This window comes from Canis lupus, chromosome 16, assembly GCF_011100685.1.
Source record: "Canis lupus familiaris isolate Mischka breed German Shepherd chromosome 16, alternate assembly UU_Cfam_GSD_1.0, whole genome shotgun sequence".
Taxonomy (NCBI): Eukaryota; Metazoa; Chordata; class Mammalia; order Carnivora; family Canidae; genus Canis; species Canis lupus.
The window spans coordinates 31,284,296-31,335,711 of record NC_049237.1 but is presented as its reverse complement, the minus strand read 5'-3'; the positions used below and the strand labels follow the sequence as shown (position 1 = coordinate 31,335,711).

Below are 51,416 nucleotides of genomic sequence, written 5' to 3'. Positions count from 1 at the left end.
TTCCTCTGAGCTTCTGTAGCATTTTGAATAAAAAGTTTCATTATATGGTTACATATAAAAACATATAATGTGCTGAAATTATCTCTTTATATGTATTATAGAGCAAGGATTCTATATGATTCACCTCTAATGTGTATAGATCTGCAACAAAAGTTAGTTGAATGAGTAAATGTATAAATGAATGATGACCACTGAAAATTTCCACAACTTGAAAGTGTGAACCAGTTAATGTGGTTTCAAAACAGTCTCTCTACCTGGCCCATTCTTCTGTTCCCAGACCCCAAAGGACACTTTACAAACAAGTAAAAGAGGTGATTGAAGACCAGCTCCAGTGCTCTAATCTGGTCCATTCTGCAGCACATTTATCTCTCCACCCTTTAGACCTCAGCATTGGGGAGATTTTATTCCTCAAAGCTGGGAATAGCTTTTATTTGTAGAATAACATTTGCTACCACCTACCACAATAGCTCTAATTGGAAATGAGTACAATGGAAGTTTTGGAAGTCACTAGAGAGATTCTGTATTTCTTTCCTTCTCTGATGCTATTCATTCCCTTGCATTATTTTTATTTGCATGGTTTTTGGTTTAATCTATGATGTAGATTTTAAAAAAAAAGATTTTATTTATTTATTCATGAGAGACAGAGAGAGAGAAAGAGAGAGAGAGAAGTAAAGACACAGGCAGAGGGAGAAGCAGGCTCCATGCAGGGAGCCTGATGTGGGACTCAAACCCAGGACTCCAAGATCACACCCTGGGCCAAAGGCAGGCGCTAAACTGCTAAGCCACCCAGGATCCCTGTAATGAGCCTCTTTTGGGGTGAGGACAAATATCATGACTTACTCCTCATTTTTTTATATCACCTTTCTTCGCCACCACTTTCATGCAGGACTCAGCATAGCATTCTTCATTCCTAAATTATGAAATACAATGACTGTTTCTGGTCAGTCTCTATACAAAATGCATTATAGCATAGCAGGACATTGCAGGCATGCTAGTGTGTCACATTCTTGGTGGTACATCGCACACATTATTGCTATATCAGCAGTAATTTTTAGTCATCATTCTTAAAAAGTTTGTATGTAAGTTGGTAAGAGGTTTTTTGTTTTGTTTTGTTTTGTTTTGTTTTTTACCAAGGCACCTGATTACATGAAGTGCTTCACATAATCTCATTTGAGATGAATCATCAGGTCAGTTCCCTGCACCCCAGGGTTTTGTGTGTCATGAGCTTCTGTTAATCTACTCAGTTTTTCTGGCTGAGGAGTCTAGGACCTACCAAGAGGCTGAATCAGTTATCTGTGCCGGGAGATGGCATGAGAATCTTGAGCAGTAGTATTCCTCCTTACTGGATGGAACTATTGGCTTCAACCAAATACTCCTTTTTATGGAATTTTGGGTATAAGAGACAGGGAAGCAGCAGAAGTGTTGAGGAAGTCATAGTAACACTATGAGAGGTGGAGAGAAAATTAGATAAAATAGAACAAGAGATAAGGATACACTGAGTCCCATGTAAGGAAGGTCCTCTTGAGTAAGGAAAATGGAAGCCAGTATTTGATGGGACAAGATACTCAAGCAGGTCTCCTAGGTCATTAGTGTTACTGTTGCATCTGGAGAGTAATAATCCCAGCTCTTCAGGAGCAGTTCACTTTCACTCTGTTTTTCCTCCCCCCTCTTTTTGTAGTTCCTAAGGTTACCTAATGCCCCAGGCTCTTTCAGGTTTCTTTGTGAAACGTTTTCCTGTCAATACACTTTGAGCTAAAGAAAAGATTAAAGGTTAATAACTTTCAGGTCAATTAGGAGCTCAACCTTCTAGTTTAAGATTTTGCATATGGACTGATTTTGATTTTAAGCAGTCAATATATGTATTTGGTTAGTGTTTATAAATCAATACAACTAAACTAAGAAGTGTGTAGAGCTCCCCATTCAATTTCTCCTCTTTCTGTATCTGATTTGTTGCCATTTCTCTTACATAGACATAATCGAATTTGCCTTTAGAGACCAAAGAATGTCCAAAAGGAGTGAACTTAATCATAATGTTAATGTTAAGAAACGGTAAAGGCAGTTGAGAAAGTTTTGTGTTGATAAATGAGGTGTGAAATATTTTTTCAGTTCCCCCCAAAGGAGTGGATATATTCCTATATATATGTATGCGTGTTTGCTTTAGCTTTTCAACTTATAGAAATATTTGATGACCAAATGATTATCAAAAGTCTGAAACAGTCTATTTAAGGTATTATGGAAACTCCATGCCTTGTGAGTTTTTAGATGGGAATTGCAACCATATGTCTTTGATGATTTGGGTATTTAACTGTTTAAGGCAGCTGACTGCATAAAAATACTTTCTGGAAATCTTCAAAAGTATTTTGTGTTCACTTACACATTTGGTATAGCAGATTTTAAAATGGGTAATTGTGGCTTGAACAATAAAGATCAGAAACACTTTATCAATGGCTTTGTAGATTTGTGTTTTAATAGCTTGATAACTTGTAGTAAACACTCTGGAGTATTTGAGTACAAATGATTCGGTATCATTTGGAGTTCCAGTCATCATAGATGTGATTAAGGAAACCCCATGTTATGGTTAATAATGATGATCTTAATAAATTGTTATTGCTATAAATGTTCCATTCTGTTCAGTTATCCTACTGTTTTCATTGCCTCTGAAGCTGGTTCAAATCCTCTAACACAAAAAGCAGGACAAAGGTGATTTGAATGAAGGGCACTACAAGTACAAACCCTTCACAGAAAAACCCAGAATCACACTGCCTCATCGTGGGGTTTCCCATGGGTAAGAATTATTCTCCCAAATCTAGTTGGGTGTCTACATGCTTTGAAAAAGCCATTAGCAATGCAAACACTTTATTACCTCTGAGTTTTGGGGGAACAGAACAAGATTCCCAAGGAGGTTATGTTTTTGTTTTATTTCCTTCCTCAGTTTTCTCTTATAAGGCACAAGGGACACATAGATAAATGGTCAAATTGGCCTGATGGCTTTTGGACCAATAAGTTAAGGTCCTTTGGGGATGTGGACTCATTCTGACTTACATCCCTTCTCAGCTGGGAGAGGGATCTCTCTCCACAAATGAGTTGCTGCTGACCACGAGTGTAGTCTCCCCTCATTGTTCATTTGATGGTTCACTCATTCTATGGATCCAGATTAATAATGTATCAGGACATCACACCAGGCAGGCAGTGGGCAACACAGAGCTAGAGGGACAATCTTAAAAGAAATACAGATGACTTCTGTTAGATAAACATCAAGAATTATCTTTGAAAATAACCATTCAAAGCTAAAAAGATATTAGACATATTTTTAAACATTTCAAAAACAAATGTCCTAGTGGTAAAAAGCTGAAAGGAATTTTTCAAAAGAAATTTCCTTTGTGAAATCTGTAGACCAACAGAATGTGTTCATCGATGAAGGACAAATGATATTCTGAGAAAATACAGCCTGGGACTCCATAATCAGAAAACTGAAGGCCAAAAAATCTGGATTCTGATAAGGGCACACACTTTTCTAGGTTCCCATAGCATACTGACCGTGTTTAAGTTTAGAATGAGGTTTTCAGAGGTTTTCTCCTCCCTTATTCCTCTGCACTGTGATCCCATGAGATAAATATATATTATTAATAGCACATCTTTGCTACTGACCAGATTCATATTATGGATCACTGGTGCCCACACCACTAAAATCCACTTCTTCTACATTTGTACTCAGTTAATAGTTCCCTAGTTTGTAGTTGTAATTCTATGCCACAGGCTCTAACCACCATCTCTGAATCAGGAGCTGACAGATATGAAAAAGGTAGAACAAAACCTAAAACCTCATCTAAAGGAAAAACAGGCTTCCCAGAGTCATTATAACAAAGTAATAGTCCTTACCAACAATAAATAACATTTATTAAAAACAAAATCTATACAAGGCTCTTTGTTGGACATTTTTCATATATTATTTCACTGAGTGCTTTCTCTTACCCTACAAGGTAGAAATTATTTCTCCTGTTTTATAGATAAGGAAACAGGCTCAAACTGGGTAATTTGTTTTTAGCCACACAGCTAGTAATTGGATTCAAATGAAGTTTTGTCTGGCCCCAAATCTCTATTCTTACTGACTCACCTAATATTACATACCTGCTGGTGGCCAAGCCCTGAGCCAAGTGCTCTGGGGTTATACTTTAGAGGACAGGGAACACAAAATGGTAGAATAAAGCACAAGCTCTGGATTCCTATGAAATTAATTCAAGTCCCATCCATAGCACTTACCAGCCATAAGTAAATCAGAGTCTGAGCCACGGTTTCTTTATTTGTAAACCGAGGCCCATGATTGTATATATCATCTAGGAGTCTTATCCATTTTAATTGAGGTAATGCATGTTGTATAAGTTCCCTATTGGTGCTGTAACAGATTACCACAAATTTTCTTAGCAGCTTAAGAGAACATGAATTGATCATCTTAACATTTCTGTAGTTCTGAAGGCTGAAATGGGTCCTGCTGGCTAAAATCAAGGTATCAATAGGGCTATGTTTCTTCTAGAACCCATACTAGAGAATCTGTTTCTTTCCCTTTTCCATTTCTGGAAGACATCCACATTGCCCTGCTCATGGCTTCTTCCACCATTTTCGAAGCCAGCCGTGGCTAGTTGATTCTTTTGTCATATTGGATCAGTTTTCAATCTGTCATTGACCCTTCTGTCTCCTGTGTCTTCTTTTAAGGACCCTCATGATTATGTTGGGCCCAGCGAGATAATCTGTACAAATCTACTGATTTTTAAAGTCAGCTGATTAGCAACCTAATTCCCCTTTGCCAAATAACATAGCAGATTCACAGATTTCAGTAATTAGGTTATGGCTATCCTGGAAGGAGGGTGTTATTTTGCCTGCCACAAATATAATAAAATGTGCCTTTTAAAGAATTTACTATATAATTTCTGATGCAATTACTAGGGTTATTTTATTTTATTTTATTTTTTAAAAAATTTTTATTTATTTATGATAGTCACACAGAGAGAGAGAGAGAGAGAGAGAGAGAGAGAGAGAGAGAGAGAGAGGGGCAGGGATCCCTGGGTGGCGCAGCGGTTTGGCGCCTGCCTTTGGCCCAGGGCGCGATCCTGGAGACCCGGGATCGAATCCCATGTCGGACTCCCGGTGCATGGAGCCTGCTTCTCCCTCTCCCTCTCTCTCTCTCTCTCTGTGACTATCATAAATAAATAATAATTAAAAAAATAAAAAATAAATAAAAAATAAAAAAAAAAAAAAAGAGAGAGAGAGGCAGAGACATAGGCAGAGGGAGAAGCAGGCTCCATGCACCGGGAGCCCGACGTGGGATTCGATCCCGGGTCTCCAAGATCGCGCCCCGGGCCAAAGGCAGGCGCTAAACCGCTGCGCCACCCAGGGATCCCTAGGGTTATTTTAATAGGCAGATAATATATGAATTTCTTCTCTTTATAAAAAACAACTCCCCCCCACACCTACATTTATTTATTTACCAGTGTGTATGTGTGTGTGTGTGTGTGTGTGTGTGTCTGTGTCTGTGTGTGTCTGTGTGTCCCTAAATTCCACTCTCCCCAGGGGTAACTAATCTGCTTAAGAGTTTAGCATAAGTCTTAGTAGAGTTTTTAAAATTCATTCTGGGGAGCTTGAGTGGCTCAGTCAGTTAAGCATCTGACTCTTGATTTCAGCTCAGGTTCTGATCTGAGGGTCATGAGATTAAGCCCTGTATTAGGCTCCACACTCAGTGGGAAGTCTGCTCTAGATTTTCTTCCTCTACCTCCCACACCCTTCTGGTACATATGCACTCTCTCTCTCTCTCTCACTCTCAAATAAATAAATCTAAAAAAAAAAAATTCATTTTCAAACATATAAATGTGTATTTATACATTATACACATATATTTAACATAAAATGGAATTATGACATATCATTTTATGTTAGACATTTCAAATAGTTATTCTCCTTGATTAAGTGTATCTCTACCTTATTCCTTATTCTGTGCTGTTTTATAATAGGAGTATACTATAATTTATAAATCACATTCCTTCACAGTCAATTTTAAGGTTTATATAAATTTTGTTGTTATAAACAATGCCACAATAGGCATCTTTGGGTACCCTTGTAAATGTATCTCTGGAAGAGATTTCTTAGAATGTAAGTCAACGTAGTAGTTTTAAAACATTATTCAAATTATTTAAAATAGTCATACATATGTTTCCCATAAATGCATAAATACAATCAAATCATATGTTCCCTGTCCTCTCTCTTCTGCCCATAGCTACGCTCCAGTCTCTAAGGTAACTTTCCAGTATTTTTTTTTTTTTTTTTTTACTTTCCAGTATTAATACTGGTAACCGATTCCACCTCCAGTCTGCTGCCAGGCTTATAGGTATATTGTATAATATAATTCACTGTTACTTTAACTTATGTTTCCTTGATCATCAGAGCAATGACTTTCCTTATGATTATTGATCATTTAAATTTGCTTTTTCATAAATTATTCATATTGCTTCTATTGGATTGGTTATCTTTTCATTATCAGTGTGTAAGTGTTCTTTATTATAGAGACTAATCATGTGTCATCTGTGTTACTAATATATTTTCCCAACCTATCAATTTTTTATTGATCTAGTTTCTAATGTGTCCTGCAGTATTTTTTTTCACTTTTATGTAGTTAGGATGCCTATTCTTATAGAGCTCCTGAGTTTCTAGTTTCATAAAGGAGGTGTCTTATGACTTAGGTTGCTCATATGGATTTCTAATGCTCATAAAATTTTAGATTATTATTTCATAATCCTTTCTGGAGGTTATTTTTATATATGACATAAAATAAAGTTATTAATATATTTTCTATGATTGTGTACAACTAGCTGTATTGCCATTTATTAAATAATATACCCTTAAACTTCTAAATTAAACTATAATATTTGTCATATATTAAATTAAAAAAATAGCAGGATCCAGTTTTGGATTTTCTATTGTCTTCTGATATATTTGTCTATGGCTCTATTAACACTACAGTTATATTATTTTAATGTTTTATGCTATGTTCTGATTTCTGATGACTTCCATTTGCTCTCCTTGCTAATCTTGGGCATGCATCTTTCCTTAAAATCATTAAGATCATTTTTTAAATTCAATTCAAAACAAATAATAAGAATAAAAGCAAATGAATAATATACCAACATCCTGTTGGGAGTCCAAGGTAATTGTATTTGTATTAAACATAATTATGTTAAATGTAATTGCATTAAGTGTACTGTATTAAATTAATATATTTTAGGAAATATATTTCTTTTCTTCCTCTTTTTTAGCAACCTTCAAATTGTAGCTAGGTACATGGCTATCTGGAATAAAGCCTGTAATAATCTTTGCAAATGGGTAAACTGTGTGCTTAAATTCTGGTAATATTCCCATTACCCTCTGCTAGTAGCATTGCCAGGAAACTTGCAATAGAAACAGTAGCATACCCAGCACCTTGCCTGGCCAGGGTAAAATGGGTGGTGGAAAAAAAAGTAGCTGTGATAATCAATTTAGACCTTGAGACTGGCTCTAGAAATAGGGACTTTTGAGCCTATGTTTTTATGTTCATTGTTTCTTTATCCCCTTTTTTCCTACTAATTTATTTAAGAACACAGTAGTAAGATTGCATCCAAGTTTATATCACTATGCGGTGACACAAAAACTATTAGGATTTTGTCTAGCCCCCAAATAAGGGACACAAATTTGTCACTTGGGAAAGGGGCAGAGATGCTAAGGAGCATGTGGTGTGGACTTTACTTTGCTGGACATGTTCTATCTAACCGTCTATATCCCATTCCACCTTATTCCCCCCCACCCCGAAGGCTGACATATATGTAATATACCAATAAGCATCTTCACATCCAGCTTCCTCTTTGGTTCACTCTGTGGCAGACACTATCAGGAGATTAGGGGAGAGAAGAGAATGAGTTCTGAGCTTATGTTCTCCAGGTTCTTTCCATGCTCACTTTTCTTGAATTGGCTGCATGCCTCCACTGAAGATCACAACTCCCGCCAGATAGCTCTTTCTATAAGGCTTCTCCTGAAGTTTTACTATCTACTCCCTCCCTTTGGTACTCGGTGTGGTCATGGCCTCCTGCCATTGCAAGCGCCATCATTTGTCCATTTCTCTGATGGTCACAGATTTTATGAAAATCTCCTTAATTACCCAGTTTGAGTATGTTACTGATTCTATTGCAAGTTCCTGGCAATGCACTAAATTTGCCATATAGTGTGCTCAACCTCAGTGGACCTTGGTGTCTCCAAAAATAGAATCCTTGTGAATATCTTTTTTTTTAAATATTTTATTTATTTATTCATGAGAGACAGAGAGAGAGAGAGAGAGAGAGAGAGGCAGAGACATAGGCAGAGGGAGAAGCAGGCTCCATGCGGGGAGCCCAACATGGGACTCGATCCTGGGTCTCCAGGATCAGCCCTGGGCTGAAGGCAGCACTAAACCACTGAGCCACCCAGGCTGCCCTCCTTGTATCTTATCCTGTCCTGAAAGTCTTGCTTTGGTTGGTATTGCTGAATAACAAATTAACACAATCTTAGGAGCTTACAGTGGTAGGCTGAATTCTATAATGGCCTTCCAGATTCTTATTGCCTCAGATATACATCCTGTAGAAACCCCTGCTCTTGAGTTTCTACAAGATATATCTGAAGGAATAGGAATCTTAAGTTTTGGAAAAATTTGTGGATATAATGGGATATCTGTCCCTTGGTTAGGTCACTTTATTTGCAAAGGTAATGGCATAGTTACTCATGTAATTACATTATATTATTTTGGACTCTGTGATAGCCCACTGGAGAGAGATCTCTGCTGGCTTTGAGGAAGTAGCTGTCATGTTATGAGAGGGCCATGTGGGTGGTACCTGAGGCTCCACATTCACAGGAGTTTAAAAGTCACCCATTTGTTATCTCATATTTCTCTAGGTCAGAAATCTGAGCTCAACATAACTGGGTCCTCTGCTCAAAGGCTCATCAAGTTGAAATCAAGGCGCCAGCTGACTGATTTATCATCTGGAGGTTAGAATACTCTCCCAAGTTCATTTAGGTTATTGGCAGAATTTAATTCCTCGTGGCCAAAGGCCCAAGCTCTTCTTGCTGGCTATTGGCTGGGTGGTGGTCACTCTCAGCTCCTAGAGACTGTCTTCAGGTACCAGCCACATGGCCCTCTCATAACATGACAGCTACTTCCTCAAAGCCAGCAGAGATCTCTCCAGTGGGCTATTACAGAGTCCAAAATAATATAATGTAATTACATGAGTAACTATGCCATTACCTTTGCAAATAAAGTGACCTAACCAAGGGACAGATATCCCATTATATCCACAAATTTTTCCAAAACTTAAGATTCCTATTCCTTCAGATATATCTTGTAGAAACTCAAGAGCAGGGGTTTCTACAGGATGTATAGCTGAGGCAATAAGAATCTGGAAGGCCCTTATAGAATTCAGCCTACCACTGTTGTGGAGGATTTAGGGTGTCTGAGTAATTCAAATACTCTCGTTAACTTCCTTCATTACTGTACCCTCACTATCTGAGACATCCATGCCTCAATTTTACAACCTTATGGGGATTCTTTTATATAAAATGGCTTGCCAATAGGCTTTCCCAACTGTTGGCTTCCATTCGGTTATCTTGGGTCTGATAAGATTTAGTGATTTAGTTTCTCAGTATGAATTCTCAAATCTCCTGCCTGGAGCAGGGTGGGAGGAGGGGAAGTTTAAACTAAAAGTGGCTATTCTGAAGCTTCTTGGGGAAAAAAATCTGAAGACTTTTACCATCAAATATATAGACTATCTCTTAATTTTTCTGTCTTCAGGCTAGCACCTTACCTGTATTGTCTTCTGCCTGTAACTCCAATTCCAGGGTCTCTTGGTCTTTTTTTTTTTTTTTTTTCTGGAGAAAGACCCTCTTGTCTCCTATTATAGAGTGCTGGAGTGGTTGCCTCTCTGCTTCAGTGGTGTTGGGAATCTGGGCTTTCAACTGCTCTCCTACAGTCTACACCAGACTCATCTTGTTAATGCCCCACTTGCCTATTCCCCTTCAATCCTCCTAGTGTCTCTAGCTTCTCTCAGCTTTGGAAGGATTTTATGAGGAAAACCTACCTGTTTATCTTCACCATTATATGTTTAATAATTGTCTTCCCTGATAACTCATTTGCCATTCCTTACAAACAACTTTCGATTGTCATCATCATGCTTCAGAGTTACAGATATCTCCTTTTCACTGAATAGAAAACTTTTGTTTCCCTGTCTTTCATGATTGTTGTTTGAGGGTGAGTGATTCTCAAGAAGAAAAGGGGACACATGTCTTTATTGTACCATGGAAACCAAAGGTCAGTGTTCTCATAATTATGATTATGGTCATTATTTTACAATAAAGTTTACAGGTCATGGTATCCGCTTGGGGAGTTTGGATTCATTTTATGGAGAGAAGGTTTCAGCCCATTGTCCCTGAAGGGATAAAAGAGCTAACAGTGTGGCCCACAAGCACAAGTGAAACTGAGAATGTGCCTGAATTACCTGTGTTGGCTTAGTAGTAGACCTGTGCTCTGTGTTGAAGAAAATCACCTTGTTAAGTCGGTGTAGTCCATTGAAGTTGAGGGAGTAAAGATGAGATGGTTTCTGCCTCCAGATAATTCATGTCAGCAACAGACCTACTGGCAACCTTTGTGTGCTTCAAATATCTTTTTTTTTTTTAATGCAAGGAGTAAACACAATGGAAAACATAAACAACATTTGAATAATTCCCATTAAAGAATTCCAACGGGGCTAGTCATTTTTGTCCAATATAAAACTATTAGTTCATTTGGCCTATTGATAGAATGATGAAACATTTAGATCTATTGGAAAGATTGTGCAAGCTTCTAAGACATCCATCATAGGAGATATTTGGATGAAAAGGACACAGGAGACTTCAAGGAACTCACAGATGGTAATATTAACCAAGATACATCTTGTCTCTTAGTTTTAGTGGAGAGATAGATGAAAGAGTAGTAAGGGCTGGAATGAAACATAGTGGATCTTCTATTTGGCTGCATATTTTTTTTAAAAATATGAAGATTCCGTATACACACATATGTATGTGCACCTGTACAAACACACACACTGATACCTCACATCACCCCGGGGTGATGCAGAACCTCTGGGTGTAGAGCTTGGGCTCTAGAACTTGAAAATGCTTCTTAGATAATTTTAAAGTTGAGATTCATTAAACTAAGATTGTAGATAACTTTGGCAGAAGATGAAGTTGGGAGGAGAAGTAGTTACTTTTTTTTTCTTTTTGTATTGATAGCTCATTTTATCATTTCCAAGAAAACCATTGAAAAACCTTGAGACATTCCCGGCTCCCTGTAGCCTTCCTTTCTGGACAGCAGAGGCAGGCGATTGGTTCTCTGTCACTGAATTTCTGTCTCTTCACATAGAGGAAAAAAAAAAAGAGTCAAAAGCCTCCGCTTTTGAGCCAAGGCTGGGTCAATTAGCATTAGAAAATTTTTCTCTGTTTTAAAAGGTAGAGTTCCCCCTGCTTCCCCTGCAAGCCCATCCTCCCATTTTAATCAAACCACCGATTGCCATGTCATCAATTTAATCACAGGTTTCCTTTTGAAAGGTTTGCTGCTGAGGAATTAGTTTCCAGGGTCACTGAACTCCTGTGAGCAGCCTCACCTCTGAAGCCAAAGAGAGAACTCATTTGGAATTCAGAGGCTTACCTGCTCAGATCTCCGCTGTAAACCCTAGGATGTAGTCCTGCTACGAAAACATTGCTCAGAAATAAAGTTATGAGGGCTTGACTGGCCCCTGTGAAGGTATTGAGTTCAGTTCTTATTTTTAATCATGTTTTAAGAGAGGATCTCTTTTCATTCCTTGTAATAAAACCTGTCTTTCATTTTGAAAGACAAACCAAGACAAGAACAAAACAGAGTGTCATCAGTTCTTTGGGTGGTTTATGTCTCACATGGACATATTTCAGAATTATGGATACGAAAATGAGCATTTTTCTATTAGTGCAAATTAATTCCAAGGAAAATTTCCCCCTTCCATTGTCAAGGAGAAGAAAGTCAAAATGATTCCATCTTGCTCAAGTATCTTCTGTCTGCATATCACTGTTTTCTGGTCATTCTGTTTGCTTTTAACTTGCATAGGCAGATAATAATATGTTTATTATAGCCTCTGAAAAGCCAGGCATAAGCTGATCTGGATTCCATTCTATATCACAAATAAATACGACAATGGTCCTCCTGAAAAATTGTCTCAAACCCTTCACTACAAATGACAATGAAGGAAACTAGAAGAACACAGATGGAATTCTGAATCCCAAGTGGGTTTTTCAGCATCAGTGTAGACAGGTGTCAAAAAAATCAATTATATTTGATTTATAATTTTAAGATAAATATGGAATGCTTAAATGCCAGTTTAACCAGCCCCTTTTGTCTGAAATAATATTGCAGATGTATTTCACTTCTTTCCTCCTTGACTCTCAAACATTCTATAAGTTATAGGTAGATATGTTTCCCAGAGAAATAGTGAAAGAGACCAGAAGGGGGGTAACGAATGTTACTAATTCTTCAGTGATATTGGAAACTATTTGAATTTAGGATAGTGACACATATATCCCTTCAACATACTATTAGGCATTTTCCAGGTTTTAAGTGAAATATTCGGCATTGGAATAGTGAGCTATCATATGATAATGCCTCTGTTTCAAATTTATTTATAAAAAAGGGAGAGAAACTGAACCTTGAAAGGCATATATTTATATTATCTCAGAAAAGGAAACAATTTCTATAAAACTGACTACTCACAAAATTTTCTAATTTGAAAAAGGGCTTTGAAACACTTTGGTGCACTTTAATATTTTTACAAAGTTGAGGAAGACATCCTTCAGGGATGGAATACGTGCATTTTAGATTCTCACCCAAGAAAAAGAGTTAGTGCTTTCCTTTGTTTTCTTATTCTTTAAGGAGAATCTAAGGGAGCAACACATCTTTTTTTCTTAGAATCTTGACTGATCCTAATTCACAAACATTCAGTCTATGGAATCTGGGACTGTGTTTGTGCTTTGCTTTACCTGGATTGCAGTGAGCTTTTCTAAAATAAATTAGATCTTTGTCTCCCTTCTTTCCTGGACCTGGAGGCATTTCTATGGGTTCTTGGATCATTCTTGTCTCCTGTTAGCCTGAGATGCTCTACATATAACTTTGGTGACTCCATCAACTATAGTACTCTGTGACAGCATGGAGTTAATTTAGTTTTGATATTATCTCACTAATAATTTATTCACTTTTGCAATTTGAAGACATAATAATAAGAAAGACACTGCCTGACCTCAGTACGTTTACACACTAGCAGGCAACAATTTAATAAATGATTTTAACAAAGTTATTTAAAAGAAAATCTGTAAATAGCAAGATAGCACAAGGATCAAAGGTAAATCATTCTGTTCAAGAGAATTAGAAATGAACATTTCAACTAGACATCATTTGATGGCAGCTCTCATCTTAGATGTGATAAGAAAGGCATTTCTGGAAGTACGTGGCTCTGAAGAGCTTGTTTCATGGTGAGGATGAGATTATTGGAGATGATGGAGTTACCAAGTCTATATTCCCTTCCCTGAATTCGTGAGAGAGTTCAACAAAGAGACTGCTACACAGAGCATCCCATTTTTTTTTTCATTTTGAACTTTAATAATCACAAATCAGGCAATAATCAAGTATGAAGAGATAAACAAATGAAAAACCTGTAGAATAGAACCAGGCTACTAAACAACACAACTCTGAATGAGCAAGATGACCTTGGATATGCCTTTGCTCTGTTCACCCTAAGACTCCATTCTGAGCTGTGAGGCAGGACAGACCAAGTACTGCAACATCTGTCTCTTCACCCGTGCTGATCCACAAACTGAAACGATGCTTACACCAGAGTTCTCCCAGAGTTTGGGATAACCTAGCATAAATATTTCAAGACAGCTTTGATTCCTTTGTAAATGTGGGTAGAATACATTTTTTCCCCTTGTGGGATGTGCTTTATGAAACATGAACCTTTCTATGCCAGATTCCCATCTTCCCACCAACTCTCTTCTGCCTAAAATTAGATACCTAAAGAAATAACCCTTTAATTTAGAGAAATTCATTACATGTTGATGTACATATGTCTCAAAACATAGATTCTACTAAGTTTCATCAGTCATTTACATATCAGTGTGAATTGGTTTAATCAGATATTTTACTCAGAGTAATATTTATTTAATTATTATGTTTTTTAAAGATTTATTCATTTTTTTTGAGAGAGAAAAAGAGCATGTGAATGAGTTGGGGGAGGGGCAGAGGGAAAGAGACTGTCCAGCAAACTCTCCACTGAGTACAGAGCTGGACACAGGGCTTGATCCCATGATCCTAGGATCATGACCTAAGACAAAAATCAAGAGTCAGACACTTAACTGACTGAGCCACCCAGCTGCCCCTACTCAGAGTATTACTTAATGAGAAGGAAAAGGAAGTAAGAAGTAATATTTGTTAGGATTAAGCATGTAAACACATTATTTCAAGGACTCTAGTAACCTAATGAAAGATATCAATATCATTATTGAGAAGGACTCTAGAGTTCAAACAAGTTATTCTAAGTAGTAAAAGAAATGATATATATCCAGTTCCGTGTGAATACAAATTAAATACACTTGTAGGAGAGAAGAGTGGAAGAGAAAGAGAAGGGCAAAGAGAAGAGGAAAAGGAAGGAGCAGTGATTGGTGTTGCCTTATTTTCCTCCATAGTCTGTATGTATACAAAAAACCTTGTTGTTTAGAGCAGCCTTGGACAGAAGACGTAGTTGAAATTTACTTCTGTGCAATAGAACTGAAAAGAAACAGTGACAGCTGCTGTGTTGATTATATATGGTGTGATCCGGATATTTTTTAAGGGGATAAACTTGAATAACTAAGGCAAAACAAAACAAAATAGCAAACAGCAACAAAACTTGTTCTACCTTACTATTCACAATCTCTTCTCTCCAACAATGTATGAAGCAAAAGGAACAGTCACAGGTTAGCATTTGGGGGACTGTAAAAATGTGAATGGTAGTTGAATTATATTACGCAGAGGCACAATAGGTAGGCAGTGGCTTGAGTTACCATGCATCTACACTTAAACAATAAGAAACTGTTTTGAATGAAGCTGTAATGGTTCTTAAAAATAAAATTTGAGGAATATATTTACATTGTTTTATCAGATTATGGTCATGTAGTGGAAAGACCTCCAAAATACTATATTAATATCATTGCAATCACTGAACTGGCTTTTCTCAGCACGTTGTATATGTGCATCTGGTGGTATGGGAGATGATTTGGTTTTGGTGGTTATATATTAATATATATTAATTAAGAAGGGTACATTATTTCATTAAATAATACAAGATGTCTTTGATTTAAAGGGAATATTACATAAGGTGAGGCAAGTTCATTTATGTATTGAATGTGTGAGCTGATCAAAAAATATTATTAGTACTTGTATAGGTAGTATCCAGATGTAACAAAAATCATGAGAGTGATACATTAATGAAATTTAGAAAACACACACACACATGCACATACCAGGTAATAAACTATAGGAGGTCAAATCAGGGAACTTAGAAGCCTTTGTCTTATCCATACTTCCAGCCCCTTGTGAAAAATGTAGCACAAAGTAGGTGTTCAAAAAATATCAAATAATTCAATACTAAATGAAATTTTAAAAACCACCCATTTACCTATATTGTGTGTTTGAGGAATTATTTATTCCTTCTGAACTGTCAAAGATAAAAATATATAAAATTTATAAAAAGAAATTATAGCAATTACTGTCCTCTAATCCCACAGGGCTATTTATTGTAAAATGCAAATACAATGATATAAATATAAGGGCTTTGTAAACTGCTGAATATCATACAAATTCAAGGTAATTTTATATTAAGTTCTTAATCCTCATGTCATAGATTGATAATATAGATGAATAGATTACCATTGTCCTTAGTGTTGGGAACTATGCTCGTATCATTAAAAAGTTTAGTGTTCCTAGGACATGTTGAACATTTTTTTGTAAGTGCTACAAGAAATAGAAATATGTGACACAATTTTGTTTCCCATACTCTGATTTGGTGACCAGTGTTTTACCAAACCCTTAAGTAGTTGGACAGTTTCAGAAGAGAACTTTAACTTTAGTACCTATACACATATGTATATGTGTATGTACAAAAATGAAATACATGATTAGCTACGAACATTAGAAGTCCTCCAGTCCTCATAATTCTTCATAATGTCATCATGAAAACTTTCCATGTGCCACCAGAATTGTCTTGATCAGTCAGCCTTGGCGTGATACATGAGTAAGGGCCACAAGTATATTTTGCCACTCTTCTCATTGAGAAGTAGATTCTAATTCCATTTCCCTTGAAACAGAAATGATAGTAGTGAATACTTTTGACCAACAGAATATGAGGGAAGTGACATCCAGTTTCTGAATCCAGGCTTTGGAGACCTGTTTCCACATCCTGTTCGTAAGAGAACTTTCTCTGGAAGCGCTGAACCACCAGGTAAGAACTCTGATTCCCCTGGGACTGTCATTCTGGAGAGACTACTTGCAAATGCTCTGATAGAGAATCTAGCTGAGCCAAGCCTTCCAGCCATCCCTGACAAGGCTCCAGACTTAAAGAGTTGAAGTTGCCTTAGCCCATCTAGATCACACTATCTGTCAGTTGAATATTGAGGTCTTTCTATGTGTTGTTAACACATAGAACTGACAGTTGTCCAACTCCTGGCCCATGAAACTATGAAATGTAATCCAGAGGTTGTTTTATGAAGTAGTGAGTGTAGTTTGTTATATCCTAATAGATAACCAGAATACCTGGCTTATAGTCAGGAGATCTCATTCATCTCTACCGTAATAATTCAATATAATTTGTCTGTTATGTGTATTTGCTGAAATTTTCTTTTTCATGTTTCTTAAATCCCTAATTCATACAAATAAAACAATGGACAATTGAAAAATAAAAGTAGTAAATAGCTATTTTAGTGGAAATATTACAACTTCAAAAATACCAATATGAATATTGATGAAAATTTTAGTACAAACATGGGATGTATTTTTTTAATTACTGAGACAAATGAGGCTGTATGATTTTTAAGCAACAACAACAAAAAGAATAAAATTGAGAAAGTATAAATTTAAATATTTTAAAATTCAGACCAGTCTATTTACTGTTAAGAAATTTAGTCAAATGGTAGTGCAAAATTTATGGAGTCTTTTATGTCATTTTCAAACAAAACAAAGTAACCTCTTCAGCAATCCAAATGACTTGTTTTAACAAGTGCAGAACAGTTTTCAAGTAAAAATTGATGTCAACAAGGCACCATTCAAAGTTGTTCTTTCCTAACAAAACTGAAGTATAACTCACAATAAAACAAAGAAGCTTATAAAATCAACTGACAAGTTACTAACAAATATGGACACATCTGGATTTAAACAGTGTGGTTGCTCCCAGAAAGAGATTAAGAAGCAATGGCTAAAATATTCTGTTGTTATACAGATGTCTTTACATTAAAGTTGCCTAATATTTCTCCCTGGAATTACATTTTATCTAGCGTCCACTATTTCAATGTATTTACCTCTTTAGATAAAAACCAGGAAATTAAATGATTAAAGTCTCAATATTCTTTTTTTTTTAAGATTTATTTATTTATTTACTTACTTACTTATTTTTTTATTTGAGGGGGCGAGAGCACTCAGGAGGCAGGGCAGAGAGAGAGAGAAGGAGAAGGAGGATCTCAGGCAGAGTTTGTGCTGAGCATGGAGTCCGTCGCAGGGCTTGATCCCACAACCGTGAGATCATGCCCTGAGCTGAAATCAAGAGTTGGATACTTAACTGACTGAGCCACCCAGGTGTCCCACAGTCCCAATATTCTTTTCATAAAACAATATTTACTTAGAAAGTGCTTCCAGTACTAAAGCAATTGGTCAGACCTTTGAATTACTTCCCTCACAGCTGAATTTGAAGCATATCTTGCAAGCAGCACAACAATAGCTAGGGGATGGACCTGTGGAGAGAATGGGGAATTAAGAATCATAAGGCCTGGATGCTATATCCAGTTCTGTCATTAATAGGATGAATTTGGATGGCAATGATTGTGATAATGAGCATGAGGCTGATAATTGTCCCAAATCTAAGAAGGTTGAGATCGGGCTTGAAGATATTGAATCTAAAGACCATGGACTCTGCTTAAGTTCAGTACACAAGGATTATTAAGCATCAAATAAAGACATGGGTTCTGGAAATGGCTGGTGGTGATAGTTACACAACAGTGTAAATGTACTTAATGCCACTGAGTTGTCCACTCAAAAATGGTAAATTTTATGTTAGGTATATTTTACCACAATAAAATTTTAAAAGGGCATGAGCAAAGAATACACCTAAACATGTCTGTCTCTCAAGCATTATGGGAATTCCTATTCTTTATGAGAATATAATCAGGGTGGACCCTCAGCTGTATTTAGCACCCTGTCTGGCATGAGAAATCTGCCATGCCTGAAAAACCCTCCAAAAGAGCATCATGATTTTCATCCTCCCCCCTGCAGAAGAGACATATCAATGCCCAGGCAGCACTTCTACCAGGTAAGACAATAGATTTGCCACCACTTCAGTCATCAGGTCCCCAAGGCCTAATGTCCTAATAATGAGGCCTGAAATGTCTTGCTGTGCCAATGTTATGAAGCTCTTTTTCCATATCTCTGCTGCACATTAAGAAACCTCATTTTGCTATGTCTATGTTGTAGAACCTGGGAAGTTTCCCCCCCTTTTTTTTTCTTTTTAATGTCAGTTTTGTCCATAGTTAAGCATGGTTATCTACAATAAAATAAAACCACCACAACAGAATTTAGTTCGTTCCATTTCATGGTATTCTCCTGTGTGAAGGGAGCTTCATATTAGGACACTTGAGGTCCTCATTGTCTCTTTACTCCTTTCTGAGAGAAATAACTTAATCAGATTATTGTATTTGGAAAGAAAAATAAATAATGCATAGCCAGCCTCATCCTGGTTCCTTCTTAGAAACAGCTTTGCTCACACAAATTATGTCTTCTGTTCCTCCATATTGTACATTTTATAGGGATCTGCCTCAATGTGGGGAGATGCCTGAGATTGGGTGAAGAAGCACATTTGCCTGTATATATGACCAATATTCTCCAATTTCAGCTTTTTTAGTAAATAAAGGTGAGATTTTTGTCCTTGGCCCAACTACCTTTCCTCATTCTATTTAGTTCACTTCCCAGCTAGTTTAGAACTTAGTTGGGCAAGGGGGATACTTTACTGAACTTATCAACACATCCTGGTATCTGCTGCACGGACTGGCGAGTTTGAAAAAGAGGCAATGAGTAAAATGTGGGAGACCATAACATATGGGGTGTAATTGAGGCTTTTTGCAAACCTGGAGCAAGTAGGTTGGGCTTTGAAATGCTTTTTTGAAATACATTGGGTATTCAGTAGATGATGTATAGAACTTTCCCTTCTTGGACAAAGGCACACAGACATTAGCAAAAACACAGGCCTCCATAAGAGTGATGGCATTACTGAAGGTGTTAGTCATTTGAACAGCGAGCCTTAGCAAAGAATTGAGCATCAGCAAAGATTGAGGAGTGTAGATCTCAGCCCAAATCTAAGCAATAGGCCTTGGGAGAATTATCCAAACCAGCTGGCCCTGGCTGTATCAGCAAAGACCCAGCCATGTGCATGTGTGGGTAGTCTGGGTACCATCTGCAGTAGCTTGGACTCACAGGTTCTGCAGGAAATGGGATCCCTACTTGTCCACCAAAGAGGTCTCATTAGGCAGGCTCAGACACACACATTTTCAATCACACAGCACAGAAATTTAGTGGTCTTTTTCACTTTGGAGAATGGATAATTTTTGTTGCATTTAAACTTTAAAGCAATTGATTTCTACAGAACTCTAGTGAGGTTCCAGCTTTAAATGGTTAATGCTAAATAAAGTGTCAATGAGTGAAATGACAAGGTGCTTTATTTTTCTTCTTTTTCAAATAGGCAACAATAGCAGCAGAGCAGAAATGAGTGGGTGGGGAATTGATGAAAATGGGGTGAAAGAAATGTTGATAGTTGTTGAAGCAAGGAGATTGATGGATTGGAAAGAATAATTATATGACTCTCTCAACTTTTGTGCATTTATAAAGTCAGGCCTAAGTAGGTAGGCACTAGGTCTTATGTCTCATTTAGGGCCAAAGAGAATATTGTAGCCAGTACCCCTGAATTCAAAGAGCTTGTCTACATGGTCTCAAGTTTGGTGCCCATAGGTTAAATTCATGAGACTTCAGTAAGGAAATGGCTATTACTAATAATATTTAAATATGACACTATACAAAGTCCACCCTCAATATGTCACTCAGTTGACAAAACCATGGTGCTCAAAGAAGGAATTAAAATTTGAATATGCCGGGGCACCTGAGTGGCTCAGTGGCTGAGCATCTGCCTTTGGCTCAGAGCATGATCCGGGCATCCTGGGATCAAGTCCTACACTGGGCTCCCCATAGGGATCCTGCTTCTCCCTCTGCCTATGTCTCTGCTTCTCTCTGTGTATCTCTCATTAACAAATAAATAAAATCTTAAAAAAAATTAATATACTGAATGTTTTGAAAAAAGAAAGACACCTTAAATAATTGTCTCATTTCTGATAAGCCTTATTGGTCAATGCAATTGAATGTAATTGGGAATATTAAAATGAGAATTAAGGTTTCAGGTTGAGATTGGTGTTAATCTAATACATGTATTTTTGTGGCCTATGTTGGAGTCTTTGGAGGAAAAAAAATCTATCCTGTATACCAGTGGCCTCAGGAAAATGCCCAAAGGATCTATACTTGTTTTGTGCTGGGATCAGGGGTGGAGGGCAGCTTCATAAATCTAATAATGATCTGTCCTAACAGACAGACCATCTCTTTTCCCAGAGAGGAATAGCCACATCTTAGCTGACCATGAACTTCTTGGTTGAAATGAATAGGTTAAAAGAACAAGTAGTAATTATTTAGAGAGAGTGGGAGAATGCTACTTCTTTCCTAGGTTTGGAGACTGCTTTCATATGGAAGGTCTTTCATTAGCACAGCATTCCCCACCCCTGTCCCTCCCTCCCTCCCTCCCTTCCTTCCTTCCTTCCTTCCTTCCTTCCTTCCTTCCTTCCTTCCTTCCTTCCTTCCTTCCTTCCTTCCTTCCTTCCTTCCTTCCGAGGAGATAGAATCCCTTAGCTAGTTAGAAGAAGAACCTGGGCATGAGTAGCTATGAAGTCATTAGGGCTGTTCTAACCTGTCAGATACATGATAGAGACACAACTCTCTTTGCAGTGAGCTTAGGCTATTAACTCTCTTCCTGCCACAAAGACCTAATTGGGCTTGTGCCAGCAGGCAGGAGGCTGGTGCAGGAGCCCCCCAACAACTCTTGATGGTCATGTTGCACAAATCTCTGTAACTTGGAAAGATATGCCGTCATACTACAATGTAGCTTAACTGAAGCAGAAATTAGTCCCTAGAAATGTTCACATCAAGAAACTAAACTATGTAGCATTACCTTAAAACCCACATAATGAAGAGTGGGGCAGCTAATATTGAAGTTTGGAAATATTGTGAACCATGTTATTCAGCGACAGAATATTTGGTAAAAAGTATCACCTGTAATAACTCAAAAGGCATAATATATCCAATGAGCTCATAGGTCTTAATGAGGAGGTTAGAAAAAAACATTAGTACCACATGTTGCTTACTGTTAATTGCATTTGAAAAGGTGCTACAATCTCAGAAAAGATAGACTCATTTGCAAGAAATACAGAAAGGCCATGTGGGATTAGAAGGGGCCATTACTTCTTTCTCCAATAGACAAACTAGAAGTCATAGGAACTCCTTGGGCAGCAAAGCTGAATGACTGATAGAACTTAGCCCTGCTGATAAGGAAAAAAATCAAGGATTTTAGACATCACAAACGTTGTTAAAACTTGAAAAAAACATAGATTAATGTAGCATCCAGTAGATCCTTTCAGTTATACAATGTGGCTCAGGGAATTGAGGCTAAAGATGTGGTTCTCACCACAGAGCTTGATAAGCTCCAAGTACTTACTGGTAAGTCCAGACAGAGAGGCATGCATTTGAAAAAAAAAATGCAATCTTGGCTATTGGGATGTGGATCTGACTAGAATAAAATAGGGGGAAAAATGTCTTTTTTTGAGAATTGTACTATTTGGTAAACTATGAAACCATACTAAGATAATTTCAGACTCTTTGAGAGTTAAAAAAAAATCACCCCTGAAATCGTAGTTTTCCATGAGCAGGGAGCAAACTGAAAAAGGGGCTCTGCATTCCAAGAGGGTATGTTCTTCAATGTCCTCTTCAAATGTGGTCAGGGAGAATAATGACATAGAAGATCTTTCCAAAAGACAGAGCCAATTGCCATAGAAATTGCTGGACTATGAAGCATTTTCCAGGAATCAGAACTGAAGTATAATCAAGGATTATTACCTCTGCAGAGAAAGGCACAGATCTAGCATCTGCTGAGCAGGATTTAGAATCTCTATGAGCTAGTGATACAGAATGTCTTATATCCTTGGGTGTACCCCATTCTGAATGGGAATGCTAGGTTGTCCTGTTTGTGTTTCATGGTGCGTGGTGTCTATACAGGTGGAGAAAGTGAGGATGTGGGGAGAAAACTTATCTTTATACTTCATAGGTATATGAAGCAAGAAGCTCATAGCTGGACCAATACAAACGTTTTCTCACATCATCTTTTGATGCAAGGATTACCATTTCATCCAGATTCTAGACTTTGATGGATTCTTTGACTTTGGGTTGCCTTCCTAGGGAAAGAGGTGAGTCTATGTTTGTGTAGAAAGGGTAGTGTGTCAAACATTTGGTGGCAAGAAGGGAGAACTATGAGTTTTATAGGGCTGTTCACAAATATGCTGCTTCTCTTTCATTCCCTGAACATAGCATGATGGAACTTCCCTACCTACTTAAACTTCATTTGACCACATGGGTTGTTTTTCTCAATATAATGTGGGATGAACCAATTTTCATTACTTCCAGTAACAAGCTTACCAGCCAGTGCACTTCACCAAGCCCTCCTCACCATTATCACAGCTATCCCCAGCAGTTCAGATACTGGCTACTCCATTAGCTTGAGTCCAGGAGTGAGTTGCATGTGAAGCACATCCCAAAGGCTGACTGTACTAGAAATGTGTGTAGGCCAGAAATAAATTTAGCCCAGCCTGGCTGATATAATAGCCCTGGCCATTTATCTTTCTGACTTCATGGGAGCAAACCTGTCCATGGAGGGTATGTGTTCTGTTCCTGCATACCACAAGTCTTAAAGATTCAGTGATGCCTGGGGGAGGTGTATCAGAAAGCTCACTGTTTACAGATGTAAATTAAATCTTCCAACTTTGCCTTTATAAGTGATAAAAATGATTTGGTCCTAATCAGTGAATTCTTTGTCTGTCTCCATTGTTTCAAAATTCAAGTATAAAAGAAGAGGGTTGATCTCGACACATCAAATGCAATGTTTCTTTTTTTTTCCTTTTAAGATTTTATTTATTAATTTGAGATAGAAAGCAAGAGAGCAGCAGAGGGAGAGGGAAAAGCAGGCTCCCCACTGAGCAGGGATCCCAACGTGGGGATGGATCCCAAGACACTGGGATCATGACCTGAGCCTAAGGCAGACAGTTAACCAACTGAGCCACCCAGGCATCCCAAATGCAATGTTTCTTAAGAAACATTTGCCAGGCACTATTCTAAGTGATTTGTATATGGCATCTTACTTAAGCTTCACAACTACCTTATGAAGGAGGCTGTATTACTCCCATACCCTTATGACCCTAACAGATATTTTTAATATTAACAATCTTTACAGAGGAGGGAATGGAGACACAGAGAAGTTAATTACCTTGTCCAACAAGTTTATTTCACTTCTTTTATCTTTATGATTACCTATTTTATTAAGTAAGAGGGGACACCATCAAAAGTGAAAGACACATTATTCTTTTTATTTGTACAACTCTCTGGGACTTTTTGTTTGATTTTTAAAATTCTGCATTATGGGACACCTAAGTGGCTCAGTGATTGAGCATCTGCCTTCAGCTCAGGGCATGATCCCAGGGTCCTGGGATCAAGTCCCGCATCTAGCTCTTGACATGGGGAGCCTGCTTCTTCCTCTGCCTATGCTTTGCCTCTCTCTATGCAGGTCTCATGAATAAATAAATAAAATCTTTAAAATTCTACATTATGCTTTCAGTAGAAAAGGATTTAGGATCTTTAGGAATAACTTAGCATTATTCTCCAAATAATTAATTCACTAAAAAGAATTCCAAGCAAGGAAAGGAATCTAAGACTTTATTTTTAAAATTGTACTCATTAAGAGGCCATCAGAACAGAAAAATGAGAAACTCTATATTGTCTATTATAGTCAGTATACAGTCAAATTTGATTTCACATTGTATATGAGATTTTGAGTCATTAGACAGATTATACTTTAAAAAAATCTTTGAATTGCCTTGATATAGATATAGATACTGGTTGCATAATTAAATACTATTTAGATGTATATAAGTCTTTGGATCTGAACTTTCAAGCAGCATGGACATCTATCATGACTTCCCAAGGTGTCCATACTATCCTGGTTGCCCTTGCACTCTAAAAGGTGTCTTGGTATGAGCAATAGATTAGTGAGCCCCTCAACTATATACCATTTCTTGATTTGCATGCAAAAAGTCATATCTTGTATTTGAAAAAATGTACAATGGAAAAATAAGAGATAATTATTAGGTGAGAACGAATTAATTTTCTATCAAGGTAAAATTTCTATCAAGATAAAATTTAACTGTGCAATATAGGCATGGTTCTTGTAGCAAAAATATAGAAAGCATTACAACTGACTCTTGTGTAGTTTCCTTCGCGGATACTATAATGTACTTGATTAACTACGGGAATGTTGATAGAAGAGTACTGTTTTTGTGGGGTGAGGCAAGGAGTTCTATATCCTTTATCACCAAGTATTTTTAGTAAGGAAAAAAGGAAGCTTATTTACCTTTTTTCCCAAAGGAATCACCAATCTAATTTGGATACATAGTTGATTAAGAATTTAAGGGCACTTAAGCCCTCAAAACAATCATGTATTATCACATTTTCATATAAAAGAGTTTTAGCCACCAGTCTGTTCTCTGATTGTTTATTTACAACCTTATTTGTAACCTTCTTTCCAGTATAAATTTACCTTGAATTGGTCTGGAGCCAGAATTTCTGACAGGTGGAGTCAAGCAACTAATGAAGTTAGTGTTTCAGCTGCATTTGCTGCTCAGGATATAACCCCATTAAGGTATGTTAGATGGAGGAAGAGTCTTCAGCATAAAAGGGTTATGAAAAGAAATGCAATTAAGTAGGTGGGTGGAAGCTCAATATATTGTAAGTTCTTAATGTTGGAAATTTCCATTGTTTATACAATTTTGTCCTAGAACTTTCTAAATAATAGATCTCTAAGTTCCTTTTTAAATTGTTAATCAGAATAATCTTCCTTGATCCTGATCCCTTTTCAGTCAATATCTGCTTAATCAATCAGATGTGAAGATAGACCAAATAGTTTTATAATAGACCATTATATACTTAATATATTCTCATTAGCATTCATATGAATCTTTTAAAGGTCAAGAGGTCTCATATGTATTTTAGCTCTAAAGTGTTATATGGTATATATCAGTCATTTAATCTTTCAAGAATGTAGGTATAAATATTGAGGGATCCTACCATTAAATAGCATATTCAAAGAAAAGTTGTTTTTTTCTTTTCTGATAATTCAGAAATAACTCACCTAGGCTGTTTGTAATTCTATTTAAGGTCCCATAGATTAGTGATCTAAGGTTAGGTAAAGAAACATTCCTGCTGAAGCCATTGGTGATCTCTCATATTTGAAAGGTGTCTCCATTTTTCTAATTATTTTACATTCATATTAATTCATTTGATATAATAAGCTGAGTTAGGTATTGCTATTTTCACTTTTAATATGAGAATATTCAGGCCCCAAATTATAGCCCAAATCAATAGGGCTGAAATTGAAAATCAAGTCTTCTTCCAAGTCCAGTGTTTTCTTTTTCAGAAGAGCGCTGTTCTGTGTTAGTTGTAATAGGTGTTTAGAAAACTCAGTGTGTAGGGGTGCCTGGGTGACTTAGTCAATTAAGTGACTCTTGATTTCAGATCAGGTCATGGTCTCAGGGTTGAGATATCAAACCCTAAGTCTGTCTCCAAGCTAGGTGTAGAGTCTGCTTAAGATTCCCTCTCTCACCTTCTGCCCCTCCCCACTCTAACAACAAGAACAACAACAACAAATCCCCCTCAATATGTATTTATGTTTGTTTGATTTTAACTAGAGGCCTATGTAGTCTCTATATTCATAGAGAAGATACAAATAACCACCACATATTAATTTAAAAGTACAAATTTTAACTATGTATACCTCACATGGATTGATTGCTAGGATACATTGAAACCAATGTACTTTTGCCACACAACACAGAAGAGTCCATGCTAAGATTAAAAGAGGGTCAAACATTGTTCTTTCTAATTTATTCATCCAAGTGAATGCCTTCATTATTCATGACTGGTCACAGAATGGGCATCATTGTATTCAAACACCAATAGTACAAGTGCCCGATATAGTTCTCCACTCTTGAGCTTCATGGTTGGTGTTCTAAACTCTTTGCCTTGACCTATACCAAAATCAGTAGCTTTTTACCTTATACAAATACAGCGATATTGGCCACAGTGACCTGTTTTAATCCTCACTTCAAAGTGAGATCAGATTTCAGGAGCCCAGCTCAGATGAAATACAATGTTCATCTCTGGCCCGTTGACAGAGCCGTAGTTCTACAGCTGTTAGATTCCATTTTGAACTGGCTGTCTTGCAGCAGTGGGTGGATTCACATTTTCTGTACATATATCACTTTAAGATGGAGATGAAAATGCTCTGTGTAAATGTAAGTTATTATCAACCATTTACAGGATTAAGGACTTCCCCAATACAGGCTGATGCCAGATATGTTATTAGTTCTGAAAAGCCATTACAGTTTATGGTGTCAGTGATCTGATGAGAGAATATAATAGGGACATCATCTCTGTGACCCAGCAAAATATCATTTAGACCTTCGATGAGATGGAAAAAAGACATTAAACTTATGGAATATCTTAAGGTACAAAGAATGGCAGGAGAATGTTAGGTGACCTTGTGTATCAAGTCTGTCATTGTTTCCAGGGATAGTAATAAAGGCTAAAATGGCAGATGTATCCACTGAAAAAATGAAGCCTTTCTAAAATACTTGGGAAATTGCATAGTTAATTAAAATAAAATAATCATAAACCACTGTGTGGTAGAAACCAAGCACAGCATTAATAACCACACAAACAGAACTTCTTCAAACTTCAAGCTAACTATCCAACCATAATTTGTTTTTATTTTGAGTTATACCACAAAATTCAGTCCTTTACTTCTCCAGTTCCCAGTTGCAGAAGATTAGATACACAAACAGCCATTTTGCATAATGTAAATTTGAAGTTTATTTGTATATGAATTCCATGTAAGTTTATTAAACCCCCTCACTTACTTATATCCCCATGCATCTATTTATCCACCAAACAGAATGACTGATAGGGGACGAGTTCATTGTGTCTTGGCCTAAAATGTGTTTGTTTTCTGTCCTTTCCTCCCACCAACTTTCTTTTTACTGCTATGAATGTTTTGCTGATTTTACTTTTGAGAATCATCTTTGCATTTCCTTTGATCTGCTTGAGCTATATCTCAGTAGACACCAGAGGGGAGTCAGAATCAGTATACCTAAGTAGCAACACTGATAGGGAAATTAGTTGTTAGTGTAAGTGAGAAACAATCTGGAAGAAATTTAGGAGGAAAAATCCCCCTCCATAGCTACATGTCTCCTACTTCATTTATATTTATTTCAAAAGGAATAGGAACTATAGCATGAAATACTCTGCCAGAGAAAATATGCTGTCTAAATGGGCAGCTTCAGATGCATTCTAAGTTGTAAGCAGGGACAAGAACCTAATATCAGTCAAATGTTGATGATGATGCTCTGCCCAATCATGTGGTTGTTATTGTCATCATATTTGCACCCCTGGCTACCAAAACTTTACATTTTTGTAGAAGAGTACAAACATTTTCTTGTGAATAAGCTCAGAATTGCAAAATAGCTGTGTAAAGTAGACAGATGTTATTGTCTGTATCTTACAAATAAAAGTATGTAGGACATAAGATATGTAATTCACCCATTGTCACATAGTTGGTGAGTGGCGGAGAAGAGATTTACAACCTCATTTTTTCTGGAGCTCAGACTTGTCACTACTTTCTTAAACTGCCTCCAGAAGCAGTGCATACTTAGGACCTGGTTAAAGAGTCAAGTGCTATTTGAAAATACTGTCTCTCATCTAGGTAATCTGAATAAGCCATTCTGGCCTGTATTTAAGATTTCTGAGTGCTACAGAAGCTACCACCTTAATAAGAATATTCTGGAAATAGAAAATTCTGATTATTTTGTGGAGATGGTGCAAGTTATAGGAGCTAGGAGGTTATGAATGGCCAGAGGGTAAGACCAAGGGGTAGTCCATTGAAAAAAGTTTGGATGCTCATTATACAATTACATCCTACTATTACTATGCTCTCATAAGTTTATGTCAATCTATATAGCATCCATGGCTGCTAAATGGTGGGGAAAGCTCTTGAGCTTCATGGTTGGTGTTCTAAACTCTTTGCCTTGACCTATACCAAAATTAGTAGCTTTTCTTTCCTCCATTAATACATATGCTGTACAAATTTGTGTGTATGCACATATATACACATGCATGTGGGTGGTCGGATAGAGTTCCTCTAGACTCCCCTCCATACCCTTTTAGTAACTCTACTTGAAAATTTAGTACTGCTTCCATGTAGGGGACAGAGTTGACTAATGACAATTATCTTAATTGGTTAGACAGGAGGCCAGGAAGTGCTGAAAGTAGAAGCTTCTAAGAGCAAAAAGAGATCCTGCCGATTGATCGATATCAAACCAAATTCTAAATTTAGATGCCTCTTAAGTCCCATTTTATTCATAATCTCTTAATCACCATGGCAAAGGAGTTCTTACATCTCCTGTAGTTAGTATCAGGGCAAGAAGTGGGGTCTCTATTCTCTCTGTGTCTGTGTCTGTCTGTCTGTCTCTCTCAGTGTTTAAAACATTTTTAATTTTAGAATAGGTTTAGATCTACAGAAAATATATAAACATAGTGCTGAGGGTTCTAATTATACTTGTCACCTAGTTTCCCCTATTGCTAACTTACTATGATAAATTTGTCACAAGTAAGCAATAAACATTGGTATGCTACAATTAACTGAATTTCCTACTGAATTCTGATGCCAGTAGTTTTTCCCTAATGTCACTTTTCTGCTCTAGGATCCCATCCAGGATATAACATTGTATTTAGACATCATGTCTTCTTGGTTTTGTCTGGCCTATGACAATTTCTCAGACCTTCCTCGATTTTGATGACATTGACAGTTTTGAAGAGTTAATGGACTATTTTGTAGAATGTTTATTAATTTGGTTGTGTTGGATGTTTTCTCATAGTTAGGCTGGGGTTATGGGTTTTTGGAGGGAAGACCATAGAGGTTAAGTGCCATTGGCATCATATCATATTAGGTCTACATGCTAATAATAGGTCTATATGCATCACTGTGCATAATTAGGTCTACATGCATCAGTATGATGCCTCATCAATGATGTTAACCTTCGACACCTGGCCAGAGTGGTGTTTGCCAGATTTTTCTCTGTAAAGGTACTTCTCCACCCTTTTACTCTTTGAAGGAAAGTCACTTGGCATAGCCTCTACTCAAACTTGGAAGAGAATTGTGTGGCTTTACTTCCTGGGTATTAGACTATCTACATAAGTTATTTGGAATTTCTTCCATTTGAAGAGGTTCTTTTACATTTAAACTTTCTTATACCACAACTATGCTAGTGACAAATTGTCTCAGTTTTTGTTAATTGCAAAATGTCTTTGTTTTGCCTTCATTTTTGAAGGATGTCTTTGATGAATTTAATATTCTAGGTTGACAAATTTTTATTTGCTTTCACTATTTTATTTTTTCTTTCTATTTTTTTTTTCTGGCTTGCATTGTTTCTGATGAGAAGTTAGCAGTTGTTATTATACCCCTGTAGGTGGTGACTGATTTCCAGATTTTCTCTTTAAAGTTGGATTTTAGCAACTTGTTTATGATGTTCATAAGTGTGTTTTTCTTTGTATTTATCTAGATTGGTTTGTCTTGAATTTATTGGATTTATGCATTGATAATTGTTATCAGGTTTGGGAATTTTTTTGGCTATTATTTCTTCAAATGCTTAAAAAACAACAACTTATTTTCTCTCTTCTCTCCTGAAATTTGAATTACATCATTGGACCATTCGTTACTATTGCATTGGTGAGGAGGACTTTATTTTTGTGTATGTGTTTGTATGTTTGTTCTATCTCTATGTGTTTCCATTTAAGTAGCTTCATTTGAACTATCTTTAAGTTTACTGATATTTTCTATATCAGTAAACAGCAATGTCTAATTTGCTGTTAAGCTAATTTCACTCTAGGTATTGAACTTTCACCTTTAGAGTTTCCATTTTTTTTAATAGTTTCCATTTAACTTTTGTGATGATTTATTTGTTAACTCACTATGTCCATCTTTTCCTTTAAGGCATTGGAGTTATTTATGATGGCTCTTTTAAAGCCTTGATATGATCATTTCAACTCAACATTTGTGTAATCTCTGTGTAATTGTATAAACTTTCCCCCTGATTAAGAGTCACATTATCTTTTTTCTTCTTATATCTAATAGATTTTTACTTGGGGGTGGATGTTGAGAATGTTACATTTTTGATAAGCTCATTGTCAATCTCAGCTTGTTCTGGTCAGAGTTTGGTTTTAGGTTTTGCTGGAATAGGTCTAGAGTAGCCTAGCTCCTCAAGTGAGGCTTTTCTATAGAGTCCAGGATCTCACTCAAGGGCAAGTGTGTTCAATGAAGCCTTTCCACTCTGTCTAGTCAGAACTCCAAGGTCTGCCAGTATAGTTCATCACCTCCCAGGATCTCCATTTGGCTCATGGGTCCCCACTAGTGGTTTCCTAGAGATCTCACACAGCATTCTTATATTTGTACAACTTCATATTTGGCCAAAAGCAAGAGGAGTTCTTTCTAGATTTATGGGGCTCCTTATTTATGCAGGTCACTCCTCACTGGTTCCTGGAGCCACACATAACAATCTTCTCAGAAATGCTGGACTTTCATGTTTTTCTCCTGACTGACAAGACTGCTGCTCTCTCTTGTACTCCAATTCCTTATACTGCAATCTGGATATTGGCTCCAGGCAGAAAGTCTGGTGCATTTGGAGCTGACATTGTATATTTTCCTTATCTCAAGAATTACATTCCTGCACTGTTTTCCATCATCTGAAAGGAATTGTTTCACATATTGTGTCCAAATTTAGAGTTCCTTGTGATAAAATGATGAAGTAGAATATTGGTTTTTGCCTAATAACTAAAACTGGAAGATTTATTTTGATAATTATTTAGTCATTCTACCAAATTCAGCCAGCGTTTCTAAGTATTCCAGAGTTACTGTTTTCTCAGATATTACTCCAAATCTGTTATTGTTTCCAAGGCATAGCATCCACAAGTAAATATATAAGGTAATGCAGATTCTGTATTACAAAAAGTGGGGAATCTAGAACATCAGAATATTTTAAATGAGTGACTATTGGAAATAGTACAGGTTATTCTACATCATAAAAACCTAATCAAGGAACAGAGAAAGACCCTGTAAATGTAGAGATATTCAAAGATACTCAGCTTTTTCAAGGACAATGTCAGATCCCTAAGGCACAGAGGAACTAACAGATAAAACAATTAGAAACCTTTTGTTTTGAGTCACAATTCACTCATTTTGTTGAAATTTCAGATTTTCATGTGATTGGTATCAGGCCTCCAAAACTCGAGCTTTAAAGAATATATGAATATGATGCTTTAACTTTACACTTTATCTACAATTAGCTCTTAAGAATGAATTGACTGGTATTTTTAAAAATTCTCTTACTATCATGACCTGGATATCCAGCATCTTTTTGGCAGAAAGGCAGGAATATTGGTGATAACCATGTGGTACCAGGAAGAAACAGCACCAAAAAAGAACTCTTTTTAGAACAAAAATAAAATAAATAAAATAAACTGCAATAAACTAATTAGAATAATTAGTTATAAGAACATGAGGAAGTCACTGTCTTCTGAAACCTCACTTTTTCTAGTAATAAGTATATATGAAGAAAGAACTCACTTGTTTACGTAGCACATGTATATATGAAAGCACTTTTAAATAGTAAAATGCTACATATTATAAAATTATAGCTAAATTGAGTGTTTTGCGGTATGTTTTAAGGGACATCAGAAGACATCAACACATATCCTTTGTTAGCTATTAATGCCTAAAAGCCCTATGATTTGATTATTTCTCTTTAAGACTTTGACTTCAGAGGGCCCCACCTGGAATGAATGAGGAATTAGTTTCTGTGCTAGTTTTGTTCACTGAACATCGAACTGAAGAAAATTGAAAGTAGAAACCTAAACTTTTTAAAAAGAAAGGGTTGGGAAGTCCTGGAGTTTGGTGTACCATTAGCATGAGCAGGCCTAGAACAGTGAAGTGGCCTGAGAAGAAGGGAATAGCATAAAGCAAAATGGGACACAGACAGAAGGGAGCGATCTTGATACAGGAGCTGACCTCTGCACTCTGGTTTAAACCCCACCCTAAATGGAAATTTTTGCAGCATTCAACACGCAATCTTTGTAACAACCCCCACCAATACACATAATGTAAGGGACAGCAGTTGCACAAAAGGCAAGCTATTAGAGATAATTTAATTTTAGTTTGAAGATTGATATACTAAATTTTCTCTTAATTCTGTGGCCAAAGCATGTAAAGTGACTTGCTCTTAACACAGAGCTTGTTGGTATTAGATTTGGGACTGAGCTGAAGGCCCCTGGCTTTTGGCCCTTGGTTCTTTCCACCTGTCTAGGACACTTTTTATGTCTCTGGTTATGGGCACTGTAAGTGAGGACATAATGTGCCTGCAGTCCTAGCACAAACCAGAGGCATGATTAAATCTCTGCCATGGTTTCTAAATGTATGCTCATACTCCCAGGTGTTTCCAGACCTCTTTAAGCATGCTCTAGTAAAGTTTTGGACAGAAATATAGATGTGTGTTTCTCTCTACAGACAGTGATCTATCCTTATAGTATATATCATTGTTTTTTGTAATCCTGTGCTGGCATTGTTACTACCCAAGAGGTTAAAAAGATTGATGTATAACCTGGAGTGCTTTCCATTCCAAGAAGAAATACATGTTGCAAAACTGTCTTCTGGTTTTACTCATTGCCAAAATGTTATTCCTGAGGTTGTGTAGCCACATTGAAAGGCACCCTTAGTAGGTCTTGCACTCAAAATTCTGTAGAATGAGTAATTTTATGTGTTAATAAGGAACCTAAGACATGGAGTAGAGTACCAACAGGATAGATTTCATCTTCTCCATGTCTAAAAAAGACTATCCAAGAATTATTCCCAGTTCATTATAGCTCAGTTCAAAAAGAGAATAATGAGATTCTAAAAGCCTAACTCCTTCTTTTTAACCAATAAAAAAGCATAGATGATACCCAAGGATAAATGCCCACACAGTTTGTAGTGAAGCTATGATGAAATCCAGTCCCAGGGACTCAGTCCAGTGGTCAGGGCTCCTGTGAGGATTCATGCTATCCCAATGGAAAAAAACCTAAGTCAGGAAAATATCTTGAATAACTGACTTTTTCACATAAAAAAAAGAAGAAGAAGAAGAAGAAAGAAGAAGAAGAAGAAGAAGAAGAAGAAGAAGAAGAAGAAGAAGAAGAAGAAGAAGAAGAAGAAGAAGAAGAAGAAGAAGAGGAAGAAGAAGAAGAAATAATAGAGGAGCACCTAGGTGATGGAGTTGGTTAAGTGTCTGACTCCTGGTTTTGGCTCAGGTCTGATCTCATGGTAATGAGATAGAGTCCCACATCAGGCTCCACATTCAACACAAAGTCTGTTTGGGTTTCTCTCTCCTTCTCCCTCTGCTCTTCCCCCAACTCTCTCTCTCTCTCTCACTCTAAAATAAATAAAATTGTTTTTAAAAGTGTAACAATAGAGTATTTCAGGATAGACTGTCAAAACATATGTCTGTTATTGGGTCTGACACAATTGGATATACAAACACAGACACATACACACACTCAGAAAGCTATTCTAGATAAAAATTGGGTGAAATTCCCCAAGTTGCTGCTTTGTCAGCCACTGGCATCATCAAATATTTTTAATCTCTTTTCTGAGCGCAACTCAGATATTCAACAGCTGGGAATAAATAAGCAATATAAATCTCTATTTCTTGAAAAGAGAAATGAAGTCTATACCTTTCAGATAACTTAATAACCTTAGCATCAGAAATAAATATCCAGCTCTCTGTGTAAATTACACTGGGTCTTGGAATATTGTACTCAGCCTTGAGTTATTTGTTTCATATATCGTATCTTTATGTATACAAATTAGAAAGAAATGCTTTGAAACATGATTAAATTGTGATTACAGAGAGGCACAGGATGATATTATAATTCAGAAGCATTCCTTTCTATGGGTTCCCTGGTTCTTTGCTATAATTGCGTTTAATTAAATAACTGCTCTAGAATTGCATGTCAGGGCAAGCATTCTCAGTGTCAAGGGAAGTCACTTAGTCACTCTCATGTCAAAATAGTATATAATCTTGCCCAAGCAGGTGAAGGTTCATCATCTGATGATCACAAGCTTTCCAAACTGTTCCTTCCAAGCCTTACAAGCTGTTACAGCTTTTGTAGAGGGCTGGGGTCAAAAACAAGCTTGGCAAAGTTTTAACAGTTTTATGGTTCAAGCTGAGTTGTGATTCTTTGTTTGACCAGTGACCAGGCCTGTTGCATGGCCAGTCTGATCTTTGTACTTGCTATCAAGGCTTCATACCCACCTGCACAATCATGCTGATTCAGCATGGGTCTTCATCTGGGTCCATTCTTCCATGGTTAACCAGGTGCATTGAGCAGTAGGTAACTATAGAGGTAAAGGTGGTAGGTGGGCCTTCTCAGAAAGGCTTTGAAAAATTGAAATTGATCTTTACTATGATGGCAATAAGTTTAGGCACTGGATAGACAGAAGCCTATGTTCTAAGAGAAACCACTGAAGATTTTTGGGTAGCTCATTCACTGTCAGCTTAACACTTCATTTTAATCAGAATGCATTCTGCAAGGAGCTCATATCTGATATGCAGAACAATGAATTTGTATCTGCTTGCATTTAGAGCCATCCATAAAAGGAAAACACCCCAGCACAAGATGTATCATACCCTATCTCTCCAAATCATAGTCTCCCAGAGTCACAGATTTCATTATGTAAAAATTTTATTATAAATTTTGTTTGGATCACTGAGTTCTTGATCTTTTTTGCTGTTGTTTAACAAAACAGTATTAAATTCAACATATTAATGTTTTAGACAATAAATAAACTGTACTTGAGAGGAAAGAAATCTGTGTTTTATGTATATATATATATATTCATATATGTTGAATATGTTTGTTTTGTGTTTTTTCTTAGATTATTATAAGGTTCATAATTTAGAAGGTTGTAAATCAAATGTTAGAATTTTTAATTCTGTAGATAATTGGCAAAACAGATGTATACCTTTGTTTGGTGCCCTGTATATGTTCATCTTTAAGGTTTCAAGATGACAGTAACAGAATCAAGTCTGATAATCAGCACTGTCTGGCTTGTTGGACACACTGAAGGAGCAGGCCCAGCGGAAGCTCATTTGCATGAGGCTCCCAAAGCCTCTTGGATAAATTTATCTGCAGGAAGAAAGAAACCATCCATTGCTTGCTCAGTGTCCTGGGTCCATCATGGTATTGGAGATAGACATAGGTGAAGGCAGGAATTAAATGACTTTTTTTCTAATCTTTGCATCACATTGGGGCACAACTGTGCTATCCTAAGACCCCTCTAACATGGCAGAAGAGGACACTCCTTTTTCCCAATGTATTTATAGATCACCTTTCAGCTCTGAAGCCTTCCAGCTTTAAGGGACAAGCTGGGGTGTCCAGTGGCAGATGTCATAACATCATTTCACTAGATCACATTTCCTTTCTTAAGAGAGGAATATTGGGGTAACACAAGCAGATTAGGAACAAAGGATAGCCATTTGTGTTCAAGTTTGGCTACCAATTTCCCAAGCTATTAACCACTTGGAGCTTGGATTATACATTTATTTTAACTCGTATTACCAATGAGAAAACCAAGATTCCTTTTTTCTTTTATCCTAAAGTTTTCATATCTCTTGCTAGTGTGACTGATTCAAATAGTTAGCATGTATGCAATAGACTGATTAGTAATATCACTGCAACAGCTTATAATGATCTCCCTATATTGCCTTTTGATTCCCACAGCTATGGCAAACAGCCTATATTTGTAAAATATTATATAATATTAATGGTTAATAATGTACTCTTTGGAGCCAGACAGCCCTGGATTATAATTAAACTTTTAAACTTATTAGCTGTATGATCTTAGGCAAGTAAAGTAACCCCTCTATAACTCAGTTTCATTAACTGTAAAATGTTTATAAAAAAATAGTTCCATACTTAGATTGCTGTAGGGTTGAATGATTAATACTTGTAAAGCAATTAAAATAGTACTTGACATACAAAAATATTGGAATAAATATTAACTCTTAATACCATTATATTGTTACAAAAAGATAAAACATGAACACAGGATCCTCACCATTATGGTAGTCTAGAAAATTTTATTGATTCCATGTAGGTTCTGAATAGACCTTTACGTGGTCCTTGTTTCCAAGGTCACACAACCAACTTCAGTTCTTTAATTATAATATGAAGTTGGTGAATATCAATGCAAGTATTTGTCACTTTTGCAATCTGTTAGTATGATTATAAGACTTAGTACTTGGAGGGAAAGAGTGAGAATCCCTTGAGATAAAGAACTGGCTATGACCAGAATAGTTTTTTTTTTTTTTTTTAATTGTGTTAAATATTTCTTAGAATCCCTCAAGACCCATTGAACATGAAGGCATTTCATCCAAAGCTGCCAAATACTGGGAACAATACAGTAAACACTACAGAAGTTTCCATATCTTTATCAGTTCTAAAGCATTAAACATTAAATGAATTATAAATTAAAAGTGGATTAATTCATTTATGAAGTTCAAATTGAGGAATGGGGTATATTACTCAATTAAGCTATTTATTCTGAAATTGTTGTAGGTTCAGAGGCAGAGACCATACAGAGAGACATTATGTACTCTTTAAGAAATTTCCCTAATGAGAAGTGACTCACAAAACTGTAGTAAAATAACACAATCAGGATTGATACATTCAAGATTCAGAACATTTCGATCATCACAGAGATCCTTCCTGTTGCCTTTTATTTTTTTTAAGATTTTAATTATTTTTAGAAAGAAAGAGAGAGCAGGGGGAGGGGCAGAGTGAGAAGGAGACTCCCCACTGAGTGCAGAGCCCAATATGGGGCTCAATCCCAGGACATGAAGATCATGACCTAAGACAAAATCAAGAGTCTGATGCCTAACTGACTGAGTCACCCAGGCAACTTTCTTGTTGCCTTTTAAACCCATATCCACTTTCTTCCCATCTTACCACCTTCATAACTCTTAGCAACCATTAATCTGTTCTCTGTTTCTTAAAATTATGTACATTGGGGAATGTTATATAATGGAGTCATACAGTATGTAAACTTTGGGGACTTTTGTTTTTTTATTCAATATAATACTTTGGAGTTTCATCCGGATGTGCATACTGGTAGCTTGTTCTTTTTATTACTGAGTAATATTTTGTGGCCTCATTAATGTAATACAGCCTCATTAAACATTCCTCCTTTAAAGTATGTCTGGGATGTTTTCGGGTTTGGGGGAATTACAAATAAAGCTGCTATGAACATTCATATACAGATTTTTCTGTGAACATTAGCTTTTACCTGGGAAAAATGCTCAGGGGTAATTGTTGGATCAAATTATGGTTGCATATTTAGTTATTGAAGAAAAATCCAAACTGTTTTCTAGACTGGCTATACCATATTACATTCCCATTAGCCATGTAGCAGAGATTGTGATCTAGTTTCTCCAAATTCTCACTGGAATGTGGTATTGTTATCATTTTTTATTTATTTTGATAGGTGATACCTTGTTATGGTTTTAATTTCTATTTACCTCTTGGAGAGTAAAGATGAGCATCTTTTTATGTGCTTATTAGCCAAGAATTTCTGTTTATCCTCTTTAGTGAAATGTCTGTTCATCTTCCCACATAGTCTAGTTGGATTGTTTGTTCTTTACTGTTGAGTTTTGACAGTTCTTTGTTTTTTTCTAGATGCTGATTTTCTTTCTTTCTTTCTTTTTTTTTTTAGATGCTGATTTTCATTGGAAATGTAGTTGGCAAATACTTTCCTTCAGAGTGTACTTGCCTTTTCACTCTTAAACCGTCTTTGGCTAAGGAAAACTTTTTTAATTTTTATGAAATCCAACATCATCTTTTGTGAATTGTGCTTTTTGGTGTCCACTCTAAGAACTCTTTACCTTGTCACCAATCCAAATATTTTCTGTTATGTTTTTTTTCCATGAAAGTTTTATAGTATAACATTTTACATTTGATTCCATGATCCATTTTGAGTTTTATCTTTGAATAAAATATGCAACCTTGGTCAGATGTCCAAACACTCTAATATAATTTTTTGGAAAGGCTACTTTTCTTATTGAATTTCTTGCATCATTGTTAAAAATCAATGGGATATACTTGTGTGGATCTATTTCTGAGCTCTGTTCTATTCTGTTCTAATCTGTGTGTCTGTGTCTTCACCAATAACACATAGTTTTGATTACTATCTGTACATAACAAGTCTTGAAATTGGATTGACTGATTCCTCCAACTTGATTCTTCTTTTTCAAAGCTATTCTAGTTCTTTTGCTTTTTCATATAAATTTTAAAATAATCTATATTTATGCAAAAATCTTTCCGAGATTTTGATAAGAATTTCATAAAATGGGGATCCCTGGTGGCTCAGCAGTTTAGCGCTTGCCTTTGGCCCTGGGGCGATCCTGGAGTCCAGGGATCGAGTCCCACGTCGGGCTCCCGGCATGGAGCCTGCTTCTCCCTCCTCCTGTGTCTCTGCCTCTCTCTCTCTCTCTCTCTCTCAATGTCTATCATAAATAAATAAATACATCTTTAAAAAAAAGAATTTCATAAAATTTACCTACCAATTTGGGGAAAGTTGACACTTTCTTTTTTATGTTGAGTTTTCCAATCCATGAATGCATCGTATATTGAAATATTCTTTGATTTCCTTCATCAGCATTTCATAATTTTAGTATAGAAGTGGTATACACATATTACTAGATTTATAGTTAAGTATTTTTTGACTGATTATAATGATGTCATATTTTTAATTTCAGTTTACAAGTACACATGATAGTATAAAAAATACAATTGATTTTTGCAAGCCTATCTTAGGTCTTGCAATAGCTAATGGTATCCTACAGTAGTTTATTAAAATGAATTAGGAAGGTTTCCCTCCTACTTTTTGGAAGAGAGTGTTTAGAATTGGTACAGCTCTTCTTTAATCATTTGGCAGAATTTTCACTGAAAACATTTGGGCCTGGAGATTATAAGTAATTTTTTGAAATTATGAATTCAACTTCCTTACTAGTTATATAGGACTGCTTGAATTATCTGTTTCATGTTGAGAAGATTGTGGCAGATTTTGAGGAATTGACCTACCTCATCCTAGTTGTCAAATTCATATGGGTGAAGTTATTCCTTATTATCTTTTGGATGCCTGAAATGCCTAGAGTGATATCCCCTGATGTCTACATGTCTGTAGTAATATGTTCTGTGTCATCCCTGATATTGGTAATTTGTATCTTTTTTTTTAGTCTTGCTAGCAGTTTGCCGATTTTATTGATTTTTCAAAAAAATTAGCTCTCCACTTCATTGATTTTCTCCATTGCATTCCTGTTCAATTTCATTGAATTCTGCTCTTATCTATATTATTTCCTTCCTTCTGCTTGCTTTAGTTTATTTGGCTTTTATTTTTTCTAAGTTCTTTGGATGAGAACTTAGATTTTTTTATTTGAGCTTTCCTCTTTTCTAATATTTGTACATTAACTGCTACAAATTTTCCTCTTGTACAGTTTTAACTGTGTTCTATAAATTTTGATATATTCTATTTTCATTTTCATTCATTTAATGTAGTTTTTATGCCTCTTGAGGCATTTTCTTTGACATATGGATTATTTAGAAGTGTACTGTTTAGTTTCCAAATGATTGGAGATTTTCCTGTTATATTTCGGTTCTTGATATATAGTTTGTTGCTATTGTTTTCAGACAAAAAACATCTGTATGGTTTACATTCTTTAAAAATTCTAAGGCTTGTTTTATACCTGAAATGTTGTCTGTTTTGGCATCTGTCCTGGGTACTGGAAGGAATGTGTATTTGGCTGTTAAAGGAATGTTCCATAAATGTTGATTAAATTCTGTCGGTTGAAAGTACAGTTGAATTCTTCCAAATCCTTGCTGACTTTCAGTCTAATTGTTCTATAGCTTCTTGAAAAAGGGTGTTGATTGTATCTCTTTGCATAGCTTTTTTAATGCTTTCTGTAGGTATGACTATACACATAGAAATATGTATATATCTAAAAAACTGGAAAGATATATGTATATATCACATCAGAGTTTACTAGTGTCACCATTTCACTAGTTTAAGTGAAGTACAGAAAACTACCCTCCCTCATTTGTAATATCATTGCCTTAACTATTTCCTCTATACACATTTAGAACCACATAATACTAACGTTTGCTTCAATTTTCAAACATAATTTAGAAAATTCCAGAAGAGAAATCTGTTTGCTTACCATGTTTTTCCTTCCTTTTTGGTGTTCCAAAATTCCCTTGTTTTTCTTTCTTTCCAGTTTTTTGGCCATTCCTTTTGAAACATCTTCTAGTAAAAGATTCTCTTAGTTTCCCTTCATCTGAAAATGTGTTAATTTTCCTTTCGTGTGTTCTGTTTTGTTTTGCATTCTTCTCTTTTTATTTTATTCTTTTTTAAAAATTTTAAGTGTTTAACATACAGTGCAATATTGGTTTCTGGAGTAGAATTCAGTGATTCATCACTTACATACAACACCCAGTGCTCATTGTAACAAGTGCTCTCCTTAATACCCATCACCCATCCAGCCCATCCACACCATCCACTGACATCCCTCCATCAATCATGTTTGTTCTCTAACATTAGAAATCTTTTCTGGTTTGTCTTCCTCTCTCCTTGTTTTCTTTTCCCCATTCCCATATGCTCATCTGTTTTTTTTTCCTTAAATTCCACATATGAGTGATATCATTTGGTATTTGTCTTTCTTTGGCCAACTTATTTCACTTACTATAATACACTCTAGTTCCATCCATGTCATAGCAAATGGCAAGATTTCATTCTTTTTGATGGCTGAGTAATATTCCCGTGTGTGTGTGTATGTGTGTGTGTGCGTGTGTATCACAATTTACTTATCCATTTATCAGTTGATGGACATTTGTGTTCTCTTCATAGTTTGGCTATTGTTGATAATGCTGCTATGAACATTAGGGTGCATGTATTCCTTCAAATCTGTGTTTTTGTATTGTTGGGTAAATATCTAGTAGTACAATTGCTGGATCCTATCATAGTTCTATTTTTAGCTTTTTGAGGAACCTCTATAGTGTTCTCTAGAGTGGCTGCATGAGTTTGCATTCCCACCAACAGTGCTAGAGTGTTCTCCTTTACCTGAATCCTCCCCAATACCTGTTGCTTCCTGTGTTGTTAATTTTAGCCATTTGACAAGTGTGAAATGCTATCTCATCATGGTTTTGATTTGTATTTCCCTGACGATAAGTAATGTTGAGCATCTTTTCATGTGTCAGCCATCTGGATGTGTTCTTTGGAAAGTGTCTATTTAGGTCTTCTGTCCATTTCTTAACTGGGTGGTTTTTTGGGTATTGAGTTTGAAAATTTTGAATACTAACCCTTTATCACATATGTTGTTTGTAAATATCTTCTCCTATTCCGTAGGCTGTCTTTCAGTTTTGAGGATTGTTTTCTTTGCTGTGCAGAAAATTTCTATCTTGATGAAATCTCAAAAGTTCATGTTTGCTTTTGTTTCCCTTGCCTGTGGTGACATATCTAGTAGGAAGTTGCTATGGCTGAGTTTAAAGAGGATTATGCCTGTGTTCTTCTCTAGAATTTTGATGATTTCCTGTCTCATATGTAGGTCTTCCATTCTTTTTTTTTTTTTCTTTTGTATGGTGTAAGAAAGTGGTCTAGTTTCATTCTTCTGCACATGGCTGTCCAGTTTTCTCAACATCATCTGTTGAAGACACTGGCTTTTTTCGATCAGATATTCTTTTTGTGCTTTGTCAAACTCTAGTTGATTAAAGAGTTGTGGGTCAATTTTTGGGTTCTCTATTTTATTCCATTAATCTGTGTGTCTGTTTTTGTGCCAGTACCATACTGTCTTGATGACTATGGCTTTGTAATGTAACTTGAAATTTGGAATTGTGATGCCTGTAGTTTTTTTCTTTTTCAGAATTTCTTTGGCTATTCAGGGTCTTTTGTGATTCCATACAGATTTTAGGATTGTTTGTTCTAGCTCTGTGAAAAACACTGGTGGTATTTTGATGGGGATTGCATTAAATGTGTAGATTAATTTGGGTAGTATTTCCTTTCATTTCTGAAGGACATCCTCACTGGATATAGGGTTAAGGGTTGTTAGTTCTTTTCTTCCAGTACTTATAAAAGATTGTGCCTCCTCCTATTGGTCTCCATGGTTTTACCTAAGAAATTCATTGTCATTTTTTTTCTCCTATGTTGTTCCAAGATTTTAAATTTATTTTTAGTTCTTAGAGATCTTGACATGTCTTGGTATAGATTTTTTTTTGTGTTATTTCTGTTTGGGGTTTGCTCACCTTCTCTACTCTGTAGCATTCTATCTTTTGCCATATTTGGAATGCTGTTAGCCATTTTCTTTGAAGCTTTCTTTTTGAATCACATTCTTTACATATATATATATATATATATATATAATCTCCTTCTTGGACTTTGATGACACGAATGATAATCTTTGTCATAGTCTCACAGTTCCCCTAGGCTTTGTTGTTTTCTTTGTTATTGTTTTTAATACTCATTGTTGTTCAGATGGTGGTTTCTATTGTTCCATCTGTTAGTTCAGTGATTCTTGCCACTGCCTACTCTATTCTGCCGTGAATCCCATCCATTGAATCTTTAATTTCAGTCATTATATTTTTCAGTTCTGAAATTTCCATTTGGTTTTTCCTCATTATCTTCCATGTCTTTGCTGAGATTTTCTATTTTTTTCTGTTTCAAGTGAGTTTGTAATTGTTCAGTGAAGCATTTTTATGGTGGCTGCTTTAAAATCTTTGTCAAATGACTCTAATGTCCTTGTCATGTCAGAATTGGCATCTATTCTGGGCTAAATTGTTTTCTCCCCCTTCCTCAAAATTCATGGGTGGAAGCCCTGATCCCCAGTACCTCAAATTGTGACTCTGTTTGAAGAAAGGAAATGTAAAGAGGTGGTTAAGGTAAAATGAGATCATACTGATGGGGTTTGATCCACAATGTGTTCTAACTAGAAGGGAGGGCATGGACATGCATAGCAGGTAATCATGTGAAGACACTGTAAGAAGATGCCATGGACAACCCAAGGGGAGAGGTCTCAGAATGAAGCTGACCCTACCTTTATGTTGGCCTCTAGGACTGTGAGGAAATAAATCTCCGTTGAGCCACCCAGTCTGTGGTATTTATTATGGCAGCCCTAGCAAATTAAAATAGCTCTATTGATTATCTTTTTAAATTCAGTTTGATATCATCTTGGTTCTTGTGATGAGGTATTTTCAATTGAAAATTAGAGAATTTTTTTTTGAATTATTATGTTACAAGACTCTGGATCTTATTTTTTATTTTTTTAAAGATTTTATTTATTTATTTATTTATTTATTTATTCATTCATTCATTCATTCATTCATTCATTCGAGACACAGAAAGAAAGAGAGGGAGGCAGAGACACAGGCAGAAGGAGAAGCAGGCTCCATGCAGGGAGCCTGACTTGGGACTTGATCTTGGGTCTCCAGGATCATGCCCTGGGCTGAAGGTGGTGCTAAACCTCTGAGCAACCTAGGCTGCCCTGGATCTTCTTTAAAGCTTTTATTTTAATTGGCTTCCACTGGCAGTATTCTAGCAGGGGATGGAGGATGAGAGGAATACATCTTCAGTGTCAAGTGGAAGTAGAAGTCAATGTTTCCTAGTTGGCCTCTGTGACACCTGAGGGAGTACTTTTCATTATTGTTATTTGGGGTGGGAGTGCTAGCTCCCCATTAGCCTTCCACTGGTATTTGTTCGAGGGTAAGAGTGCCTCATTACTGCTTCCTATGTGGCCTCCACTGAGATCGTGGGAAGGTGTGACCTTGTTACCACTGGGTACTAGGGATGTCCCTGTTCCTCTGACAATACCTGAGCGAAAAGGTGAAGGTCATCTTGTTACTGTTCTGTGAGGGTGGATGTCTAGGCTGCCCATGCAGTTTCCACCGACATAGCACTGGTGGAGCCCTTGTTACTGTCTAATGGGGATCAAATTTCCATCTACATGTTTTGTTTTTTTGATAACATTTGGGGGAATATTTGGGGTGCCTCATTACAGTTTAGTGAGGATGGAAGTTTAAACTCTACACATTTCCTGGTGTGGGTGGGAGTAGAGTTACAGCTTTATTTCCTGTGGTATTTGGCTACAGGGGGGCAGTTATTATATCAAAGTTTTTTTTTGTCTTGCTTCACTGCCCATTTCTTGGTCCTTTGATCAGAGAGATTAGCCCTTATTTTGTCTTTTTTGGTCTGAGCCTATTGACATTTCCAGTTGCTGGCTTCTTTAGGTGGGATATATGAGGTAAAAAGAAAGTCCAGAAGTTCACCACTATATCATTCTTCAGGTCCTGACTCCCCTTCTTGGTATTTCTTCTCTTCTTTAACTTTCAGAGACTCTCTGTTTGTTTTACATATGAACAAGGATTTTAGTTGTACTTACTTGAAGGAATTAGGAAAAGTCCATCTGTTTCATTTTCCTAGAAGTGGAAGTTGGGTTAGTTCTTGAGTGTTTTAACTATTTAATTGTTGTTGCAAGTAACCAGGAAATGTCAAACTCAATTTTGGTGGCTTGGATAGTAAAATTCTCATTGTCCTTTTCATTTAACAAAAAATTCTGATTTGTGTGTGTTGAAGTAAGAAGAAATGTTATGTCTTGTTGTTTTTTTTTTTAAGGTAAGTTGATGTTTTATTACATTAAGAATTAATTCATATGAAATTGCCATAAGTGTAATCAAATCCTTGATTCACTGAACTCTAACGAGTCACCAGTTCTCTAAGACCACCATTTGTCATCAAAAGTAAACACAAAGGATCTTTAGTCTGGAAGTATCAGTTAGAAGCTAGAGATTGACTTAGAGTCATAACTGATAGCTGAACTTCCATGGAATACTTTACAGGAGACAGAGCATGATCTGTTAATGCAAATAGAATTAGGCACTAGAGGACCTCAGAAACTAGCTGATGGTGATAGAGGAGAAACAGAACTAATTCAAGAATGTGAAGAACCAGACTTGAGTCCCAGCTTGACTTCTCATCAACTATGGAATCTTGCTCAAGATGGTTAAACTTTCTAAATTATAGCCACTGTGGGTGTTTAGAGAGTGGAACTAGTTTATTCACTATACAAATGAAAACTGATATTATTTACTATTATTATCATTAGGATGTATCTGGATACATATCTTAATCTGTATAATAATTATTATTTTGGAGCTTTGTGTTTGCTTAGTTTGAAATGCTACAAGTCATAGATTTGCAAATTAAAAAAGAACATTTAAGGTTATCTAGATAAGTATCTATAGATCATTGGTTCTCAACTTTGGCTGCACATTAGAATTACCCGGGGAGCTTTTTAAAAGCTTCAGTGCTCTGGCGCATCTCCCAGCGATTTTGATTTAACTGATCTGGGGTGAGGCCTGATCATTAGTACTTTTGAAAAGCTCCCCAGGTGACTCTAATGTGTACGGGGTTGAGACTTACCAATCTAGGTAAACATCTCCAGTCCTGACTCAAGATGTCAGACTGTCTGAGTAATTCCAAATTGCCGTTGGTCTAGTAATTTCCAAACCAGGATTGGAAAAGGCTAGTCTGTCTTCTAACTCCAGCAGCCTTCTCCCTATCCATCAAGATGAAGTCTTAACATGGATTTTGAAAATGTCCCCTAGTGATTCTCATATTGTGTTCTTTTGTACTCTCCATCCCACTTTCATTGTTCTGATTTCCTGTCCTTCCAGTTGGGAGTTGACCTGGTACAACAATAACTTCTAAGATTAAGTGCCCTCTGCTACATTAATGCCACAACTTCTGTTTGAACACCTTTATGACAGAAGCTCATTAGCTTCTGGACATCTAATTTTATCTTTGGAGAGTCCTCTAGAAGGTAAGATATAAAGATGATAAGGAGACAGATTTCAGCTCAACATAAAGAAGATTGTGTGTGGTCATATAAAAATAAATCATGACAAGCTACAATGTCTCTTGAAAATAGCTGTTTTCTTTTTAATACTATATTTCATTTGTTAAGCCTTTTATTCAAGACAATCCTGTGGAGATGTTCTGATCATTTTAACTTTTTACATAAAAAAGCAATTTTCCTAATTTTTGCATATAAGAAAGCAGAGACACGTGGAAGATAAATAAATTGACAGAGCCAGGAAGTGGTCAAGTGGGATTTGAACTATAGCAATTTCTCTAATAGCTACATTTGGACATAAGATTTCCATCCATGGCCAGATTCATTTGTTTTTGTCTGCTTGTCCTTTTATTTTTTGAATATGAAGAGGTGCTCTTTCAATAATATATCCAAAATATATTTTCATGACTGGCACATATCTATGAAGAAGGGTCTGATAGAGGTGAAGGGATGCTGTTGCAATCAATATTCAAGAACAGACCAGAGACAAGTCCAGGAATCAAACTGGGAGTAGTTTTGTGGAAGACAACATTGGGGAAGGCAAGGGGAACTAACCCAGTCAGCTCTTCCCTTGGCTGCTGTTTCTGGCAAAGTGTGAACTCAGGTCACTCCTTGCATTTAAAGGCAAAACCTGTCATTCCCAAAAGGAGCTCTCTGTACTGGCCGGTTCACTAATTCACTGCTGACTGGGCTTGTCTGGTAAGGGAACACATTAAATATTTAAACCTTGTTCTTCCTCAGATGCAGAGCAGCAAAGATGATTTTCCACGGAATTTAGCATTAAACTCAGGCAATTTGTACAGCTGTGCATATAAATGGCTTTTCACATAATCTCTAGAGGCCAGGGTCAATGTTCCTCGTACATTTTAATACTGTAGATGACATAGCGACATCCTTCCAATTTATGTTCCCTCATAATTGAAAGGGGCTTAATAAAAGTGAGGAAGAGGCAGTATGTACACAGCAACATCGATTTCTGCTGACAGTTGAGCGGAAGTTAATTGTAATTTTAATGTAATTTGTTCCATGGGTGATGTTGAGCCCTGGAACATAGCTAAATCCATTTTAAAGGAAATGTGTGTGTGTGTGTGCGTGTGTTTGTGTTATAATATTAGAATGACCCAATTATACAGCTGTCATGAAGACACCAAATATAACTTCCTAGGATGAATACTTTATTTTCCCCACAGATATATTTGTTTAAATAAATGGAGACATGGCCTTTATTATCAACACAGAATTTTATCCAATCAGATATTGGGGTGACATTCATATTACATTGCTTGAAATAAATGTACACATTATTTATGAAAGTACAAGTCTAACACAGTCCTGATTGCTAAAGTTAAGCTTATCTGCATGAACTGTAGTTAATATTTATTCTGGGTGAAGCAGTTTTTTATTAAGTTATTTTTTCATTTGGTAGAGCAAGAGCATGCTAATAGTTTTGTTGGTAATTCAAACATTTCCTGCTGTGGATAAAAACAAATGTAGAACTGAAGAATGATGGTGTTCTCTGGCTCTGAAATTTGCTAATTGCAGAGCTATTCAATTATAGGTAATATCCTTTTATTGCTAATAAGATTACCGTGTGTCAACACAACTGCAATTCTGAAATGGAATTTGCTCAATTTGCCTTGTATGGAATTTGAAACTGTTTTGTGTAAAAGACTTTAGAAAATTAGCATTGAAATATGAATGGCAAGGAGAAGAAATCAGTAAAATGCCTAATCTAAATTCTCTTCTCATCCAGATGCTTTTCTTTTGGGACAGTTTCAAAATGGATTTTGCCACCAGAAAACAACAACAACAGCAACAACAACAACAACAACAACAACACAGGTATATGATTGACTCTGTTGTCTCCTAGGTCAAAAATTTCTTTAGTTTATACTCTGCTTTTATAAAATTAGGTATTATCTAAACCCCCTCCATCTACCAGTGTCTAGTATCATATTAGGCAGAGAATAAGCAGAAAATGAATGTAAGATTATAGTTTCGATTAGACAATCAAGAAAGTGTAAGAATTAACTAGTTGGGAGAAAGGGGCATGTAAAATATGTATTCTTGGATGTACTAATCAAGGTTCTCTAGAGGAACAGAACCAATAGGATAGATGATCAATGGATACACACACACACACACACACACACACACACATGATTTATTCACTATGAGGAATTGCTTCATGTTATTGTAGCTGATAGTCCCATTATCTGCCATCCTAGAGACCCAGGAGATCCCATGGTATAAATTTCAGCCTGAGTCTAAAGAACACAGAACTGTGAGTGCTGATGATGTAAGCCCAGTCCAAGGGCAGAAGATTGGTGTCTCAGCTCACACAGCCAGCAGAGAGTGTATTCAACCTCCCTCTGCATTTTTGTTCTATCCAATCTCTCAGTGGATTGTATGACATGCATCCACACTGGGGAAGACAATCTAAGTAGTTTACTGATTCAAATCCTAATCTTACTCAGAAATATTCTCACAGACACAGGTAGCACCCCTCAGTCAAGTTGGCACAAAAAGTGAACCATATACAAGGGCCTTACTTTGGACCAATTAAATCAGGCTCAGGATGTTGATTACAGGACTCCACATGCTATATTGATCCCCACAGTGCTCATTATACACGTTATAGTTTGAGAATTACTGGCCCAAAGGGATCATTCAGATACCTGATTAATGGCTTTTGTGCTTATCTGATGTTCTTCAACCTTGGCCTTTTGCTACAAAGACCATAGTATGGCTTCCTATCTTTTCCTAAGGAGAAGGTTGCATTTATCCACTTACTGCCAACCACAATTGGAACAGAGGCTTCCCTCACGTTGATGATCTTCAAATCAAATGTTACCATGAGGCCAGCAAATACAGGTGTTTAGGCTCCTCTGGACATAGTAGGACCCATTCTGAGAAAAAAGGATAGATTGCTTGGAAAGTCTGATCTTTACTTCTAAAATGTTATTTCTAAAAACATAATTTATAGATCATGTATATCAGAATAACTTGGGATTCTGAATCCATTCAGTCAAAATCACAGAACAGATCCAGAAATCTGTGTCCTAACATGCTATATCATAGCCTCTATCCCTGTCCTCCTCCTCTATAATACCCCTAGTTGAGCCACTGGTTTTTGATGAGCTTCGGAAAGAACTTCCTTTTCCCTAGATTTTGGACTAACCAGGGTGAGCAGTCATCTCAGTTTGCCTGGGACTTCAATTTGCTATGTCCTGGGAAATTCCTGAGTTCCGAGCAAATTGGAGCAGTTGGTCCTCCTAACTAAGACCTAATTTCAAATCTTGTTCTACTATATATTAGCTATAGGGCTTTAAACATGGCACTAAACCGTTTTAAGATACAATTTCCTCATCTGTAAAATGGCTGTACTATCCCATTTCACAGAGATATTGTGTAGATTAAATGAAATTAAATGTGATTACATATATGAAACACCTACCAAGCAGACGTTCTGTAAATGTTATTTCCTTTCTCTACCATTGGCAAAATTGTATTCTCGGGCCCAAGGGGAGGATCTTGTTAGACACAACAAGAAGGTAGATGTCATTTCATTTGTTTCACCTGCCAAAAAAAGAGAGTTACTTCTTTGTCAGTAAATAACAGGTTGTCATAAACTGTTTTCAGGCAGATTTGTTTTTTTTTTCAATTTGTAAATATGCAAATTGAGAGTCATGATTCACTTCATTTCCATGTAAAATTAATTAACTATAAAATTCCAGATATAAACAGAAAAAAAGAGAAAAGAATGAGTTACTAGCTTTAGAATTTATACAAGACAGAGTCCTATAAACCAAAGCAGGTACCATTTCTCCAATTAGAGAAGATATGTGGACAAAGCCCTAAGACTAGCTTGTATTTGTAACGTTGGCATTAGTAAGCTTTATAAAGCTAGATAGATCTCAATTTTTCTAGATCTTAGATTCAACGCTTATAAAAGGATAAAGTTGAAATAATATATTAAACTGATCTCCAAAGTTCCTTCAAGCTTTATGATTCTATTCTTGATACATTTTTGTTTTGCTTCTATTTGAATTCTCTTAGTGAAAGGGGGCTGGCTACTTTAAGACAGTTGATACTATAGTAGAGAGATTAATTTTAGATTGCTCTCCTTTATTTTGAATCAAATCTCCTTTCTATAGCTTATTCCTACTAGTCTTAAATCTTCGAAAATCTCAGAATAACTTTTTTTTATTCATGAGCGAGTTATTTAAGCTATTTGAAATGAATAACCACATTAAGCCTTGGAAAATTTTATTTATACTTTTGCTAGAAGTGGTTGTGACATGGCCTTGTTTAACCATGGTAGGTTTGATTGAAGCCCTGAGGATTTCTCAGACCAGGTGAGACTGTCCTAAGCAATTTGTGACTCAACAGCTAAAATCTAGTCTAATGCTTAGGATAAGCATGCACTGGCATCAAGTTTGGATAATCAAATGGAAAGGCTGACCCTTTCTTAGAATAAGAGGATCAGAATTAAGATGAGAGTGAATTAAGGAAAGGTAACATAGACAGGAGCTTAGTCATAGAGACTCCTTTCTAGATTTAGCTAAAGATAAGTTTCTGTAGAGACTGAGCAACAGAGGTATTTAATCAATAGTAATATCCCAAGTTGGAATTGAGAATAC

General features: G+C 36.4%; 1 long non-coding RNA gene across 1 annotated transcript; it reads left to right on the top strand.

Annotated features, from left to right (window-relative positions):
* The first annotated feature begins 19,141 nt into the window (after nucleotides 1–19,141).
* Nucleotides 19,142–48,607, top strand: LOC111090167. Its single transcript, XR_005371087.1, has 5 exons — nucleotides 19,142–19,247; nucleotides 22,749–22,887; nucleotides 25,276–25,388; nucleotides 46,595–46,740; nucleotides 48,527–48,607. It is a non-coding gene; the product is annotated as an uncharacterized LOC111090167 (long non-coding RNA).
* Nucleotides 48,608–51,416: the final 2,809 nt, after the last annotated feature.